The 72,089-nt window shown below is 48.9% G+C and overlaps 3 protein-coding genes and 1 pseudogene across 6 annotated transcripts; 2 read left to right on the top strand and 2 right to left on the bottom strand.

Moving 5' to 3' along the window:
- Positions 1-394: 394 nt before the first annotated feature.
- Positions 395-4,453, top strand: LOC136512049 (protein ALP1-like; annotated as a pseudogene).
- A 21,788-nt stretch (positions 4,454-26,241) lies between these two features.
- LOC136513053 (protein EMBRYONIC FLOWER 1-like) lies at positions 26,242-34,182 on the top strand. Of its 4 annotated transcripts, none has more exons than XM_066507055.1 (7): positions 26,242-26,721; positions 27,514-27,759; positions 29,206-29,627; positions 29,704-30,803; positions 31,298-33,024; positions 33,120-33,184; positions 33,282-34,182. In XM_066507055.1, exons 2-5 carry the CDS (start codon positions 27,599-27,601, stop codon positions 32,921-32,923), a joined length of 3,309 nt encoding a protein of 1,102 aa, XP_066363152.1. In that variant the 5' UTR covers positions 26,242-26,721; positions 27,514-27,598; the 3' UTR covers positions 32,924-33,024; positions 33,120-33,184; positions 33,282-34,182. The 4 variants fall into 4 exon arrangements, with proteins under 4 accessions (XP_066363152.1, XP_066363153.1, XP_066363151.1 ...); XM_066507056.1 differs by having other exon boundaries at positions 31,298-31,783; positions 31,865-33,024; positions 33,120-34,182; XM_066507054.1 differs by having other exon boundaries at positions 33,103-34,182.
- Positions 34,183-36,575: 2,393 nt separating this feature from the next.
- LOC136510444 (uncharacterized) lies at positions 36,576-36,887 on the bottom strand. The gene has a single exon (XM_066504885.1). It carries the CDS (start codon positions 36,885-36,887, stop codon positions 36,576-36,578), a length of 312 nt encoding a protein of 103 aa, XP_066360982.1.
- Positions 36,888-37,390: 503 nt separating this feature from the next.
- On the bottom strand, positions 37,391-37,927 carry LOC136510445 (uncharacterized). Its single transcript, XM_066504886.1, has one exon. The coding sequence runs from the start codon at positions 37,925-37,927 to the stop codon at positions 37,391-37,393; it is 537 nt and encodes a 178-aa protein (XP_066360983.1).
- Positions 37,928-72,089: the final 34,162 nt, after the last annotated feature.

Here is a 72,089-nt window from a genome sequence, read left to right on the forward strand (position 1 = left end):
GGCAGTTCAAATGTCTTTACTTAACAGAACTAGTATATTACCCATGCTAACGCTACGGACCACATCAAGTCCAAAGTAGCATTTTATCTACAAAGATAAGCGTCATAGACTTCCAACTTTCCAAGAGATCACCTCAAGATCTATATGCAGCATAGCATTTGGGGGGCACTGCTGCTTCATCTCCAGAAGCTGGTTTTCCTTGTTCCCCGAAGCCATCTGATCATCACAATGGACGCATATACATCAACTACATCAACGAGGCCTGCTGCCGATTCCAAAATGAGACAAAAGAAAGGCCTAATTACAATTTCTTAAAGACTTACATTGTGGCCAATTCCAAAATGAATCATCAGGATTTTGGATTTGTCATCCTCGAATGAATCCTGAAATACAATAAAAGAAATATTTAGATCATTGTTAGAGCAACTCCAGCAGGGCTCCTACTTAAGCCCCCATAGCTAAATATGGGTGCCTAGACCAAAAACATCACTCCTACTACATACCCCATATTTGGCTGGGCACCCAAATCCACCCCAAGGACCGCATTCCTGTTGGGTCAAGGCAGAGCCCTGAAACGTCTGTTGCAGCTGTTTTCCTCGCACGGGCTTTCTTCCCGCTCGCGACGAAAGCCGCGCACCGCCGCCGCTTCCTCCCCGTCAACATGGCGCCCGCATCTTCCTCCACCTCACGCGCGGAGCTTCCCCTCCCCTGCATGTGGCTCCCGTCCTCCCGCGAGCAGGAAGGAAGACGGCTCCACCGGATCCGCTAGACTGACCGGCGCCGCCAGGTTCTTCCCTCTCCTCGGCTGCCTCCCCTCCCGGCCGGCTCCCTCCCCTCCCCTGCAGCTGTGCTCGCGGGCAGGCCCCTTCCCCGTCTGCCCACAAGAAGAACGCGACTGGCGCACTCTGGATCTAAGGGAAGGGACTGGCGCTACATCTCTGCAAGTTCACGACCGGCTCTGCATCTCACGAGCGGCCCTGCCATCCCCATCCGTGCGCTCAGCAGGAGCAACACCACTAGCGGACGTGACCCTGCTCCATCCTCTCCAAGGTAACAGGCATGCTCCATCTTTTCTTACTTTATTTTTTGGTAAATCTGCTGATAAGTACGAGTGCGTACTGTACAGCAATTTGTATTACTTTTCAATTGGTTGGATCATCCGCATAAATGCAATAGCATGTGTTAACTTCACCTATATTCAACGAGTTTAGTTTTTCAGTGTATTTCAGAGGTATTGCATAAATGGAATAGAATGTGTTAACTTCAGAATTGTCATTTCTTGGTCCCCAATTTTACACGGAATGGAGAAAATCACCTTTGCTTTTTTTTAGGGAATAAATGATTGCAATTTTCAAACAATATAACTGCTTTTAGTTTGAGATTTTGGACTGAATTCTCAGATTTGACTGAACTGTAATCAGTAGTGTACTTTAAATTGGAGATATGGCTATGGTTGTTTTTTAGTGTGGTTATCTTGGCCATTTGGTCTCTGCAGTACTGTTTTTATCTGCAGTACTGTTTTTATTTGCAGCAGTGTGGTTATCTTGGCCATTTGGTCTCTGCAGTACCTGTCCATGTTGTGTTGCTGAAATTATAAACTAATATGCGACAATGATATTGCAGATGGTGTTTACTGATGATGAAGATGATTTTTTTGAGCAATGGTGGGAGGAAGAGGAATCGGATGATGATGATTTGGTTGCGCTGCTGCTAATTCTTGCTGAAGATGAAGAAAGGAGTCATAAGAAGCGTCGCTGTGGTTCAATGCCCGGTTGTCAAGTGGTGCCAAGAGACATGCATGCTGGTAGCTTGCGCATTGTTGCAGATTATTTCGAGCTGTGGTTGATGTTTTTGGTGAGCAATACTAGAGGCCACCCACTGTCGAGGATACTGCAAGGTTACTAGAGATGAACAACAATAGGTGTTGGCCAGGTATGCTTGGATGCATTGACTGTATGCATTGGAGGTGGAAGAATTGCCCTTACTGCATGGACAGGTATGTACACAGGACATGTGGATGGTCCAACAATGATCCTTGAAGCGGTTGCATCGGAGGATTTGTGGATTTGGTATTCATTTTTTGGTTTACCAGGATCACTAAATGATATCAATGTACTTCGAAGGTCTCCCCCTTTTCAGCGACTAACTTCAGGAACTTCGCCTCCAATTGAGTATACTGTGAATGGCAATAAGTACACCATGGGTTATTATTTGGCAGATGGGATCTATCCTTCTTGGGCTACATTTGTGAAGAGCTACAGAAATCCACAAGGTAACAAGAAGTCTCACTTCACACAAGCTCAAGAAGCGGCTAGGAAGGATGTTGAGAGGGCATTTGGTGTTTTGCAGTCACGCTTTGCCATGATTAGGGGTCCTGCAAGATTTTGGGGCAAGGATATGCTATGGTACATATTGACAGCATGTGTAATCTTGCACAATATGATAATTGAGAATGAGAGAGATGACGGCGATGTTGGGGGATATGACTATGATCAAGATGGGGGTGAGGAGTTGAGGCAGGAGGAATACCAACGCCGCAATCCAAATGTGATGTCCGAGTTTCTCAGGATACACAAGGAGATTGAAGATGGGCGCGACATGGCGCAAGTTAATTGTTTTGTTCGACTTTATGTTGATGACTATGTTATTTGATTTGCAAAATTGGCATGGACTATGTTGTGATTGACTATCATTAAATTCGGACCAAATTTGTGCTTTAATTTAAATTTGAATATTTTTATTTTTCATTTATAAGTTTACATATGATGCTTTATTGTTATAGTTTAAATAAATTATTATATAATATGCTGTTTGCAAATACATATGCATATAGTGTGTGATAAAATAGAGGGAATTGAGAAGTAGGGGCCCTGTTTTGGGGGCTCCTGCTGGAGTTCAGTCAAAAAGACAAGCCCCCCAAAAGTGGGGGGAGCACCCAAATGAAAAGTAGAGGACTTGTTTTGGGGGCTCCTGCTGGAGTTGCTCTTAGAGAAGAGGAGAGGTTGTATCAATAAATGTAGATTTTTAGAGTAGTGTACCTGTAGTAGCATTGTGAGCTTGCTGTTCCTAAATGGAACATGGTAATCACCATTAGCAATAGATTCAATGACTCAATGTTATCAGATCGTCCGATTAATCACGATTAATCATCCTTATCGGTACCTAGCACTCGATTAGGCACTCCGATTCGATCAGAGCGATCAGAAACCTGATCGTCCAATTTATCTTCGATTAATCGTGATAAATCGTCCGATAAGGTGTCCTGACCAATCAGACACGACTGCTTCAGACTGGGCTAGCTCTGTTTGGGCCAGGCCCATTAGGGTTTCTCTTTTATACCTCTCCCCCACTCTTTCCCTCACCTCCTCAGACCTCACCCCCAGCCTCCAGCCGTCGGCTGCACTTGCTGTGTGTGCAGCTACATCTCTTCCCCTCCTCCCTTCCTTCCGGTTCCAAGCTTCCCTGCTGCTTCATCCTCCTTCCTGCAGTCCTGCTGCTTCCTCCTCTCTACTGCAGTCCCGCTGCTTCCTCCTCCCTCCTGCTGCAGGGTCAAGGGAAGGTTGCAGGTGTGCAAGCCACAAGGAAGCTCGCCAATTCTCTTCCCCACCTGTAGGCTGCAGGCTGCAGGTCCAAGGGAGCACAAAGAAACATAGTCTCGACGCTCAATTTCTACTATATAAGTATATTTATATGGTATATATACCATACATATATGACATATGTCCTGCTATATACAGGACAATTGTATGGACGATTAGACCAATAAGAGGTCGATTAATCGTCCTAATCGTCGACTAATCGTCCTTATCGGTGCCAGGGCGATTAGCGACGATTAGCCGATTTAATAACATTGCAACGACTCGCTTCAAAGCTGTGTTCCCTTGGTTAATTTTTGTTGTCTGGAAAAATTGGCAACATTATGATCACAAGGGCGTACCCAGTGCAGAGAGCTCTCACTCTGTGCGGGGTCTGGGGAAGGGTGTTAGTGGCAAGCCTTACCCTCGCCTGTGCAATGCGAGGAGACCGCGACTCAAACCCGGGACCTTCCGGTCACAGGCGGTAAGACTACCGCTTGCACCAGGCCCGCCCTTCCAAATATTATAGGTTTGCACCAGGTCGTGGGTTCGAAACAGCCTCTCCGCAGATTTTGCGAGGGAAAGGCTTATCTCGGTTTATCCCTTCCCCAGACCCCACTCATGTGGGAGCCTCCGGCACTGGGTTTGCCCTGCCCTTTAACAGTGGTACAATTCATGTGGCAAGATCAGTGCCAAACTGACTATCTATTAAATACACAGAGCAACTCATTGAAAGCCATTGTTCAGAGTGCAATTGGAAGTTTGGAACACATAGATGCTACAAACATATACACAGAGCAACTCATTGAAAACCATTGTTCAGAGTGCAACTGGAAGTTTGGAACACAGATGCTACAAACATACAAGAATCGGTTGCATAACACACCTGCATTTTGACTTCAAATCCTGTTTGTCCTGCTGCTTCTATGTTTTTAGATCCAGCCATTTCCACAAGCATAAACCTTTCCCACAGATGGGACATCCAGGATAATCTATAGATGCAAGCATAGCTCGTACAAAGCTTGGTTTAAAAAAAATGAATGCTCAAAATGCTGGTGGCTGAATGCAACAAACCATGCAATGGCTCCGCGAACTTCTCTCGTTACAAAGTGTGCTCTTCACAGTTCTTCACTTTTCCACTTTAGAAACTTCTCTTGATATCCTCCCAGCTTCATTTCCAGATATATAAGTTGTGTTTTTTGCTTTCTTCCCCATTACTTCCAGTCTCGCCTGTGCATAGATACAGAACTGTGAGGCTTCAATGATACAATGATTTACATCAATTCATAAATTTACCCTGACAGTGACCAAGAACAAATGAATGACAACATTGGTAATCATGAGCATGTATCCAGGATAAAGACTGATGTTCACCAAGCTGTTTATTCATGGACAAACTAAAGAATTTTAATATCTGAGGAACAGATCAGCAGTAAGGTAAAGTATAGCACAATAAATGACAGGAAGACAAAATTGAAGTTGCTTTTTCCATTCTTGGAGGCAAGGACTAAACGTAACTATTATTGTAAAAAAATACAGAAACTGGTTTCAGCTGAACAACACAATATCCCAATTTCAATCAGCAAGTTTTCACCCTATAAGGGCTAAGGTAGCACAAATGGTTCAGACCAATTCCATTAGCAAAGTAGGCATAGAGCATGCCCCACTCTATCAGAAAATGGATATTTCTATGAACAATGGGGGATCCAAAATATCAAGCAACAAACTGAAGCAGCAATTTCAATCAAATATTGTAAATCATACGCTGGACATGATAGAAGGTAATGGCAGCACACTACCAGGGCACCTTTTTGCCTAAGTTACACTGCTAACAGCTGGCCATCAGGGATGTCCGATAGGACCAACTCGAGAGGTGAAATCAACTTCTCCTGACGGTCAGTCTACAGGAAGCAATTCCTGTCGGTTCATGTTGACCAGTCAAAATCAGATCATGTCAGTACGCCATCAGGAATTCCACCCGGACAGGATACCTTGCGTTATTCCAGACATTTGACGCCAAACGAAAAGACAACCAGACTGTCAGGTCTTTATTTGTACCAGGACTGTCTCATAATACCACCAATATCATCCATATTTGTGTGCAATTTATACATCAACTCACAAGTCATATTAGTCATTAAATTTAATAACACAAATGAAATTCACATGCCAACCAAATCCAAATAGCCCTTACTGCTCAGTACAGATTTATTGTTCCCCACACTAGGAATAACAACATGACAGCTCCTATACTGAGTTAAGAATGCAAGTTCACAACACTGCATGTTCAGCTCCTAGCTATATTGGCAGCTTGACAAAAGGAGTTTCTCTACATCATACTCCTACTAACTACGCAAAAGAAGCTCCTAGGAATAACAATATACAGCTCCTATCCTGAGTTAAGAAATCAAGTTCACAACACTGCATGTTCAGCTCCTGACAAAAGGATTCTTTTTCACTATCTACATCATACTCCTACTAACTACGCAAAAGAAGCAGAAACATCATTTCCAGCATGGGATAATCAAGTTACCTACAAGGCTACAAGGAGTAGAGTTACAATATTCAACCTGAGTTGACTCAAAATTATCATGGGATACAAATGCATGTTGTAATATCTTATTTGCATTAGCTGTTGAGCTGCTATACAGGCTGTTGCTTGTATTAAATACTGAGCTGTAACCATGCCTGTCTAGTACCCTAGCAGTATATGTCAGTTCAAATGTCTTTACTAAACAGAAATAAGTGATGAAGCTATTCTTAACAAATATAGCACAGGCCTAATTTCTCATACCAATGTAACCTTTTGTTCAATATAAATTAGAGGCCCAAGCAGACTTGATGTTTACAACATCAATAATGCCCAGCATATGATACTTTGGGAATCAACGTAATAACATGATGATAAAACATAGGCAAAGAGGCCATCATCTAATAAAAACAATTAGCATAGGCCAGAACTAATCTCAACAATTGAGCGAACTATTCCATTGCTAAATTATTTTCTCACTAGCCCAGTGAATAATGGATAGGTTTTAAATAACTAGCCCAAAAGGAATATATACACTTACTGGTTTAAGAAGTCAACATGATCAACTTCAAGAAAGGCATATGCAGTTAAGAAGGCACTTACAGCTTGGTGAAAAATACTCTTTATTCTGGATAAATGAGGCAACCTTCGTGTATCCAGCATAATTACTAATGTTCAGCAAGCTGTTTATTCATGGACAAACTATCTATACCTCAATACTTAGTTAAGAAGGCACTTACAATGTTTGCGCATCATATGGCAGTTCATTCGCGGCCTCATGATTTCATATGCAACGCAAACTCTTACAATCTGCAACATATCAATTTAGACTGGTAAATCATTACAAGATGAATGCAAATGACATATATTTCAGGTGTCAGAATGAATGCCTCATTGAGTCATTGGCTTAGCAGGGAACAAGTTAAATGGCTAGCTCCACTGAATCATGGAAACATTGCGATTGATGACAGAGAAACATCAAGACTATGAAAGACCAATTGAATTATTAAATTAATTATAATACTTTTGCCGATCGCAATAGGCTGCAACTATGCGGCAAACATTTGTGCAGTTTATTTGCAAAGGTTCAGTACAGTGCCTATCTACATCTATTCTAAATTAGTGGTGAAATGCAGGCTATATTCTCTTGTTTGATTATCATAACATGACCAAAATAGAAAAAAGTATCAAAACATACTCATGTAGTGCAAAAATCACAAATGAGCAGGCTATGTTCAAACCTAGTACTTCTGCATTTCAGTACATGGCGATGTAGAAGCCGGTGGCAATTAATCTCTTGAGATGCAGCAGTACATCGGATAAAGTAGCATGCTAGGGGAGGAATGAATCACCTCAGACGCTGCCCACGGTGGCAGGCTTCAGCACGTCGTGCAGACGGCAGATGAAAACGACCTACTTCCTGCGCCTCTTTTGGATCTCCCCCTCTTGGGTCGCCTGTGGTTCACTCCGACTCCACAGCCCTCCAGAAGCGGGGCCAGGATGGGATGCCCGGCGCTCGGGGACGAGGCTTCTGAACAGCTCCTGACGAAGAAGACGGCCTCGGGGTCGCGGATCTGCCCGCTCTTGCCCACCATGAGGAGGAAGACGGCGTCGGGGTCAGTGAATCTGCCCGCTCTCACCCACCCACCATGGCGGTGTGGTCGTGGATCAGCCCGCTTCCGCCCACCCTGAGGAGGAGAAGACGGCGGCTGGGTCATGGATCCGACCGCCCTGGCCCGCGCCGACCGCGGAATGGGCATAGGCGGAGGAGAGGACGGGGAAAGCCGGAGGTGTGGGAGACGCCGGAGGCTCGTGGTGCTGGCGGCACCAGGCAAGGGATGCGACGGTGCGTAGGGGCGCTGCCGGCGGTGGACGCGATTGGTTCCGGCGGCGGAGGCGACAGGCGAGAACGGGCGCGCCGGGCGGGGATTCGGAGGAGGCATGGTTGTCAGCATGTGGGCCCAAAACGCTTGTGGAGCATGTGGGCCTAAGAACGCTTAGCGAGGCAAAGTGGACCTTCCCTCGGGCCTCGGCCCGTGAACTCCTGCCGGCCCAAGACCGACCGGGAACAGAATTCTGGGTTTCATCTTTGCCGTCACCGTCACCGTCAGCAACCGACAGGTATTCTGCGCTTACTAGTATTCGACTAGCCTGTGCGTTAACAGATTGTTTTTTCACTCGTTAACACCGTCGTCACATTCACAGTTCTATCATCTTTGAATCCGTCGACGACAATATGTATTGACTTCCTCGACAACGATATGTTTTGATACCTTTAAAACATCTTACAAACACAAGGGTTATGCCCTATTTTTCAGCACTACATCAGCGATACTTTTTAGTAAAGGAACAGTGTTTTCCTCTCACAAAAAATCAGCATCAGCAGTAACATTAGCCAAATTTCAGTAAAACAAACGGGACCTAGTCGTCCATCTTCACTAGAATAGTTGTGTACGGGCCACGAGTGGTTCTCCATTTCACGGGGCCTGTGCGGCCGGCGTGGCCCAGAGAGTCTAGGGCTCTCGGTGCATGCATAGTTGGCGGGGCTCGGAATCTGCGCGGGATTGCGCGGCGTGGTGAGGGCGCAGAGCCAACAAGGCGCGGGCATGGTGCAGTGCACAGGGCCGACATAACGGACTTTGAGAAACGGGTGCGAAGGCGGGTGGGACACACTGCTGGTGTAACGCGCGAGGCCAAAGAGCTAGGCTCGTGTTTAGGCTCGGGAAAAATTGAGATGAAGAAAAAATGAAAGGAACCGTGGACTGTCTAAAAAACTGGTAAAACACGATGGAGTCGGGTGATGTAGGGAACAAACGAGTTTGATAGAAGAGGCAGAAGAAAATTATTACGACATAATTTTGGCTCTCTTTAATATTAAGGTATGTGTATATATATTCATTATTATATTGTTAGTCATCTTTCTATTTCTATTTTCATAGTTATTACTTGAACATGGAGAAAGGAAATAATCGAGAAATCCAAACACGAGTTTGTAACAAAGAAATATAGGAACTGACCATAGGGGAAAGGGAGAACAAAACATATAAAAAAAAGAGAACGTGTGCTCCCTGCTCTATACAGGACCATCCAATAAATAAGAAAAAGAACATGCTCTCTTGAATATATTCATTATTATTATATTGTCATTTGTCTTTCCATTTCTATTTTCATATTTATTACTTGAACATGGAAAAAGGAAAAAGGTCATGAGAAATCTAAACATGAGTTTGTAACCGAGAAATAGAGGAACCGACCTGACAGAAAACGATAAGGGAAAGGGAGAAAAAAATATAAAAAAGAGAGAACGTGTGCTCTCTCCTTTATATGGGGCCAGCCAATATAAATAGGAAAAATAAGAACGTGCACTTGAAGGGTTCTATTTCTATTTTCATATTTTTATTACCTGAACATGGAAAAAGGAAAAAAAATCATGAGAAATCTAAACACAAGTTTGTAACAAAGAAATAGAGGAACCGACTTGACAGAAAACGATAAGCGAAAGGGAGAAAAATAAAAATAAAAAAGAGAGAACGTGTGCTCTCTCCTCTAATGGGGCCTGCCAAATAAATAGAAAAAATAAGAACGTGCACTTGAAGGAAAAAGAAATCGGAACGTACGGAAACAGGCATCCGGCCGATTGGACTCCGTTAGGTACATAGATAGGAGACGGAGCCGGGAAGTAAAATAAGAGTCTGTCTAATTTATTTTCTATTTGAATTAGGAATCCTATTCTTATTTTGTTTATTCAGGCTCAGAGAGATCGTTTGTCTTAACTATCTAGGATCATATAAGTCTAGACTTAAGAAACTCTCGACTACATATAGTTAGGGAGAGGTAGACGAAAAAAATGGATGGATGAAAAAAATAGTCAGAAATTTTATCTCTTTATTATTAGGTATAGATATAGATGTATCTGCAGACCAAACCTTGAACGTTTTGTTCCCCAAGAAAAAAAAAACTTGAACGTTTGATTTATGAGTTGCTTCAATTTCTCATCGATTGGACATAATATATTTCAGTTATCTCCCATCTCATCCCCAACCTGCTAAAGGCAACCATGATTATTAGGCAAATTTTTACAGCCTGAACAACTAACACTACTGAAAACTGGTACTTTGCTGAGTGCCTACGGCACACAGAAAAGCCCAAAATACACTCGGTAAAGCCTTTACCGAGTGTCGCACTCGGCAAAGGGCACTCGACAAAAAATTAATCGGCAAAAAAGCCTTTGCTGAGTGCTTTTTGTCAGGCACTCGGCAAAGCCGGCAAAGATTTACACTCAACAATATAAAAATACAAAAAAAAACCCCAAAAATAATAGCAAATTTCTTTTTCGGGGGAGGCCACCACCGGCCATCGAAGTCACTGCATTTTTTGCACAAAATTCACGGTTAATGCGGCCGGCGGGATTCGACTCACGACCTCTTCTTCGCATGTCTGTTGCTCTACCACTGCACTACACTGTCACTTGTGTCTAGATTCAGTTATTTATCCTAATATATTATACTAAATCGAGAGTAAATTGCTTGTTTGAGGCCCTAAACGAATTCAAATAAAAAAGTGGTCAACTACAAAGTTTCATAACTTTTCGAGATCTACAATTTTCATTTAGGAAGTTTTTTTTATCCGAGGTCATTTGAAAAATTCGAATTTCAAATTTGAGAGATTCAAACATAGTTTTGCATGATAAGATGATTTCAAATCAAAAAGTTGTCAACTACATAGTTTCATAATTTTTGGAGATCTACAATTTTCATTTAGGAAGTTTTTCCATCCAAAGTCTTTTGAAAAATTCAAATTTTAAAATTTTAAAATTCAAACGTCATTTTTGCATGACAAGATGATTTCAAATCAAAATGTTGCCAACTATAAAATTTCATAACTTCTCAAGATGTACAAAGTTTATTTTGGTCATTTGTTCATTCGATATAGTGGTAGTAACATTGTTCACAAATCTTATATATCTCTCTTCTACTTTCATGAAACTAGTATGAGAGATATGAGAGAGATGTAGATTTTATGAACAACGTTATTGTCGCTTTGTCAAATGAAGAAATGACCAAAATAAACTTTGTAGATCTTGAAAAATTATACAACTTTGTAGTTGAAAAGTTTTTCATTCGAATTCATTTAGGGCCTCAAAAATTGCTTTGAATAAATGATTTGCCGAGGGCCAAAAAAAAATACACACGACAAAATGGCAAAGACGCATTTTGCCGAGTGCCAAAAAATGGCACTCGGCAAAATACATCTTTGCCGAGTGCCGATAAAAAACACTCGGCAAAGCCATCTTTACCGAGTGCCGAAAAAAAAACACTCGACAAAGCCGTCTTTGCCGAGTGCCCGACACTCGGCAAAGCTTCCGGCACTCGGCAAAGTGCTGGTTTCCAATAGTGTAAGTATACTGAGGCCAGTTCTAGCCGGAGTTTCATTCTCATTTAAAGCAATGACACATCATTTACTTACTTACTTCGTCCCATAAAGAGCGTCATTCTCATTTAGTGAGAAGTCAAGCATTTTCAACTTTAACCAAATATATATAAGAAAATATTAATATTATGGTGCATAATATTAATATTTATGGTGCATAATCAGTACTCCCTCAATACCAAATTATGAAGTCATTTCAAATTTTTGGAGAGCCATTTCAAAACGGCTCCGGCTCTGTGCGAACATGAAGGAGTAGGAGGAACCATTATTTCGGGGCTCCGACGGCTCCACTACTGTACAGCTATAGTACCGTAGCTGGAGCCGTACGGTGCCTCTCCAAATTAACTGACTCACATATGCCATATTTGATCATAGCACCATATAACAATTAAATGACATGGATAGCCTATAAAACTATATATGCATTGAGACCGAGTATTTCATTTACTTGTAAAGCGCTGATGTGGCACTCTTGGTAAATGTACATTAAAACTTTGTATTGAGACTAACCTAAATATTGATTCTTAGTTGCTTAAAATGCTAGAACTATATATATAAATGAACAAAAAAAGTTTCAAAGTGAATTCGTATATATATATGAAGATAATTTCTTATCTTAGGATATAAATGAACAATATATTAAATGAGAAATGCAATATTTCATTCAATTTTTAGCTAACCAAATAGGAAAAGGGCAATTGAACAATATTCCTACAGTTAAAATGGTTATAGTTTGATAAGACATCCAGTAGTTTTTCGTGCATATGATTCTCTGTCAACGATGGATCCCAATTAAATAGCCGATTGATGTGTACGGCAATAGTTTGGCGATGAGCGCATGCCAGCATGGGAGGTATAAATGGTATGATGCTAATCCGTGAGATCTTGCACACATGGAGAAAACTAGTACTGATCAAACCAAACGTAGGAGTTAGAAGTAGTTGTACTGCAAGTACTGAGTGCATGCTGGCGTGGCGTGGTTCTGGTAAACAGATGATTTTCTTGTTTGACACTTTGACCATTCCGATCCCTACCATGTAAGAAATATGCAAAGACCATACATACTTTCCAATCCCTTGTGTCAGTGTTTCCGATCCCTTGTGTGTGTGTTTCAGGGGCATCTTGACACCCGAGTGTTGGATACCACCTAAACACCTAATTGAGAACAGAAACAAAATCGAGTGTTTATGATCCATGGAACACTCGATTATTGTCATGACCATTGTATCCAAATCAAATGAACCAAATAAAACTTATCACAATAATGCAAAAAATATTAAACAATGAAAACAAAAAAAAATAACCAGATTATTTATATGGAAGCCAAGTTGGAAGATTTCAAAGTGGAACCAAATAAAACATATAGAAAATAAAAAAAAAGTCAGAAAAGATCAAATATCTGTTCGAGTAATTCTAACCATCTCATTTATGAACAATCAATTTAAAATCAATTAAACACATAACTTACACCAAAAAAGGAATAGTAAAATATGGTCCTATGAGATATAACCTGCAACAACTAAGCACTTTTTCATAACTTTCTCGCCCAATACTTGACCCAACAATGGTGACCACCCCTTCCCATTCTTCTCTTTCCCTCCGGAGGATCTGGCGCCGTGCAGGCATGGGTCAATGGTGGGGCCTAGCGGCTGCTGTTTTTTCGAAACCCGCCGACGTAGGGGGCGAAGTGGGCGGCGTGTCGGCCTAGATGGTTTTCAAGGCATGGGAGCAGCGGTTTCCAACTCTACAGCCCCAGTGGGGCCCATCGTGCGGACGTGGTCTCCAACACTCGGAGAGAGATGCCATTGGATCCGGGGCGCAGTGCTAGACTCAGGGCTTGTTTGGTACAGATTCTGTACCGGCTCCCGGAGCCATGCATCCCGCGGCTCCCTCCGCCAAACGCCTGAAAACGAAAGCGCTCCCGGCCAGGAGCCCCTGAAAATCACGCTGAGACAAGGGAGGAGAGAGAGAAGAGGAGCAAAAAATACTAGCTCCCACCGGCTTCACCTCGCATTGGTGGCTCCCACGCGCGGGCACGGTCAGGGGAGGCGTGGGCCGGCGCCAGAAGGGGCGACGACGCGGACGCACGGCGAGGGGCGCAGGCAAAGAGGGACGCCGGCGCGGTGGCGACGAGCGCAGGCGGCGCGCATGTGCAAGGAGGAGCAGCTCCGTTGGGATGCTGGGTCGCCAGTTCGCCGGGCCGCGGAGGAGCTGAGACGCGGAGATGCGGATGGCTGGATGCTCTGGCACCGCGTCCGTCTGGATGCGGAGATGTGGATGGCTGCGGGTCTGGCACTGCGCCATGGCTGGATGCGGGAGATGCGGATGCTTGAGACGCATACAGTTCAACCAAGCAGATAAGCTTGGGAAAAGAAAAGAAAAAAAAGGTATTATGAACATTTTTTATTATTTTAGACTATCTGTAGAAGCTGTTTTGATAAACGGTCCAAAAACTGCTTTAGCTCCTCAAATAAATCTGCTTCACAAATGAAGTCACGACTGGAGCTGTACCAAGCGTCGGTGCTGATGCGCGGTGAGGAATAGACGCACAAGATCAGCACAACGAAAAGGATCTGACATAGCGTGCGCGGGGAGAAAAGATACCTTTTTCGTAACTAAATCGTTCGGTAATTTACTAGTAGTTAACTAACTTTGCGTCCTGCAAGTATTGTTTTATTTTCTGTCGTCCCTTGTTTAGGAGCTCCGTGTAGTATGTGGAGAACGGGAACACGAAGGAGAGTTATTTGAATCGTCAACCTATTTCTACTGCGTCGTCTTTTGTACAAAACGTGGAACAGCAAACAAGATCAATTCAGACTTCGCCAAAGAGGGCACACGCATCTCTTATTTTTGCTTCTCCGGTAGGTCGTGATTCGCGAGCATTTAGGGTTCTAGAACGACACCCTGCTCCACCGGAATTAATAATTAATTAACCGGCACGCACACATACATGAATCGCTTGCTATTGAAGTGCCCTGGGGTGCTGTTAGTTCCAAAAATTTTGTAAAATTTTTCAAGATTACTCGTCACATCGAATCTTTGACACATGCATGAAGCCATTAAATATAAAATAAAAAATAAAACTAATTACACAGTTTAGACGAAATTCACGAGACGAATCTTTTAAGACTAATTAGATTATGATTGGGACACTAATTATCAAATAACAATGAACGTGCTACAATACCATTTCCCAAAAAAATTCGCCAACTAAACAAGGCCTAGGGCCAGTTTGGTTGCCAAATTTTTTGACAAAATAACACGGTAACGTTTTTCGTTGTTATTTGGTAATTAGTGTCAATCATAGTCTAATTAGGCTTAAAAGATTCGTCTCGGGATTTCGTCTAAACTGTATAATTGTTTTATTTTTTATTTATATTTAATGCTTCATACATGTGTCAAAAAAAAATCTTTGAAAATTTGACATTCTAAGAGGGAACTAAAGAGGGGCCCTAGGCCGATCGAGGTGTTTCGAAACGAGGGTGCATAGGGACTCGGGGTATGGGGTCAGGGCCCTAGGCCGATCGAGGTGTTTTCGAAACGAGGGTGCATAGGGACTCGGGGTATGGGGTCAGCGTCCTTCTCGCCTGAACTGCCATAACCCGCCGTCTCGATACTCGCATCTCGTCGCGCGTGTTGGGGAGGTTGTTGATAGGCGGAGAGGTTGGGCTGATATATAGAAGCGATCGATCGGACGGAGAGACCGCAAGGCTGAGGCAGTTGCGGCAGCAGCGACGCCGGCGGCCGGCTAGCCGGTTATTCACCGCAGGCCAGCAGCGGAGGCCACAAGTTCTGTGGGGGATGGCGGCCGGGACTCTCTCTCTCTCTGAGCTGGCCTGGGAAAAAGACCGGGGATGGGGCGAGCCACGAGCACTCCTGGAAACCGAATATTTTGCCGAGTGCAAACTGCTTTCGAGTGTCAAAATCGGATACTCGACAAAGACGTTCTTTGCCGAGTGCCGTACTCGGCAAAGAATTGTACTCGGCAAAGAGTTTTTTTGTCGAGTGCCGGGCACTCGCAAAAAAAAGGCTCTCGGCAAAAGACTTCTTTGCCGAGTGCCAGGCTCTCGCAAAAACGCGGCACTCGGCATAGGCTGCCCCGCGTAACGGTTTCGGCCACGGCCTTCTTTGCCGAGTGCCTGCTGTTAGACACTCGGCAAAGAAGTTTTTTTTAATTTCTTTGTCGAGTGTCCCAGATCTGACACTCGTCAAAGAATTTTTTTTAAATACTTTGCCGAGTGTTCCAGATCTGGCACTCGCAACTTTTAAAAAAAAATACTTTGCCGAGTGCCCCTGACACGATGCTCAGCAAAATTTTTTTTCGAAATGTCTTTGTCGAGGATATTTAAAAAAAAATCCAAAACCTCTTTGCCGAGTACCTTATTCTTGGCACTCGGCAAGGGGTCTTTGCCGAGTGCCATGCCCCGGCACTCGACAAAGTTTTTTTTTGTTTTTTGTTTTTTGTTTTTTGTTTTTGGCCTCCAAATTTTTGTGCAGCCCTTTTAAAGTACCAAGGAATTCCTAGTTAGAATTTAGGGATTTTTGTGGCTTTTTGATATATTTGTTCTTTATTTTGTTTACTTGAATTTTTTCGAAAATATAAATTTGAACTGCGCGTGGTACGAATAATGGAATTTAATGATTCAAAAAATGATAGTCATGTTACTGAGTGTAGTGGAGGCCCTATCCAGGAACGGACCCGAAATTTCGGACATCTTATTCACGAAACATGATCGCGAACTTGCGTGCGAAGTGTTTTTAAATTCTATAAAAGCAAACGAAGTACTTGAGGGCACTCGGCAAAGAATTTTTAAAAAAATTAAAATTATGCCGAGTGCCGGCCAGAGGGCACTCGGCAAAGAATTTTAAAAAAAATCAAACTTTGCCGAGTGCCGGCCAGAGGGCACTCGGCAAAGAATTTTTTTTAAAAAAATTCAAACTTTGCCGAGTGCCGTCCAGAGGGCACTCGGCAAAGATTTTAAAAATAAAATAAATTTAAACTTTGTCGAGTGACGGCCAGAGGGCACTCGGCAAAGAATTTTTTTTAAAAAAAAAATTCAACACTTTGCCGAGCACCGGCTAGGGAGCACTCGGCAAAGAATTTTAAAAAAAAAATAAAAAATGTTGTCGAGTGCCTGCAGGGTTGGCACTCGGCAAAGCCACCGTGAACGGGGCCGCGCCGTAACGGTCGCTTTTCTTTGCCGAGTGCCTCCGGGGCACTCGGCAAAGCCTTTGCCGAGTGTCCGATAAAAGACACTCGGCAAAGAGATCTTTGCCGATCAATTTTTTACCGTTGTTCTTTGCCGAGTGCCCGCACTCGGCAAAGGCTTTGCCGAATGCAATTTAGCCTTTACCAAGTGCCTCAGGCACTCGGCAAAGAACCTGAATCTAGCAGTGGAGACATGGGTTCCTTAGCCGTGGGCCCAGCGCGCATCGGACGGTCCAGCTTCGATCGAACGGCGGGTGCACACTGTACTGTGCCAGCTGGCTGGCATACGCATCAAGCATGCATGCATGCTTCGTACTACACGGTACTAGGGTTTAATCCCTGCCTCGCTATGGGCCCGTTTGGTAGAGCTCCGGCTCTAGCCAAAACTGCTCTAAATGTGGTTTCACCTGTGGAGCAACTTCATTCATGGAGCTGAAACCGTTTTAAACCGTTTGGCAAAACAGCTTCTCTTTATTGTTAGAATGTGTGAAATACCCATAATACCCTTTCTCTTTTCTTTTTTTTCCTTTTCCTCTCTCTCTTTATTTCCATTCTCTCTCCACCTTATCTCTTCTCCCCACCGTGTCCTCATCTTCTCTCTCAGCTGCAGCCGCTCGTCCGTCTGCTCTGCATCCTCATCTTCCTCGAGCTCCCGGCCTCGCAGGCTCGCACATGGCGTGGAAGTGCGTCGTCTCAGCCATAGGCCGTTGCCTCACCTCTGCGCCGCCCTTGCCGTTGCCGCACCTCTGTGCCGCCCTTGCCGGCCATCACGTCTCCTCCAGCCACCACCGCCTCACCCCGCGCTCCGGCGAGCTTGCCTGGCCGCCTGCGCCTCGCCGGCACTCCGGCTTGGCTTCTCCGCTGCCTCTACCTCGCCCGGGCTCCAGCATGTCTGCTCAGTCTGCCTCCGCCCCGCCCACGCTCGGAGGAAGGGCAGTTTGGGGAGGGCCCACATGCCTGGACGGAGGAGCCGGAGGAAGCCAGTATTTTCAGCTCTGGCTCTACCTCGTGCCTCCTCTCGGCGTGTTTTTCGGGGCTTCTTCGAAGGAGCGGAGCGGTGAACACCCGTTTGGTTGCGCGACGAGGTGAAGCGGCTCCGGAGCGGTTCCGGGAGCGCTACCAAACGGCCCCTATATATAATATAATATTCTGTACTTCACACTTTACAGTGATAGCTAGCATCTATCCTAGCTGGCTGGCTAGTTTCAAACCTAACCATATTATAGACTACTACTAGTAGTTTGTATATGTCGAAAAAAAAGGCTTTAACTAGCTAGCTAGGTCACACACGTCACGTTAATTACCATCCGTTCATGAGGACAGCTACACAAAGATTATTAGTACTTACATGCATGCATGTGTCCAAATTAATTTCAAACATAATTAGCTTACTTGCTGTTGAAGGTTATATTTAGTATTTATCATCAGATTCACATGCGTCATGCAGCAACCTGCTGCGGGCTGCTTTCTCATGATGCAGTGGAAAGAAAAGAAACACTGTAGCACTACTGTGCACTACATCTGAACTGCGCGTCTGATGAACCTGCACCTAATAACAATAATAGGTTGTTTATGCCCACTTCGAATAGTATTATGCAGCATATATACGATTTCAACTTTGCGCAGCTTAAACAACATCGAAATAATTGGCTATGCAACAAAACTTTATATTTTACGGATTATACTTCATGCTGGGGTAAAAACTAAAAAGACCTCTTGTTTAGTAATTTAACAAGCAGACATAGGCCCTGTTTGTTTCCGTGTCTCGCTTATAAGCTGAGTATGATTATTTGATAGCCACAATCTGGAGAATCTGCTATCTGCTGAGTGTTTGACTGTCCTGATTATTTCTGGTGGAGGACGGCTGGATTATGGAGGGAGGCAGCATGCTCGAGGCGGCTGGCGGGATATCAGAGGAGGCTGGAGCCTGATGGAGCGTGCTGGCGTCCTAGAGCCCGGTGGAAGCTGTTGGTTGACGGGAGGGAGGCAGTGTCCTTCTAGAGGCCAGATCTGGTGGAGGCTGGCGCCCTGGAGGGGGCCGCTGGTTGCCGGGAGGGAGGAGGATGCCGACTACAGGGAGGGAGGCGGCGTCCTTCGAGAGGCTAGATCCGGTGGAGGCTGGTGCCCTGGAGGAGACCATCAGCGTCGTGGAATTGGAGGCGGCGTCATAGAATTGGCCGCGCGGCGGTGGATCTGTGCCAGGGGAGGCCGTAGCCGGGACGGAGGGAGGCGGCGGTGGGGACTTGAGGATGGCGTGGCGCCCGCAAGGGAGGAAGGGGCGAGCGCACCGGCGGAGGGAAGGGCAGTCGTGGGAACGTGGTCGCATTTTCCAAATCGAGGGCCTGATGTCGCGTTTCCAACAACGTTGAGGGCGACACTCAAACACGGACACGCGTGCGCGTTGTGCGGGTGGTTGCCAGGCGTTGGGTGGGCTTTTCTGGCTTATTTGGCTCAAAGGCACCGCTGCCGCGGAAACAATCATGCCATAGCTAGAGAATATTAGAGAGAGCAAAAAGCCAACTTTGTCTGTATACCTTGATTCCCAAAAAATCGATATTTCACACTACTACTAGCTAGATTTCTGTTACTATATATACTCAGCTACTGTACATATTTATATGCGGACAATATTAGTGATTGCTCGTATCGTATAGACGTATGGACACTTTTCTCCACTGACATCCTGGTAGCTAGGCTATCTAGGTTTCCCATCATGTCAGGAACGAACACTGTACACACCCACACACACTGAGGTGCTGTTTAGGTGCACTTCATTTTGTAAAAATTTTCAAGATTCTTTGTCATATCGAATTTTTGACGCATGCATGAAGCATTAAATATAAATAAAAAATAAAACTAATTACACAGTTTAGACGAAATTCACGAGACGAATCTTTTAAGCCTAATTAAATTATGATTGGACACTAATTGTCAAATAACAACGAAAGTGCTGCAATACTATTTTCTAAAATTTTTCGCGAACTAAACAAGGCCTGAAAAGTGAACACACACTACTCTCTCTGCATATATGCCTCCCCATGCCCATGGACCAAATTACAAAAGCCATACCACCTTCCATGCTGCCTGAGTGCCTGTTGTGTCTAGGGCCTAGTTTAGATCTGAAAAATTTGATAAAATGGGCACGGTAGTGTTTTCGTTGTTATTTGGCAATTAGTGTTCAATCATAGTCTAATTAGGCTTAAAAGATTCGTCTCGTGGATTTTGTCTAAACTGTGTAATTAGTTTTATTTTTTATTTATATTTAATACTTCATGCATGCGTCCAAAGATTCGATGTGACGGAGAATCTAGAAAAATTTGGCATTTTGGGAGGTAACTAAACATGCCCTAGCTCCATCAGATCACACGTCATCCGAACCGGCTACACAAACAGCTAGTGCATTATTTGTTGCTTAGCTTAATCGCATGGCCTGCATCTGAATATATATAACTAAGCGTGTACGTGTGCATCATACATGTCGTCCTAGCAGCTTGCTTTGCTTGACCATATTAGCTCATATGATGACGTCAAATCAGAGCTAGTGCTTCCTAAAGCTTGTCCCACGGACCCTAAATTATTAGTAGTCCAACTTGCATGGCTGCTCGTACGTTGGATGGAGATCCAACGACCCACGTTAACTATGTATACGTCTGGTATTAATTAATTTAATTTTGACATGCATCCATCCTTTTTTTTGAAACACCATCCTTTATTATTTGCTGCCAACCAGCTGCTCCTAATAACTCCATGAGACATCGCGCAATATTATACAATAAAAAAATAGAAAGAGTTCAATATTATAAAATTACTTCGTCATAATGAGTCTAATAATGGCAATATTCATCTTATGTGATTAATGTACATAAAATTTAGATATTGACAAAGAGAAAACTAGAAAACTAAATTAGAACAAATTTAGATGCATGCACTTGTATCTCGTGTAGCGTAAAATATACAGTATAATCTTATGATGCTATGCATTGTTTTCAAAGGAAAAAAAAGGTCGTAGTTCTATAGCTAGATGCATGTTTCTTGGCCCGACAATCTTTCGAATAATTTCCCCAGCTAAGAGGGTGTTTGGTTCCTCCTCTTAAATTTTAGTCGCTGTTCCATCGGATGTTTGGACACAGGTATAAAGTATTAAATATAGACTAATTATGAAACTAATTGTATATAGTTTGCAACTAATTTGCGAGATGAATCTTTTAAGCCTAACTAGGCCATGATTTGATAATGATTTGCTACAGTAAACATGTGCTAATGACGGATAATTATGCTTAAAAAATTTGTCTCGTGAAATACTGACGAATTATGTAATTTATTTTTTTATTAGTATCCCAACATCCCATACAATATTCTCCCGACATAGCTGCATCAAACACCCCTTAAGATCCGAGAACCCTGTTCTATTTTCCCCGGTCTTGTCGATGGGACGTTGCAGTTAATTGATTCCTAGGTTTTTCCACCCAAGGAGTAATGCTTTAGGTAGCAGACATTGTACACCTATATATTTATGGCCTGTTTAGTTCTCAAAAATTTTTGCGCAGTATTCATCACATTAAATCTTACGACACATGCATAGAGTACTAAATATAGACGAAAAAAAACTAATTGCACAGTTGGGTGAGAAATCACGAGACGAAACTTTCAAACCTAATTAGTCCATAATTAAACACTAATTGCTAAATACAAACAAAATTGCTACAGTAGCCAAAGCCCAAAAAATTTTTTTCATCTAAACGCGCCCTTACCCGACGCGAAGCACCAAACTTCTCCGGCGGCATATTCGCTTGTTGCAAGCATGAATTGATGTTCTAATGTTCGATGGACCTATATGAGTACATAGGAAGTATATAACCAATGTACGGTGCGTATATAGGACGCATCAGTGAACAATTTTTCACCGCATGCTTTATAGAGCTGATACGATCGAGCTAGTACTGCCCTGGTTTCGAGAAGCAAATATTGCACTACACTACTACAGAACTGACATCTAGTCCCGGTTGGGAACTGATTTTAGTCCCAGTTTCTCAACCGGAAACCGAGACTAGCGTTCCGGGACTAAAGGTGGTGTTCTTTAGTCCCGGTTTGCCACAACCGGGACTAAAGATCCTTCCAGCTTTAAAAAAATAATGCCTCCCACTGCTGCGCCCTGTGAGATTCGAACCCAAGACCTCATGCACTGCCTCGCGCGGAGCTTACCACCCCACCTACACAACACATCTAACAATAGATGTGATGCTTTCCTTTTGAACTAACCCATCGGAGGACCTTTAGTCCCGGTTGGTATTACCAACCGGAACTAAAGGTAGACCCTTTAGTCCCTACCAACTGGTGGCTCCAACCGGAAGTAAAGAAACCTTTAGTCCCGGGGGCAAAAAATGCCAAGGCTAATGCCAAATTGGGTTATCGTTCTAAAGTCTGTTCTCCAGTGGTGCTAGAAAGATTGAATAAAGAAAGAGTAACTAAAATAAACTTTTGGAACCCACGCTGAATGCATCAACACCAGTAGCTAGTCCAAAAACAAAATACATATTTAGTAGATGTGTCAAACTCAGCATGTCGCGCTATGTAAAAAAAATCCATAATATATATTTAGTACACATGCATACCGATCATCTCCCAGAACGTGTATGGAAAAACAGCTATTAAGGAAGCCAGTTTTGAATCCCTAATCGCTATTATGTTCAGCAGAGAGTATGACTACATACTGTATCAACTATGTTCTACTGACACAAAGAGAGTAAAAGATGGAAAGTAGAAAGGCAACAAAACGACCTTGCTACTCGTTCAGAATATACCTTGCTTGGAGTAGCTGTGTTCTATCAATGGATCCACACAACACGCTTCAGTGGGGAAAATTAACATGGTGTGCGCAAGCTAGCATAAGATAAGAAAAAAATGTGAAGTTATGCACTCGCCTAGGAATATATAGCATATATACGAGAAAGTGAAAACCAATTTGTCTATCTACAATAGGATTGTATATTTTGCTAGTTAAACGAACATATGGTTTTAAAAACAAAGGAAAACATGGACCATATCTATGGTCAAATAGTTTAAATATATTTTTCTTTATAGCACAACGCTTTGTTAAGCATTTCCACACACGTACATGATATATATGGCCATGCTCGCTTGTCTTATAATCGTCGTACTTTTCAGCTTGTTTTTTTTTTCCACCCAGGACAATATTTTTCTCTCGTAACAAATCATCTGGAACAGTGTTTCGACTTGTTTTTTCAGCGAAGCGAACGGGGCCTATATTAGTTAAGGAAAAGAAAACCTAACTACCTTTCTTTTACTTTAAATGCATTGTTGATTGTTAGTTTTAGTTACTGCCAAAAGCCAAGTCATTCATGTAAATATAAGTCTTTTTGTCCTTCATATAAACATGTTAACTTTTGGTGTCCGTCTATTTATAAGGTAATTTTGGTTTCCTTTTTGTCTAATCCATTTTTGAGCTTTGCATAATATATACATTCATGCATGTTTAGTATATAGTTGGATTTTATCCTATCATCTAGAGCAATTTATTCCATTTAGCCATGGCCCTCCCCTTCTCTCTCCCCTACCTTCCTTACCAATACAGTTTATTCTCCTCTCGTCAGCATCATACCTCCATCATCAAGCTTCTAGCTTCTATACACTCTCTTATTCGTAATTAACTTCATTTAGTCTCACCGCTCCACTGCTCTTCCATCTCCACTATCAGTATGCTGCCACTAGTCATCTCTAGCTAATCCCATTCTAATGGGAAATTGACTAAGCACTAGCCTCTACTATCTAGCCTGCTTCCTTGTTGATACTCAAAATCCACTAGATATAGCTTATATACACACCCTTAATAATTTTAATAAGACCCCCTGCCCCACTCGCCTCCTCTACTAATACCCTCTGTCAGTATACCGCACCAACGGTCATTGCCAGCTAACCTGACGTTGGCATGACACTGAGTAGGCACCCCAACTCGATCTTTTCTAGTGGAAGTTCAACTAGCATGCCTCCATATTGATATCATAAAGCTAGAAGATCTAGATAAGTCTGCACCATAAAGCCAGCTTCTATACACCCTTGTTACTTTCAGAAAGATTTCCTGCCCCACTCGGCTCCTCTATTAATCCCAGCTGTCAGATACATCACCGACGGTCGTTGCTAGCTAACTTTAGGATGCTAGCTAGCGGACATTCGTTAGGCACCCAAGTTTTGTCTAGTGCAAGTCCAGCAAGCATGCCTCCCTATTGATACCGTAAAGCTAGCAAATCCAGGTAAATTCACACCATAAGCCAACTTTTAATACAACCTTGTTAATTTCTGTAAGACTCCCTATCCCACTTTCCAATCTTCTCTAATAACCCCAACAGTCAGATACGCCGTGAATGATCATTGCCAGCTAACTTGGACGTTGGCGGTCCCAACCCGATCTTTCTTAGTGGCAGTCAAGCTAACATGTCTTTCTTATGATATCCTAAAGCTAGCAGATCCAGGTAAATCAACACCATAAGGCAGCTTCTATACACTCTTGTTAAGTTCAGCAAATACTCCATGCCCCATCGCCCCTTCTTTCCCAACTAGCGCTCAGATACATCACCAACGGTCATTGCCAGCTAACTTGATATTGGTGAGACATTGATTATTAAGCGCCTCAACCCGATCTTTCATAGTGGCAGTCCAGCTAACACATGCTTCCCTGTTGATATCCTAAAGCTAGCAGATCTAGGTAAATCCACACCATAAGCTAGCTAATATACAATCTTGTTAATTCCAGTAAGACTCCCTGCCCCACTTGCTCTTCTATTAATCCCAAACTAGCTGGCAGATACGTCGCCAATAGTCCTTGCCAGCTAACCCGACGCAGGCAGGGCATTGATTAAGCACCCCTAGCCCGATCTTTCCATTTGGCAGTCCAGCTAACATGCCTCACTGTTGATATCCTAAAGCTAGCACATCCAGATAAATCCACGCCAAGACTTAAATTCTACGATTATATTTAATTCTTAAATCGAATTTTGATTCTCTCGTGAAAGCTTTGCAAGAATTAATTAAGTTAGATCTCACTGCCCATCGCCTACGGAACCTTGATCAAGGGTCACGTGAAGTCACCCCACCTACATCTTTATCTAACCGTTAGAGCCATTGGAATGAGGTGTAATTCAATCATCACAACAATTCCATATCCTCCAATATATTATTATTCTACTTGGACGATATCTCCAAATCAATACGGAAACCGCTTTATACACTCTTGTTAATTTCAGTAAGGCTTTCTACCCCATTCTATCTTCTATTAATCCCAACTAGCTGTTAGATACATCGCCAACGGCCACTGCCAGCTAACCTGACGCTGGCGAGACATTGATTATCAAGCGCCCCAACCCGATTTTTCCTGGTGGCAGTCCAGCTAACATGCGTCACTCTTGATATCCTAAAGCTAGCAGATCCAGGTAAATCCACGCCATAAGCCTTAAATTCTGCGACTACATTTAATTCCCAAATCAAATTTTGATTCTTTCGTGAAAACTTTGCAAGAATTAATTAAGTTGGATCTAGCTACCCATCGCCTATGGAACGTTGATCAAGGGTCCTCACGCGAAGCCGCACAGCCTACATCTCAATCTATCCGTTAGACCGCGCAGCCTATATCTCCATCTATCTGTTAAAGCCATTGGATAGAGACGTCGTCACCACAAAACCGTATCCTTTCATATATTATTATTCTACTTGGACGATATCTCCAAATCAATACGAAAACCGCCGCGCAAGATTCTTCGTGAGATTTTCCGCTTAATTAACATATATGGTGATGCATGTTGCTAGTGCATCTCCTTGGTACACTGTTTGTGTGCAGGTAGCAAGATCAAATCAAAAAGAAAAAAAACGTAAAAGTCGCTTGACAACAACCTCCATCTCCTTGAATGCTCCAAAGCCCCCCACAGGGCACGGCACGTCACTTTCAATCGCTGGCCCTGGACCGGGCCCACCACCACCCCACCCCTCCTCCTCCGGTTAGCTAGGGTTACTCGCGGTTAACCAACCTCTGGTTAGCGTCTAGGGGGGTTAGGGTTAGGGTTTGCTTTTCATCCTCCGTGGTAACGTGGCGTAGTAGTAGGATCGATCATGTGTGGCCTGTGGGCGTGCCGCTGCTCGGTGGGTGGACGGAGCAGTAGTAATAATAAAATAATAATTTAATATTAAATTAAATTTAATAAAGAAAAAAAAGAGAGTGGGATGGGTGTGTCATGTGTGGGCATGGATGGATGGAAAGATACAGGGGGCGGATCGGGTGTGGCGCATCGGCTTCCGCGCCGTCGCTGTGCTTGCTGTCGCTCGCTTTGCTTCGTGTGGGCGACCTCCCTCTTTTGCCAGGCAGCTGTGTCTGCGTGTGGGGCCCGAGACGTAGCTTAGGGCATCCAGAGCGCGCTATGTTAAGGCCAGCCACAGCCAGCGTCGTTTTCAGGGCTGGGCCCCGCACCGAGATTATAATAAAAAAGAAAAACCCTCGCCTCTCGCCAGTTCGCCTCTCTCGGCTCTCGCGTGAAATTTCCCTTTCCCCATTCGCGTCCCCGCAGACCGCAGCCCTCGGCCCTCCGCTCCGCTCCCAGCGCCGCCGCCCGCCCTATTCCCCACAGCTGCCGGCGCGTGCTCGCCCGATTCCGCGCCCACCCGCGGCGGATTTCACCTCCCAGTCGCGGATCTGGTCCGTGGCGGCGGGGAGGAAAGGCGAAGAACCCGAGCGCGCGCGGTTGCGACGGCGCCGTAGACGGCAACACCAGGCGACGCCGCGGCGGCCATCGACGACGACCGTGTCGACAAGGAGCTCCGTCCAGCCGCCAGCTTCACCGCTAGCTTCCGATCCACCTTCCCGCGCGCATCCTTCCGGCACCAAGCCGTCCGTCCGCCGCAGCGGGGGACGTCCGTCGGCGCAGCTCCACCACACCCGACCCCCCTTCAGCGCGACGACAACAGCTAAGGCACAGGTAAAAATCAATATTTTAACTCTTGATTGATGATGAGGTCGGGTCGGGTCGGGTCGGGTCTTCGGTTTCAGAAGCTTTTTCTGCTTAAGGACTTCTTAGATCGTTCTTGCTACGTCCGCGGTCGACTTTAGCTCTACTTTCGCTGTCTGCAACCTGCTTATTTCCCACCCTCCTTATTTTGCACACGCGAGATGCCTTACTGTGCCTGCACGGAAGCCGTGACCACCTATATTTCATGTCGCGAAAAATGCGGGCTTTACTTGGATTCTTGCAGAAACGAGTGGCCAGCCCTGTAGAGTTAACACAGCAGCCTTGCTGGCATGGACATGCATGGAAGTTAATCATGTTTTATCTATCTCTGCCTTATTTGGTAATTGACGTTCCAGTTTTATTTTTATTTATAGTCCGGGAATGAATTAATTAGAGGTCGGTTGTATTCATTTTTTCCCTTTGTTGCGATGTGCATATGGCTCGTTATGCTGTGTTCTATTCCATGAACGAACTAACGTGCTGTTAACGCAAACGTAAACAACATCGGTCGCCAGCTAGTTCAAATCTATCCCCTCCGGTAACGTCCACAGCTCAATTTCATTTACGTTTGTGTTTTCATTGGTACAACCAAACAGCATGTAAGATGTATAGTCTCGTTATGTTGGGATTTACACAATCAAGCTTGCTAGTTCCTCATTCCTGTTGTACGTTCTTTGTTTCAGCGTACTAGCTATCTCTTTCTGCAGTCTCGATGAAACAAGATGTGTAGGATAAGTCATGCAATGCTTTCTGTTTTTTCAGGGCTGTACTGTGAGGTGTTTGGTTCGGTTCCAAGCTCATCACGACTTAAGTGACAAAGTTGTGCTGCACACTGTGCTTCTAGCAAATGGAAGCAGCTGCTCTTGCTCGTAGAGCTAGAGCAGTGGAGGAACTACGGCGTCTAACTGCAGTTGCTGAATCTGATGATACACCAGCAGAGCGTCTATCTACAGTTGCTGAATCTGATGGCACACCAGCAGAGCAGGAGTGCGACCACTTCTCCCTGAGGTATTCATTTTCCATACCCAGTGCAGATGTCTGCGTTTCTTCTTTGACTTCCATTCAATGATGCATCTCTATCTAGCAGTGTAACACTGTTTAGTTGGTACTGTGTGAGCACGGTTAATTAAGCATACTTATTAAACAGTCATTTGTTGTATGCAAGCACAATGAATTGGCATTATTGTGACACAATTGATCAACGTCCAGGTGGGCATGGTTTATCAACTTTTTGCCTTATACAGTCATTTGTTGTCTGCAAGCACAATGCATGGACATTATTGTGATACAATGCTCAATGTCCATGGGTGCTATGCATTTGGTTCGATTATGTTTAATGGGTGATCATGGTTTGTCATACTTCTGCCTATATACAGTCATTTGTTTTCTTCAAGCACAATACCTGTGCCTTATTGTGACACATTGCTCAACGTCCATGGGTGTACGTTTGGTTTGATCTGAAGGGTCAGTTGGTCCATTGGCTCCAATACGTGTCATGCACACTATTTATGTTGCTTGTTTTTTATTTTTCTTTTGTCTTGTGTAATCTTAATTTGCTATGTATGTATTATGTCGACCCTCCTCTCACTAGATCCGGCGCCTCCCTCTCCCGGCCCTCCTCCCTCTCCCGGATCCGGCGGCGCCGCCCCCCTCCCGGCCCTCCCTCTCCCGGATCCGGTGGCGCCGCCCCCCTTCCGGCCCTCCCTCTCCTGGATCCGGCGGCTCCGCCGCCCTCCCAGCCCTCCCTCTCCAGATCCGGCGGCGACGGGCGTGGTGGTGGCGGCGGGCGTGGCTGTTGCGGCGGCCTAGGCGTGGTGGTGGCGTGGCGAGAGGGAGGAGAAGACGGCGGCTTGTTTTTTTTTTTCTGAAAAATTGTTTGCCGAGTGCTCGACAAAAAACACTCGGCAAAGTTAGTTTGCCAGTAGAATTTTTGCCGTGTGCCCCAAAGGGTTTGCCGAGTGTTTTAGTGGCTTTGCCGTGTGCCCTAGGCACACGGCAAAGCTCCCGTTCCCCGTAGTGGTCTTTACCATCTGATTGGTTTTGTTACACATGCATGTCTATCTTTATTTATCAGTTGTCCATTCATGTATTTTTCTATGTGTGTGCATGGATTGTCCTTCCGATAACTATCTTTCTATGCTTTTGTGATCTCAATTTGAAAATGTTGACGTTATACTTGATGATTTTAGCCATATGTTTCTTCCTTTCTGTTTAATACCAGCTAAGTAGAAATGAATGAATGATGTAAATGTTTCTTTTTCTTTCTTTCTTTCTTTATTACACATTCACAAAGTGAGGACAAAATGAGATTCATAAGTAAAACTGCCTATGCACAACTTCTGATTGAGAATTGCTTTTCGGTACTGATCCTTTCTTTTTATCTAGAGCAAACATTTGATGATTTGTCTATACATATATATCATAACTCTCATTGTTGATTGATGCTTTTGTCAGGGGTTATGTTGCTATGATGCAGAAGGAGGATCCGAAGCTTTGCTCTCCTCATATTTTCCATAACCAGCCACAATGTGATGAGCACCATTCGTCCCCAGTTTTGGTGTCAAAGTATCATCAATGGGATTGCTCAAAATGTCTTGATAGAATGAAAGTTTTAGGCCATAGACCTACACCTGAAAATGTTTCTATGGAGCAGGATGGAATGGATGATGGCTGCTCTATTTCAATTGTTCGGATTAGAAGACTGTTTCCTTGCACACAGCAATCATCTGATAGATTGACCCTTTCAAAGGCCGCCCAAGAATGCAATTCAAAATGCAGTTCTCCTGGCAACAAAGCAATTACTGCGATGAATGTTCCAGTAGCTGAAGAAAATGTCCCAGAGGCACTCGTTGAAAGAAGTGTTCCAGCGACACAAGGTATGGCTGAGCATGTTGGATTCTTAATTAATACATTTTGTTGTATACAATAAGCTAATAGACAATATTTCTTCAGATTTACAGGCCTCTCCCAACAATATGGATGTGTCAGTAAATATCTTGAATGCTGTCTCCAAGGATGTGAGCCATGTACCTGATGATGTTCAAAAGATATCAATCATTGAAGAAAATGGCACACAGGATCCACCTAGTCCAAAATCTTGTGTGGCTCCAAATGAAGATGAGAGCAACATAGCTCAAGATGTTCCCAATGATGACCCCAACGAGCCTAATGTTTGTAAACCAGTATCTGGGCACGAAGGCAAACAAATATCTGGGGACATTAGCAACCAAGTCTGCAACAAGGGTCCACGCCGAGCATCGTTAAAAAGAAATGTTGGATCTGATCATAAGAAGAAAATGAACAAATCCACTGAACTGCCAGATATTTCAGATCTCAAATTTTCTCAGAGAAAGCCAAAAAAGACGAGGCTGTTATCAGAGCTCATAGGCACTAACCAGCAGGTAGGGGCTTCTGCAGATGCCGTTCAAGTGGACCATGCAAACAGTGTTGATCCCTGTGAGGGTGGTAAAAGAAAAATGCACCTTGAGGTTGGAAAAGATAACGACACTCCTAATGAGAAAGTGGACGAAATCCAGTCAAGAGCTGTCAAGAACAAGGCAAAACACACAGTAGACAAGGTAGACGATGGATCCTCTCTAATGAACTGGCTGAAAAGCACTCATAAAAAAGTTAGAACAGAGAAAAAAGACTCAGAACACAAGAATCTTGATTCCTCTGCCGTTCAAAACTCTTGCCCAGATATAGTTGCTTCTAATGATATGCATCATGATTTCCTATCCTCAGTTGGGGATGTGGGCCAGGAAAAGGTGCCATCTACTACCAGTGCCAATTATGGCAATGGAAAGGCAAAGAATGACAACCTGGAGCAAAATATGCAGAAGGTGGATGATCTGTGCCAAAATGAATCCAGGAACTTGAAACAGAGGTTCTTCTCAAATGAAAAATCAACAATTTTGCTAAAGAGAAAGGTGCTGTCCACTCATGACGAGAACATTGACATTGAGAACAGTACTATAAAGAGAGATATGCTCAGGTCAGGTGATTTACCTCAAATGGAACGTGAAGGCTCTGTACAGAGATGTTTGGCAAAGGTATGATTAAAGAAAAAATCCTACTGAATATATAAATAAATTATTACATTCATTTACCTGTTTACCTACTTTTGCTGACCTGAATTGGGGACCTTTGTCCAGTATAGGATTTTTAATCCCTGTAATGTTTGTGCATTTCTGTCTATGCCACTTTGCTCCCATGCCATCCGAGCTTGCTGTTGTGTACACCACTAGAATTTTTTGGCACTTTTTCTGAGTTCTGACATTTGAGTTCACAAGTCTGCACGCATGCCAACTGAACTAGCTATTTGTGTGTGTAACTAGTTTGGGATGGCAAGTGAGCAAATTAACAAATCCCAAATTACATACACTTTCGTTATAAACTATTACGATATATTAGTTTTACAATGGTGCAAGCAATAGGAAATCCAAACTGAAAATTTACTCTGCTTCTCTACAAATATTGTACCCTCTTCTACCCTGATCCGAATTTGCGGATATTATGAAATATTGACTTTTCTTCGTTACCACAGGTTTCTCTTGATAAACAGAAGATCCAGAAGGTGCCTGGCCTCCGCAAGAAGAATATACCAAAGAATAAGAGGAAAGGAAAGCAGGAGGTGCATGAGAAACAGAATGTGATAGATGAATTCCCCATGGACATTGTTGAACTCCTCGCCAGAAATCAGCATGAGAGACAGTTGATGACTGACACCATTTCTTTGGAAAACTGTCATACTCAACCCAAGGTAGCTCAAGTTGACTGTGCTGAATTTGCAGCCAAGGATTGTCGAATCAATGCATCAAATGAGTTCAACACTAATTTCCAGAAATCTTTGGCATCGGAAAGTCAGCAGAAGTCCTTACAGGATCATGCATCATCCATTACAAAGGCTGCCAACATGACTCCGCAGGATTTACATACTCAGAAGTCATCACAGTGTCATGCAACATCCAGCACCAGCACCGAGGTTCCAAATGGTCATCCTCCAGAATCACAAATGCAGAATTCGCTTGAGGTTCATTCATTACCCATCACACGGTCTTTCAATGTGTACCCTTCAAAATTACCTGTCCTTGACATTTTGGAGTGTACACAGGAACAACAGACACAATTCCACAGGGACGAAGAAGTCACCATTGCATGTACCTCACCTATATTTCAAAATCATCAACATATTGCTGAAGTGCCTGCTCGGAGCTGGAGGGATAACGGGGAAAAGAAGTTGATGTGGGATTCTTTCAAGACAGCTTCAAGGAATTCACCAACATCATCATATGGTTTTCAATTTGGAAACAGACTTCAAGAAGCTGATTCAGCTCCCATTCATGCATATGGAGCTTCTAGTAACTATGTAGCTCACCAGCCAGTAATTGTGGCCGTAGATCCCTACACAAAGGAAGCAGTTAGCCTGGTTCAGCCAAGAAGTATTCCAAGCACAGCACTGACTATGGGGTCTGGTAGGCTGTATGATCAAAGGATTCCTGGACAGTCCGGCCTTTATCCAAAAGAGCCTATGCCCGCTACACATCTTCTGAGGCTGATGGACTCATCAACAGCTTCAGGCTTCACAAACTATCAAAGACCTGACAGGCGCCAGATGGAACTTCATCAAACACAAACTCTCGGTACACAATTTACGCAGCATGATCAGTATAATGCATCACCGAGCACATCATATGGAAGCCACATAATTGAAGAGGTTCCACTGACACTGCAAGACTTATCTCGGCGCCAGGTCCAGCCAAACTTGCACAGGCCTGTACGCCCTCATCCTCGAGTTGGCGTGCTTGGTTCATTGCTGCAGCAGGATATTGCAAACTGGTCTGAAAACTGTGGGCCACACTCTGGATACAGACTAGGTGATTCTAAAGGGACAACATCGCTTGATATGAACAGAAAAGGAAACTACGAGGCCTCGAACTCAGAAATGTTCTCAGCAAGCTGGAATGCTCTGCAGTTGGGTTCTGTTACCTCTGTTGCCAATGCAGAGTACCAATTGCCAAGGTATGGTACAGGTCAACCTTCTACCAGTGGCAATGGGAAAACAGTTCATCCGCTGGATAAGCTTGTGAGGAAGGATATCTGTGTGACTAACAGAAATCCAGCTGATTTCACTGTAATTAGTGACAAGAATGAGTATATGAGAAGCATTTGAGTCTGAGGCAGGGAGGAGTGTTGTAGTTGGAATACATTTCACGTTATCAGTGCCAAGCAATCATCATTGGTAGAGGAAGGCTTTGTTGAATCTTCTGCAAGGTAAAATATCCTGTCTCCTCTTATTTCTTTTTATTAACAGAATCACTTTGATGAAACTTGAATAATTTCTTACTCTAGATGGATGGTGCATGCAGGCTCTTTGTAAGACATTGATGGATGTGCTGCTTCCTGGACGCAGAGCAGCAGCTACCATAGCCAGGTGCAGTCTCCAGCTTATTGTTGCAAATGTTTTATACATAGGCGAAGAACTGATGTCGGGTTGCCATGGAAAACCCCAATAAACTTATATCTTGTAGATAGGCAAATGTACAAGAGAAGCATGTGAGGCTGTGGCCATAGTAATGTTTTTTTTTTGTACTCCTGTCCCAGAATACTCTGCAATTCTACAATTCAAAATTTATCCCAAAAGAATGGCCCATATAGGTGTGAGATCTAATGTACTCTAGGCTAGCAGGTGTATCAGCTTACTGTACTCTATGTCATGTGGTTGAGCAATGTGTAAGGTGGTGAACTGGTTCTGGCTCCGAGTGTTGTATAGCATCAGACCGCCCTGATGAAGGCTTGCTAAAAGAACGGCTGATTCTTAGATGAATTATGCTAAACTGTTGAAATCTTTTATTGGGTTTTTGTCCCAGAGGCAAATGTTGGTGCTAGTTGTTGTTGGACAGTGGGGCCTGCATTTCTTCCGTTGTTCGGTGTCTGAGTGGATAAATCGGACTGAATGAAGCTTGTGATGGCTGCACTGGTGAATGGTGAGTGGCAGAGGATCTTTGGGGGAAAGTTTCCGCAGGCGTTGCCGATGTGGTGACCGAGTGGCAGAGGTGTTGCAGGTTGATGTGCAGTTGCTGGTAAAGCAGAGTATGGTTCCTCTGATTCTGAAGCTAGCCTACCTTTTGCGTTATCTGAATCTGAAAACGCAGCTGGAATTCAGAAGTCATTCGAGAGTTCAGAGTCCGAACTGTCAGAAGCCGGTCACGCGGTGGCTATCCCAAGTCTCCGTGGAGGGAATCATCAAGGTCTCCTCCGTCCACTAGGACTTCTACTTCGCACCGGCCAAGCTCCGTATGGTAGCGACATAAATAGAGTACATGCCAGTCCGGCCTATGGTGTAATGTGACTCCGCAAGCTCCGGGCCCAGGGTCAGTCAGTCCCATTTCGTAGTGGTTTATGTGACAAATTTTTTTTTGGCAATATATTGATTTTGTTTTCACAAACTCAAACGGGTGATGGGTCATTTGTACACACGCACGAGCACGACCCTTCCTGGCGGTTTAGTGAGGTCATCGTCGAAGCCACAGGCGGTAGGAGGACGGGGCTTGTTGCAGGGAGGGTGGGGTCAAGACGATGGTAGGAGGGTGGTGGAGGCGTGAGAACAGGAGTGGCAGAGGATGGGCGCGATGAGGAAGAAGGGGTGCGTGTTAACGTGCCCCTTTTGTTTTCTACTAAAGACTAAAGAATCTAAGTTATATAAAAAGAATTAGTAATTTGCCGCCAAACGCTCTTAAAACCAGAGCAAATTATTGAGGATCAATGCAGAATTCTTAATCAACCCTCCCCACCACACAAATTACTTGTCCAAAATTTTAGAGGGGCGACATGATTGTCGTTCATTTTCATGTCGTACCTTTCACATAAGTTCGGTGTCCGTGTACTACGAGTACATTACACATATTAGATTGCCCAATTTGGTGAACCTACTCTTTTAAGAAAAATTGCTTTCTTTGGCACCTAGCATTTGGTTAGTAATATCACAACTTATTTTTTTTCCAGCTGATGTGCTTTGGAGGGATGATTTGTTTTTTCTTTTTAATACATTTTTAATGAAACTACAAAAATATACCTTGAATTCAAAATATAATATATTGTCATCTCCTTAAAACAATTTAACGATTTTGAGCAGAGTCCTACTATCGTAAAATGAAATTATCGAATTTCGTTTTATGGGAAAACAGTTTTATTTTTTGTAAACAAAAAACATGATTTCTTCTTAAAGTCCTTTTATGGTAAACTATCTACCAAAGTCGTTCATCCAAGGAACAAAATTCAAAGCTACGTGCTTTTCTTAAAATATTTTTTTTTGTCAAGTGAAACAAAGGATCCGGGGACATCTAGAAATCTTGTAATTCTATAAATATTTGGTAAAATTGAAGCATAACCCATCTTTCTAGTACCTGGAATCATAGATTTTGCACTTTAGAAACTAATTATTTCCTAGAATGCTATACTTGAGTTTTTGATTAAGTTGTTTAGCTTCAAAATGTTTTTTTTTTTTGAAAATACAGAAAAAACATCTAAATTCAAAGTTGGGAATTAATTTTTTTTCATGTAATTTCTCAGCATACGTACTCAAGTGAAATTCAAAGTTCCTTAACAGAGCACATGCTCAAAGTTAGGTTTTATATTGAAAATTAAATATTAAAGAATTCAAAACAAAACTCAAAAGCTCATGGCATGTGTCCATTATCTTTAGCATTCATAAAAAAATCGAGCATATTTTAAGTCCTTTTAAATTTAATTTTAAAATACAACCTAATTTTGAGCATGCATTTTGTTAAGGAACTTTTGGCTTTACTTCACCTATGCTAAGAGATTACATGAAAAATTGCCAACTTTGTCGGTGTTTCGAAACACCGGCTAGTAAATTTATATCTGCGTGTCTGGTCCGGATGGTGTGCTCGGAGGACACAAGGATTTATACTGGTTCGGGCAGAATGTCCCTACGTCCAGTGTGTTGTTGCTCGTGTTACCGGCACTAGTTTGCAGTAGGGGTTACAAACGGGCGAGAGAGGAAGAAGGTCCCAAGTCTTTGGTGAAAAGATCGAATGAAATTGAACCTTGTTGAGCTCGTTTAGCCGTGTGCTCGTCCCCCTTTTGGTGCGTCCTGCTTCCCCTTTTATAGGTGAAGGGGAATGCGCAGGTTATAGTTCGTCACTGGCGCCATGCCTCAACATCATTAGCTGGTCGTGGCGTTCCATCCCGTCCTGGCGGACGGCATGGTGAACCGACGTGCCTGCTAGCGACCGCACGGGGATTAGGCAGCACAGGGCCCGCGCACCCGTCACTGTTGGCGACGCAAACCCCCGGGCATGGCCTATCGTGGCCATGGGTCAACGTCTCCCTTTTTTATGTAAAAAGGTTAATGCGTTCCGACCCTTTCCATTGTTAAGGTTGTAAAGCTTGAGGTACGAGCGAAAAAACTCTGATCACACTGGTGAGCAAAAACGCCGTAGCCGCTGGAGCATAGGTTTCTTGCAGTCTGACTAGTTTCACTCAGCATTTGTTTCCGCAACCCTTGCTTCTAGATCTTAACGTGAGAAGGGGTCGGGCACAACGATTGTTTCTGAATAGGTATGCTCTTATCAGCCCCCAAGTGAGGCCTAGCCCCGTGCCGTTGCCGGGGTCGGGTGTCACTAAAGATCGAGAAGACGATAGCAAAATCGATAAGAGAAAGTGTTTTTCATTTCAAAAACGTTATTCTTAATTTTCATAAGTATACGCATAGATTAGGGGTAAAAGCGACGTAGCTGCTCGATGTTCCAGGCGTTGACAAAGACTTTGTCGTCGATGGTCTTGAGCTTGTAGGTGCCCGGTCAGAGCACCTCCACGACGATGTACGCTCCCTCCCACGACAGAGAGAGCTTGTGGCGGTTCTTGTTGCTCTGGATGAGGCGTTGCACCAGGTCCCCAACATTGAAGGCCCAACCCCACACCCGACGGCTATCGTGCTGGCGCAATGCTTGCTGGTACTTGGCTAAGCGAAGGAGGGCAACGTCGCGCACTTCATTGAGTTGATCCATGGTGTCCTCAAGGGAGGCCTCGTCTCCCTGCTTGTTGTACGCCTTAACCCTCGGTGCTCCATAGTTGAGGTCGGTTGGGAGGAACGCCTCAGAACCGTAGACCATGAAGAAAGGTGTGTAGCTGGTCACCCGACTGGGGGTTGTCCTCAGGCTCCAAAACACCGCGGGAAGCTTCACAACCCATCGTCCGCCGAATTTGTTCAGCCGGTTGAAGATCCTAGGCTTGAGGCCTTGTAGGATCAGGCCGTTCGCGTGCTTGACCTACCCGTTCAGGTAGGGGTGTGCCACGGTGGCCCAATCGACACGAATGTGGTATTCATCTCAGAATCGAAGGAACTTTTCCCAGTGAGCTGCGTGCCGTTGTCCATGATAATGCAGTTTGGGACTCTAAAACGATGGACGATGTCAAGGAAGAACAACATGGCTTGCTCAGACTTGATCACGGAGATCGGCTAAGCCTCTATCCACTTTGTAAACTTGTCTACGGCGACAAGCAAGTGCATATAGCCCCTAGGCGCTCTCTTGAGAGGTCTAACCATATCGAGCCCCCAGACCACGAACAACCACGTGATGGGGATCATTTAGAGCGCTTGGGCTGGCAGGTGGGTCTACCGAGTGTAGTATTGACACCCTTCGTAGGCGCACACAATCTGTTTAGCGCTGGCTACTATGATCAGCCAGTAGAAGCCCTGTCGGAACGCATTTGTGACCAGGGTCCTAGGTGCGGCATGGTGTCCGCAGACCCCATAGTGGATATCTTTCAGCAACTGCTTCCCTTTTTCGATGGGGATGCAACACTGTATGATCTCGATGTGGCTTCGCTTGTAGAGCTCCCCCTCAATAATGACGAAGGACTTGGCGTGACACGTGAGCTGCTGAGCCTCTGTTTTGTCCATCGGTAGCACCTCACAGAGGACGTAATCGAGGTAAGGCGTCCTCCAGTCAGCAAGAGGGTCGAGCTCTGCCACTGGGTTTGCATCAAGCTCCATGACCTTGAGGTCAGGGGGAGCTGAGGGTTGGTTAGCCCCCAAGCCCGGGCTCAGCGACCTATCACCATTTCGTTTTGGCTCCTCGTAGTGGACCGAGAGCTTGTACTGGTCGCTAGTGAAAATGCTCGTCGGCACCGGCTCTCGGCCAGACACCATCTTTGCCAGCGCGTTAGCTGCTTCGTTGAGTCACCTCGGGATGTGATTGAGATTGAGACCATTGAACTTGCCCTCCAGCTGGTGGACCTCTCGGCAATACACAACCATCTTGGCATTGTGGCAGCTTGACTTCTTCATGACTTGGTCGATGACCAGCTAGGAGTCGCCTCGAACGTCGAGCCATCGGATGCCCAACTCAACAGCGATGCGTAGGCCGTTAATGAGTGCCTCATATTTGGCCACATTGTTGGAGGCAGGGAAGTGGATGTGGACCATGTACTTCACGTGCACTCCGAGGTGTGAAACGAAGACCAGCCCCACGCTGGCCCCCTTCTTCATCAGCTACCCATCGAAGTACATCGTCCAGTACTCCTGGTCGATGGCCTCTAGCGACATTTGAATCTTGGTCCATTCTACCACAAAGTCAGCCAGGACTTGGGACTTGATGGCCGTTTGAGGGGCGTACGAAATACCCTGACCCATCAACTCGAGTGCGCACTTTGCAATCCTTCCTATGGCATCTTGGTTTTGGACAACCTCGCCGAGGTGGAAGGACGTCATGACCATCACCGGATGTGACTCGAAGTAATGACATAACTTCCTCTTAGCGATAAGGACGGCGTATAGGAGTTTCTGAATTTGGGGGTAGCGAGTCTTGGAATCATACAAGACCTCGCTAACGAAGTACACATGACGTTGTACTTTGAGGGCGTGTCCCTCCTCTTCTCGCTCTACCACCAGGGCGGCGTTGACTACTTATGTGGTGGCCGTAATGTAGAACAGGAGTGGTTCCCCATCGGTTGGGGGGACCAGGATTGGGGCCTTCGTCAGGAGCTGCTTGACCTTGTCAAGTGCCTCCTAGGCCTCGGGCGTCCATTCAAAATGGTCGGCTTTCTTCAGAAGCCCAGAGAGGGGGAGACCTCGTTTGCCAAGGTGTGAGATAAAACGGCTGAGCGTGGCGAGGCACCCTATAACTCGCTGTACCCCCTTTATGTTCTGAATCGGGCCCATCCTCGTGATGGGCAAGATCTTCTCTGGGTTGGCTTCGATGCCACGCTCGGAGACGATAAAACCCAGCATCATACCCCTCGGGACCCTAAAAACACATTTCTTGGGGTTGAGTTTGATGTCGTTTGCTCGGAGTTTCGTGAAGGTCTGCTCTAGGTCGGCTATGAGCTGGTCAGCCCATTTGGACTTGACCACGATGTCGTCTACGTAGGCCTCAACGGTTCACTCGATGAGGTCCCCGAAACACTTGAGCATACAACGCTGATACGTAGCCCCCGCATTTTTTAGACCGAACGGCATTGTGACGTAGCAGAACAATCCAAATAGGGTGATGAAAGACATCGCGAGCTGGTCGGACTCTTTCATCATGATTTGATGGTATCCGGAGTACGCATCAAGGAAGCAAAGGGTTTCACACCCTGAGGTCAAGTCGACTACTTGGTCTATGCGCTGCAAAGAAAACAGATCCTTTGGACACGCTTTGTTGAGACCCGTGTAATCAACACACATTCTCCATTTTCCACTCCTTTTCCTTACATGAACGGGATTGGCTAACCACTCAGGGTGATACACTTTCTTGATGAATCCGGTCGCCAAAAGCTTCACAATCTCCTCACCAATGGCCCTGCGCTTCTCCTCATTGAAGCGACGCAGGTGCTGCTTCACTAGCTTGGAGCCTGGCCTGATCTTCAAGGTGTGCTCGGTGACTTCTCTCGAAATGCCTGGCATGTCCGACGGCCTCCACGCAAAGATGTCTCTATTGGCGTAGAGGAAGTCGACGAGCACGCTTTCCTATTTGGAGGAAAGCATGGTGCCGATGCGCACCACTTTGCCCTCAGAGCTACTAGGGTCTATGAGGACCTCCTTGGTGCCCTTCACGGGCTCGAAAGACCCAACCGACCGCTTGGGGTCGGGTGCTTCTTCGATGATCTCCTCCCTGATGGTCGCGAGCTCTTTGGAGGCGACAATCGCCACGGCGTGTTTGCAACACTTGACCTCGGACTCGTATGCGTGCTAGAAGGAGGTGCCGACGGTGATGACCCCATGTGGACCTAACATCTTCAACTTCAGATAGGTGTAGTTGGGGACGACCATGAACTTCGCGTAGCATGGACATCCCAGGATGGCGTGGTAGGTCCGGTGGAACCCGACCACCTTGAAGGTAAGGGTCTCCATCCTGTAATTGGTTGGATTCCCAAAGGTGATGGGCAGATCAATCTGCCCAAGCAGCACTGCATGCTTTCCAGGCATGATGCTGTGGAAAGGTGCCCCGATCGGTCGGATGAGCGATCAGTCGATGCCCATGGCGTCGAGCGTCTCAGCGTACATGATGTTGAGGCCGCTGCGTGCCGATGATCGGGTTGACCACGAGCGAGTATCTTCCTAGCTGTGGGACGCTTTACAGGTGGTCGGTCCGATCAAAGGTGATGGCAGACTTCGACCATCAGAGGAAGGAAGGCATGGTCAGCTCAGCCACATAGACCTTGAGGCACGCAAGCTTCTAGCGGCGCTTAGAGTCATAGGCCACTGACCCCCCGAAGATCATGAGGCAACCATCTAGTGTCGAAAAGCTGCCGTCCTTCCCCTCGGCGTCGTCTACCGCTGGCATGGGCTCCTTTCTATGACCCCCTTATTGGAGCCACCGGATAGGAACCACTTCATGAGGGCGTAGTCTTTGTATAGGTGCTTGACGGGGAAGGCATGGTTCGGGCATGGCCCTTCAAGCAGCTTCTCGAAGTGGTCTAGGGTACCCTCGGCGGGCTTCCGACCCCCTTACGGTCGGCAGTGGTTGGGGGTGGTACGGACCCCTTCGGGCAAGACGAAGCCCGCGCCCGAGGGTTCGGACGAGACATAGCCCGTGCCCTCAGTGTCGGGCGAGACGGCTCCTGTACCCTCAGGGTCGGGCGACATGGGGCCCGTGCCCGAGGGTTTTGGTGAGACGGAAACCGTCCCTTCGGGGTCGGTCGAGACTAAAATACGTCCTTAATTATCTAGACGAGTTGTCGTCCGTGGTCCTCAGATCCCTTCTTCGGGTATCCCTAATACTGATATCCCCGACAACCTTCTAAACCATGACTTTAGATTATTTTTTCTCATATTTTTGGAAAACAATTTTTGGAATTTTAATTTCAAAACTGCAAAAGCTATGGTCAGATATAAGCAAAATGAACTTTGTTTGAATTTTAGCATCAAAATTTCATTCCGTGGATGAACGACTATGATAAATAATTTACCATACACAATTTTAAGAAGTGATGTTTTGTGTTTCCAAAAATAAAATTATTTTTCCTAGTACGAGTGCACCCAAAATCGTTTTACGACGGATGAGTTTTTTTTTTGAGTAAAATGCACTAAAGGTCCATTAACTTTTGAAGATGTGTCATTTAGGTCCATCAACTTTCAAAGTGTATTTTCAGGTCCTTAAACTTTCTATGTTGTGCATTGCAGGTCCATAACCATTCAGTTGCTTGGTAATTTTTCATTGAACCCGTTCACTTGAATAACTCTATCTCAAAATAGCCCTCACGAAGAACCTCCACCGGCTGCTGCTGCCACTGCCACTCTTCCTCCCTTGCACCCACCTCTTCCGCCGCGGCACGCCGCCGCCGCCGCCTTCCAGCGGCATTCCCATCGGCGTCGAACTAGAACTGCACGCGGCCCATGACGCTGGTGAAGTTGGCGAGCATGACCTTCTGGAGCAGCTGCTCGCCTGGTCAAACACGCGCTGAGTCCCAGCGCCCTGCCGTTGGCATCGCGGATGTTGGGGTCGGTGGAGAAGGTGACGTTGCCGCCGGCTTCGTCGAGGAACTGGTCGAAGGTCGCGCCCCACGCGTGCCCAACGGCTACATGGTAAACCTGATGGCTCGCGTCGGAAGGCTAGACGGACGCGGGACGCGCGTGCTAATCGAGGGCATGTTGACTGTTGAGGCAGTCGTGCTGCGGCGAGGCCGTGCTCGACCTCGACGGCTGGAGGGTGAGCGCGCACTGGAGCCCCAGCTCTTCTTGCTCGGATAGGTCCCGCGGCGTGGGCGTGTGGAAGACGATGACCATTGACGCCGCACGTACACACGCTTCACGCTTGGCTTGTCACCGAGCTCGATCAGTTCCATCGTGGCCGCTGTTCATGCAGCTAGCAAAGCCATCAAGATGTATGTACAGTGCCGCTATTCACTAACCATTCTGCCTAGCCCAAGTGACATAGGAGCCGAGGTGCACCGAGCGACTCCGACGTACTCGCACCCGCTGCTGGTCGTGGACGTCGGTCCAACCTGGGGCCCAAGTACCCGCTGTCATTGGCGCACATGCGCGCGCGCTCCTCTGCGTGCTGGACAAGCTGCTGCGCCTCCCGCTGGCTCAGGCCACGCTGGCCCGCGCCGCCGTCGACGCTGAAGGTCTGCTGGACGGCTTCCTCGTCCTGGCTGACGCCTTCGGCACGTTGCTCGCGGCATTGGTCGCACTCCGGCAGCACATGCGGAGCTCGTAGGCGAAGAGGCTGTACGCGTTGATGTGGACGAGTCCGGGCTGGCGTGGACGACGAAAACGCGCGACTCCATCGAGTTGGCGCGCTCCAGGAGGTCCGCGAGCATGGCGCGGTCGGCGCTCGGCGGGAACGCGGCCTTCTACGACACCCTAGCGCACGTGGCCTGCAACGCGTCGGCGTGAGCGATGCCGCCACGGCGGCCGTAGTCGACGTCGACGTAGACAGCGGTGACCTCCCTCCATCCATAGAGCGACACGACGTCGGCGATGGCGGCCATCTGGAAGCGGTCATTGTGCATGCTGCGGACGAAGTAGGGGTACTGCAAGGAGGTGAGCGCCGGGTCTGTGGCGGCGAAGGACACGTGTGCGATGACTGAGCAGCCTGACCACCCGGGCTCCCACTCGCCTAGCTGTGGTGTAGCAGGCCCGGCCTAGTAGCGCGCGTGGCTGCCCGGTGCTAACGACTGCCTGGCCGCTAGCACGGCAGTGCCATGGCTAGCCCACACGGCCGGCTGCCCAATTGCCTGGCGGTAGCATGGCACAGGCGCCTGCCCGATCCCATGGCGTTGTTGGCCTGGCGCAGCGGTGTGGCTGGCTTGTGCGACCGCCTGCACGCTCGCTGAGCAGCGGCGTGGCTCCCAGCGCCGATGCCTGCTCATGTTCTCCGTGAGGCTATTTTGGGATAGAGTTATTGAAGTGAAGGGGTTCAATGAAAAATTACCAAGCAGCTAAACGGTTATGAACCTACAATGCACAACATAGAAAGTTTAGGGACCCAAAAATGCACTTTGAAAGTTGATGTACCCAGATGACACCCCTCCAAAAGTTAATGGACTTGTGGTGCATTTTACTCTCTTTTTTAATCGCTCTACTAGGATATTCAAGATATATTTTTGCCATTTCTATATCAAAATGTACTAAAAAGGATAAAAAGTTTGGGATAGAAAACCCGAACCGAATATGCTTTTTTGTTGGGCACCTTTTCTTTTGTAAGAGCATTTGTTCTCGGTCGGAGCAGTTGGGCAAGAGATATGTCGTGACAGTTCTTCACCAATATTACGTATTTTTTGTTTATATATAATCATTCCGCTTATGCAACTTTTTTTTTGGATATTTTTTAGCACAGGAAAGCAAACGCGTAAGACAGCAGGAATAGGACTGGCCATTGTATGACCCATATATGCATAGACATGCTTCTTGTGAAGTTTGTTTCCCAGAAGCAACCATAACTACTTGGTTATGTTTCCCTGCAAGGATTTTGCAAACAACCTAAGTTAAGGCCAGAATATTTGTAGCTCGAGAACATGGTCCTTTCAGAACAGATTCCCAACCCAAGCATTTCAGGAATCCAGTGACTCAGCAAGCAGTTGCCTTTACCTTTCCAAATAATTATGCTCGGCTCTCTCTCATCCTTTTCAGATTTAGACAGGCCGAGTGCTACTTTTTTTCTGAACCGAGGTACGGATTGGACTGTCTGTACGTTCAGAAAACAGCTCTGCGCATATAGATGTGTTTCAAAGGAAGAAACCAGAAAGGGCGGATGACGTTGGAGATTCGGAAGGAGTCCAGGCTCTCCGATCCAGCGAGGTTGTGGACATCGGGAAGCAATGGATGACAGCCTCCAGGCCCAAAGGGCAAAGGCTCTCTCACACAGCATCCATTGATTGCCATGAAAATGGGTAACAGGAGCTGTGGATCCGGTTCCTGCAGCCCATGCATACAGACCCATGCATACTAGCAGGGCCGTACCTATGATTTGGAGGACCCTGAACAAAACGTGCGATGTGGCCCTAAAGTTCAAGAAGTAAACTAAGATTCTTTCACAACATATAAGAGCACCCCTTTGAGTTTGAGCCACAACTTCTAATCTTTACTTCTTCTTATGCTTTTCATGGCCAGAATCATACCTCCTATTTCTAGAAGACATGATGAAGATCAATGAAATAAACAAATTTCCTCTCCAACCCCTTGACTATAATGTGAATTTTTAGATTATCTAATTGGTTAATCTCCTATCCAAGATACAACAATAGACAATTGGAATGAAAGTGGTATGGCGGTGGCACGGCGGATGACCATAGGCCTTACTTTGGGCCAATACTAAACTAGTGATTGCAGGCCTAGTGGCATCTTTTTTTTTCTATTCAAGGATTAATTATTGCTAATTACTACTTAGTGTAAATATGAAGGCCCTGCAATTTTGGAGGCCCTGAACAGTGCCCCACTTGTTCCTGTTAATGTACGGGGCTGATACTAGCCGCCCATATATAGTATGTTGACAATGGACAAGTTGGCACATGCAGTGGAGGAGGACCTAGCCCTGAGAGAGGCAGATGCCAGTGCCGGATTGGCAGGGCTGGCAGGACTCCGATCCATGCTTTGACAGATTTAGATGACAGTGATAAGGATGAAGATTACACCCTGCTACCTTCACCACAGCCATTTCCGAGAGCAGCTCGTGATGATGATGAGGCAATGCAAGTGGATCGGGTATTGGCGTATTGCATTTCCAGAGAGGACACCCCACTTTCCTATATACTTCGGGCGAGACAGCCACATCCACTCCAGGGATCTTAGAGTCCTTTGAGCTTCAGCACCAGATGGTTGGTATGCAATTTCAACTCATCCAGATGCGGAGAGAGCAGAAAGAGAGGTTTGAGACCCAGCAGCACTGTGCAGAGAGGCGCGAGGATGCCCTAGCTAGAAGCGTTGATCGGAGGGCACATCGATCACAACACATCTTGAGCATATTAGAGAAGACAGAGCACAAATGCATATTAGTTTGTATACCGTACCTCTACCACTAGATAGGCTTGCTATACCTCCTCAGCTCAGGTCCCTAAGCTTCTCGCCCACCGACAGCTTAGCCATCTCTTATGTCTCAGACATCTTTTCTTCAGAAGCAGGTCTAACTAGCCTAAGCACTTCAAAAAGCACTACACTAATCATCTAATATATTTTAAGCACTTTTGGTGTCTAGAAATCTTCCTCAGCTGCAACAACAATCAAATGTCTAGTTGTGTGCGTGTGCGTGTGTGTGTGTTGGGAGGGAGGGGGTATATACAACCCCCACCCCGAGATCTAGCCGTTGGCCTTGGACTGTCCGCAGAAGGTCAGGTGAGGTCATACGAGAAATACTCTAGCTGTTGCTAACCACTGGGGCCTTTCCTCCTATGGCATTTCTCCGGTGACCATCGGAGGGTTCTGGTGCCCCTTCTGTCTTCTCTGTATAGCTTTTGCAGGAGTCCCAATGTTCTGGTGACCTAGCACTGAATTTTTCTGGTGCCTCTACAAAGGCTCCGTTCTTCTGCCCTGTTGACTATACACCGAGCCTAAGCTCTGGTGCTTGGCAACACAACACCACCAGAGTTTTACAGTGAGTGTTAAGACGACTGACCTTCAGGTTCCTTAGCTCCGGTGCTCTAGCAGGGGCATCACTGGAGTATTCCGGTGCTCCTGTTCAGAGCCCGTTTGATTTCGTTCCTTCGCGTCTTCTCATGTTGGCTTCTTCTATTTCGTGGCTTGGACTTCTTGCATGTCTTCTAGGGTCTTCAACACTGCTCCATGGCTTTGCTTAAGGTGTTGATCACTTATCTTCATGTTACTTTTTTGTTCATGTCCATCCTTGCATCCATTGAACTACATACCTTATAAGCTAGCAAACATCATTATTCCAAATGGGACATATGTTGTTATACATTCACCAAAATCATATACGGTCCTAGTTAGGTGCCATTTTTCTTACACGTTGCTCTTGGAAAGTCACCTCATGCTCACCTTCTAAACGTTCGCAACATTGATCACACATTAGCACATACAAGCAAACCAAAAGGAAAAAAATGTAAAGCAGTACAAAAACATTCAACAATATAAACGTTATACTAAACTATAGTGCTCTTCACAATGATTACGTGGGCGCAAGTTTCATCAAATTAAAACGGATTTTTAGAACAAAAAAGTTAGGATTAAAGTAGGCCTTCAGGGGCTAAATCTTGGAAATTCAAGGTTGTATGAAATTTTCTTGAAAACAACTGAGACTCATATACTTTCTTTACAAAAATAAAAATTATTGGGGCTTCTTTTGTAAAATAGGGATGGCTGACGGAATATCCTCCACTTTTGACCGGGTGGTTGATTTCGGTCAAGGTTTGATCTAGGCTGTTGATCCTCAATTGGACGGTCGGGACGACCTCTTCTTAGCAGGGGCATCAGCTCGTTCCTTAGCGCGGGGTGGCTTCAAAAGCACCGGGTGATGACGATGACTTTGTCGGGCTGTTCCTAGCGGTGAAAAATGGTCGTGCGGTGCAGGGGAAGGCCCACTTGTATTCAATGTTATTCAGTTGAATAACCAATTTTTTTGTCAAAAAATTGTATATATAGTGTATATGTATATGTGTATTAAAAAAATAAAACCAAAATAAATACAATGTCAACTATTCAGCCCAAAACGTGTATTCTTCTACTGTTTTCCCTTTCCACTCAACGGCCAACAAGCCCAGCGGCCCCACTCACCCACCTGGCAGCGTATAGGCACATCGCGAACCGATGCTTATACAAGTCATGATCGTATGATCTGATGCTTATACGAGTCATTGCATATATATGAACTTTTCATACACTCCCTCCATCCCAAATTGTAAGTCATTCCAAGAATTTTGGAGAGTCAAAGCTTCTCAAGTTTGACTAAAATTATAAAAAAAATTACAAAGATTTATGACATCAAATAGGTATACTATAAAAATATAATTAACAAAGAATCTATTGATACTTAGTTGGCATCATAAATGTTATTATCTTATTATATAAACTTGGTCAAACTTGAGGTGCTTTGATTCTCCAAGATTCTTGGAATGACTTACAATTTGGGATGGAGGGAGTACTATTTTGTATGTGTCCCGTTTAGTCTGTGACACATAGAAATCGACCGTGCTAGCGCCTCGACGTCTAGACGAACACTCGCCTGCTTCACTCCGTTTTGCGCGCTCCACGCGGGGCCCATGCAGCCCGAGCGACAAGAGGAGAAGGGGGCGGCATCTTGATTTCGAAAGGACCGGCTGCAGTGTCGTATGGATTTCCTGTCGGCACCGGGAGGAGGACACACCGAGACGATGCAGCAGAAGGCGAGGAGAAGAGATACAACACCCGATCTGCTTTTAAAACATCTAACATACTCCCTCCATCTTGTAATATAGTGCATTCTAGCATTCAAAATTTGTCCTAAAATATAATGCATTCTAGATGACAAAAATTAATTTTACATTAAATACTTTTCATTTATCAACCAATCATCATTAATCATGTTGATGATAGCGTCTGATTAGGAAATAAAATGAGGGTATATGCGCCTTTTATGTTCTCTTTTAATTTATTTTAAAATTCATAGAATGCACTATATTACAGGACAGAGGTAGTACGACCCCTGATGGTTTGAGTGTCCAGAGCAGGCCTTAGGTTAGAGACCTAGGTCGCAGGGTGGAGTTGGTCGGGGCTTGGCCCTGACCTTTTTCGGGGATCACAGGGACCCGACTCCATTTTCCCCTAGGGCCCTTGTCGACCCGGGAGGTCTTGTTGCCTTGTTACAGGTGGGCTCGGTTTCGCCCCACGCGGGGAGAGGCATGTCCACCGTAACCACATTGTCGGGTTCATAAACCCGGGGTCCCTCATGGACCTGCTTCCCAGCAAAAAGCTTGGCCCAGCAGATGATGTTTCAAACGACGCGCAACTCCTGGGCCAGCCCAAATACCTAACGACAGGCCAGAAGGGAAGACCCAGTCTCCGACCGGAAATCCTGGCCAAGGAGGAACGGTGCTCGCTTCTGACCCCGGCCCGCCTCTCCGACTGGAAGGCCTGGACGAGGAGGAACGACGCTCACTTCTCCGACTTCGGCCCGCCTCTCTGACCAGAAGGCCTGGCTAAGGAGGAACGACGCTCGCGTCCGACCCCGGCCTGCCTCTCCGACCGGAAGGCCTGGCCAAGGAGAGGACGACGCTCGCTTCTCCGACTCTGGCCCGCCTCTCCGACCGGAAGACCTAGCTAAGGAGGAACGGTGCTCGCGTCCGACCCTAGCCCGCCTCTCCGACCGGAAGGCCTGGCCGAGGAGGAACAACGCTCGCTTCCGACTCCGGCCTGTCTCTCCGACCGAAAGGCCTGGTCAAGAAGAGGACGACGCTCGCTTCCAACTCCGGCCCACCTCTCCGACTAGAAGGCCTGGCCAAGGAGGAACGGCACTCACCTCCGACTCCAACCCGCCTCTCCGACCGGAAGGCCACCGAACCTCTGCTAATAGCTCTTCTCCAACTAGCGCGGTAGGAGCTGACTGGGAAACAACCGAACGGGGACGCCCACTCGGTAAGGACCTAGAGAATCAGGCGGAGCAAGTAAGGGAGGGTGCTCAAGTCAAACCGTGATACCGACGACTGTACCCTGCACACCTGCGGGACAGTATTGTCAGGCCGTGTCAGAAGGATGCACCGCAACCTTCTAGACATGTCAGGACACGAACAGTGTTGTGGGCGTCGACATTTGTTCTATAGTATGGTAGGTGCCGACATTGGCCATTCCAGAAGAATACGATGGAGCCTACCACATGCGTCTAGGCGTCAACAGTATTGTAGGCGCCGACAAACCACCTTGTACTCGACGGCATGGGCAATAAGACTAGGACACACACACACACACACACACACTCTTTCTCTCACACTCTCTCTTGTAAGGCCATCCCCTTCATCTATAAAAGGGCATGCGCTCTCTCCAAAAGGATGATCGATTCAGACGATCCAGACAACTGACTTCGATTCTCTCTGCTTGGCTCTAGAACTCTAAGCCGGATAGAGCATACGTTCAAACACTTAGCGCACGTCGGAGCTCCCGTCACTCTTGGCCCTTTGGTCCAGAGTCTGACCAGACCTCTGATACCCCCCATCTCACTCCCTCTCGTTTATAACCCCACATCAAACTTTGAGCATCTGGGCTCAGGAATAAAGTCATCGACCGACTCAAACTGGACATAGGGCACATTGCCTGAACCAGTATAAACCCTGTGTCATTGAGTGCTAGGCCACATCCAATCACAACATACGGCAAAACGACAAATATTTACTAGCTGGTCACTTTTCGCACCAACAGTTGGCGCCATCCATGGGGAGGACACCGTACGTTCATGCCTTTGGTCATCGGATGGCCCACCTTTCCACCATCTTTGGCATTTAGGGCTCAAGCGATACGACTCACATTGGGTCGTTGGAGTTTCCCGCACTCCCACCTATTGGGATGTGGGTTCCTCCCATCTTCAAGCCATCTCAGGCCTTCCTCTTTGGAAGCCTGGACTTCATCGCCGACCGGCTCGGCGTGCTGCACCTCCGGGAGGAGGCACTTGTTCTGGCACCCGTCGGAGGAGGAGCGTCCTCCGTCGGCTTTGGGACTCCCAGCAACTTCAATGATGAGGCACCTGCACTTCGCCCCGAGCCTACGCTAGGCTCAAACCCTACTGTGAGTAACATACATACTGTTCTTTACTCGCTTTTTTATATTTTCCGCCGACTCTCCGGAGGGACCCCGTTGTCCCTACCGTGACCGCCATGCGACTGGTTCCCCTACGGCCTTGCATCCCCCGCGGACGCGTATGCATGGGGGCTCCGAAAGATGCTGGCGCCGCCCCCTCTCACATCCGAATTCGTGGGGATGGCGGGCTACGCTCCTACCTCTTTTCACGACCTCATGGATGACGATGTTGAGAGCGACGCTCCAGTATCGATGATGTCGTGGCACCTAGCCACCCTCTGTCCTAGGAGTACGCTATGGTGGACGCTCTAGGACAGCCGTCAGTGGTGGCGGAGTCTCTACAGACCCACACCCCTCCGGATGCTTGCACGGAGGCCCTCGCATGTGCGCAAGAGCACGGTGAGGAGCTACGACAAAGGCGGCAGAACCAGCCGCCACCTGCGCCAGCATGCTTGGCGCAGCACGTTGCGCCCCGTGCGCGTAACCCGCCAAGCAACGCCTGGGGTCGCGCCCACCAGGATCAGCGCAACATCATCGATGGGGGGAACGATCCCCCATAGTTCGCTTGGGCTGGCCAGAACATCACCGTGGCAGCGATGCTTCTACGCAGCCTTCCCGAGCCTGTCGACCCGCAGGAGCAGGCGGTCCACCGAAACCTCCGAGCACAGGTGGAGACCATCGCCGTTCAACAGGCGGAAAGCTCCACGTCGCACCACCGACTCGCGGCCTCTTTTCCTACCGAGGGAATGGGGGGCGCCAGTCCAACCGCTCCATCCGCTCACCACTACGGTCGCCGGGTGTGGAACAGGAGGGCGCAGCTACGCCATGGCCTGTCCCAGCACCCGCTCCACACCGGCCACCTGTGCGCAAACGCCTCGGGCCGAACCAAGACACTCGCAGCATCATCAGCAACCGGTGTCGGGCCTGGCATGATGATGACGTCCATCGGGCGGTGGTGAGAGCAGGCGACACGGGCTCCGACCGAACAATCAAGGGGAGCGGTGAAACACACCCCAAGCGCGGTCACCGACCCAACGACCGGAGTCCCAGCCCAGATGGCCTAGGATCATAGGCCTTTGGCCCATGCATTCAGAGAGCACCGTTCCCACAGTGCTTCCGACCGCCTACCAACATCGCCAAATATACCAAGGAGACGAATCTCGGTATATGGCTCGAAGACTTTCGGCTTGCCTGCCGAGCTGGAGGAGTGGATGATGACCACTTCATCATTCAATACCTCCCCATCTGCATGGGGGAAGATGTTTGAGCATGGCTCGAATTCCTCCCACATGACAGCATCCACGACTAGGCGGACCTCAAGAGGATCTTCGTAGGGAATTTCCAGGGGGCGTATGTCCGTCCTGGGAACTCCTAGGACCTCAAGAGCTGCCAGCAGGAGCCTAACGAGTCCCTACGGGATTACATCCATAGGTTCTCAAAGCGATGCAACTCCCTTCTAGATATCGTCGACGTGGACGTCATCAGCGCATTCCTCTTTAGGACAACCTGTGAGTCCCTAATCCACAAGCTTGGCTGCCTAAAGCCCCATACCACCCACAACCTGCTCGACATCACCACGAACCATGCCTCTAGCGAGGAGGCGGTCAGAATGGTCTTTAGTGGAGGTCGAGACAATGGCAAGGCCAAGCGTGAGGACCAAGATGAGGGCCCATCCACATAGAGGGTGAAAGGTCCTTGTTTGGTTTTGGTAATTGAGTGACAACTTAGGTGGACTAATTGTGTTTATGTGAGATACATAGGTGATTAGTCCACAGGTACATGTGTGTGAGCAACATATGCCATGGAGGTGAAAATGGCTTGGAGATGTTGCAAAGTTCACACATGTGATGATGAAGGAGCTTATTGCACATGAGACATGACATTGAGTCATGTGATCAAGGTGGAGAAGATCAAGACAAGACTTGGCTTGATGGACCGGTTGCAAGCGTGAAGGGCAAGTCGAAGGCTTTGGAGTGATGGACCGTGTGGCGGTGAAGCTTGAGCAAGACTTGGCGCCGATGGATGATGGCAATGGTGAAGAGCAAGTAAAGTCAAGATCGATGAACCAATATGATCACGTGATGATATGAAGTGGATCATATCATTGTTGATCGTGTTGGTGCATGTGTTGCATCGACGTTGGAGGAGATGGAATGGAATGCGCAAGGCAAAGGTATAACCTAGGGCATTTCATTTCACCCGTCATAGGTGTGTAGAGAAGTTTATGACCGGGTTTAGGATAGATGGCCGTACTATCAAGAGGGGCAAACTTGTTTGCATATCAGTCATCTAGTGCCACTCGAGTGATCTAACTTTGCATCGTCGCTAGGATCGAGTGGCGTGGCAAGTTGAGTGGCTAACACCCTTTGGGAAATGATTGTGAAAATGCTAACACACATACACATGGTGGTGTACACTTGGTGATGTTGGCACATCTACAAAGGGGGTGGTGTTTGCAGGGTTGAGATGGGTTTGGCGCTTTCGGGAAAATGGAATGCCTATTTTCTATTGCGCCGGATGCAAATTCTTGTGGTTGGCACATTGGAGCAAGGGTGAAGAAGTTAGAAGTGAAAACGAGTTGATCGCGAAGACGCTGGCGTCGGTCAACTGACCGGACGCTGGGTCTGAAAGCACCTGATGCTGGCAGGGTGCGTCCGGTCAGGCTGACATACGGTGACGTAGAAGCTAGAGTGTGACCGGACGCTGGGCTGCGTCCGATCACGTGTGACCGGACGCGTCCGGTCGAAGAAATACGCCTCGGGTACCTTACTGGAAACGACCGGACGCTGGGGTCCAGCGTCCGGTCAGTTGAAGCTGCTGCGTCCGGTCAGGACAAGTGACCATTGGAATCGAGACACGTGGCCGTCTGCGGGCGACCAGACGCTGAGGTCCATCGTTCGGTCAACACGACCGGAGCGTCCGGTTGGCCCGATTTTTGCCCAGTGAAGGGGTAACGGCTAGTTTAGCCCTTGGGGCTATAAATAGAAGTGGCCTTCGGCCATGGCTGGTGCTGAGCACCTTGGGGGACTTTGTGTCCATGCTTGAGAGTGCTTAGGAGCCCTCCATCTCACACATACTTGATAGCGATCATCCGATTGTGTGAGTGAGCGATTCTAGTGTGATTGCATCATGAGGTTGCATCGAGTGGCACTAGGTGATCGAGTTACAAGCTGGTGGTGCTTGTTACTCTTAGAGGTTGCCACCTCCTAGATGGCTTGGTGGTGGTCTCCGTCGAAGCCTGCAAGAAGCTTGTGCGGCGCTCTGGAGAAGTGCTTGTGAGGGGCATTGTGCTCGCCCCGCGGGAGCCACGAAGAGCAACTCTAGTAAAGCGTGTCATTGAGCTACCCTCACTCAAGGGGTAGGTTCTTGCAGCGCCCAATGTGCGGGCTTAGCGGGTGATGCTAATTAGCCACCGAACCACCAAGTGAGCGGTCGACACAACGGGGACTAGCGTGTTGGCAAACACGTGAACCTTAGGAGAAAAATCATCGTGTCAACCTTGTTCTTCCCGTTGGTTTGCATCCCCATTACACAAGCTTGCAATTACTTTTATACATATTAAGCTTGTGTAGTTGCTCTTGTAATTAGATAGCTTGTGTAGCTTGCTAATTACCTTCTTGCTTGTGTAGCATAGAAGTAGCTCCCTTGCGTGGCTCATTTGGTTTGTGTAACCTTGTTAGTCACATTGCTTAGTTTGTGTAGCTAAGTATTTGCGCTCTCTAATTAGGCATTGGTTGCCTTATTATTGAGTATTTCTAGTGAGCTTAGTTAGCTTTGTGCTTTTGCTTACTAGCATGTGTAGGAGCTCCCTTGTTGCTTAAAGCACTAGTGGCATAGGTTTGTGTAACCTTGCTCCTAGATTTGTTTAGGAGAGCTCTAGCTAGCCCGGCACCTTAGTTGCATAATTAGTATCTTTGCAAGGTGTTAGTGAACATATATAGAGGGGTGTAGTCTTGGCTAGACCGATAGTTTTAATTCCGCACTTGTTTCGGTTAGCCAACGTGATTAAGTTTCAAAAAGGACTATTCACCCCCCCTCTAGTCACCATCTCGACCCTTTCAGAGGGGCAAAAAGAACAAGAAGGATCGGTGCCGACTGGCCAACTCCACGTTGGTCACCGCGGCTGATCACACGGGCAAGCAGCCCCTGCAGGGCCAACCTGATTGCTTCGACAAGCTCATGGATAGCCCATACACCAACAATGCCTACCCTATCAAACACCTCTACAAGGACTGTGAGCTCCTCAAACGCTTCCTACGACAGGCCGGTGGGCCGAAAGAAGGAAAGGGCAAGGAGGCAGCAGCCATGAAAGGAGGCACAACGGGCAAGGATGGTGTCGGGAACCTAATACCGGGGTACCCAAGGAGGTGGAACTAATAACCATCGAATGTTAAAAACTCCCGAATGGACAAGAGCACCGCTGCGCTTCTTGCCTGAACGACAGGAGTTTGGTTCTGCCTCGCCCGATGCCTGTTGGCCAGCTCTGCCTCCCCCAATGGCTGGGGGATGGCTCTGCCTCGCCCAAGGGCTGACGGCTAGACTCCGCCTCGCCTGACCCCCGAGGGCTAGGCTCCGCCTCGCCCGATCCCTGAGGGCTAGGCTCCTCCTCGCCCGACCCCCGAGGGCTAGGCTCCGCCTCGCTCGACGGACCTCGCCTCGCCCGATGTCCAAGGACTGGCTCCGCCTCGCCTGACAACCGTACCCCGCTCCCTCATGATGATAGGCACAGGGTAAGACAAGACATTCGGGTCAACCATGGCATCGAAGGACCATGTCCTGTGCCCCTGCAGGAAAGTACCATCAGGACATGACAGGATGGGCGCTTAGACCCTTCCAGGCGTGACAGAGCCTGAATAGTGTTGTAGGCACGTGCTCTTCGCCCTACAGTGTTGTAGGCGCTGCCTTCAAACCACCAGGCGAAGAACCCGACATGGACATACGACAACCACTATGTTCCAAGGAGAGACTCCTGTCCTCTATAGTGGCAAAACGAGCAGTCACCACGCCATCCGCTCCCCACGGGGTCAGAGTTCAACAACCCTGTCCGACACGCTACCTGTGGGGGCGGGATGGGACGCACCCACTTGCTAAAAGAGGCCAGGGCATGGCCTACGAAGATCAACGAACATGCCACTTCTGACACTGTCTACCATGTTATACAGGGCAGGCTTAGGGAAAAAGGAAGACCCAAATCCTTCGAAGGACCTTCTATACCCTTGGTATTTTCCTCTTTCTCCCTTCTGTAACCCCTGCTCCCCCCTTAGTCTATAAAAGGGAGGGCGGGGCTCCCCACTAGAGGGATGGACTTGGAACGGACTTCTGACATCAAACTCACATATAAACGAACTCATAGAGAGTTTAGTTCGACATCACATACACAACCAAGCCGCCACCGGGCTCTTGGCCTCCTTTTGACCCCTCCATCAGAGATCGGGGACCAATCCCTCTCTCGACCATTTGTACCCCCTACTACGAACCACTTTCGGTGCTAATAACACGAGCAGCAATGACTGGACGTAGGGATATTTAGCCCGAACCAGTATAAACCTTGTGTCCTTTAGTGCACCATCCTGGCCTAATGCACATAATTATAAATTTACTAGGCGGTGCTTGTTCAAAACACCGACATTTGGCGCGCCAGGTAGGGGCCTTTGCGTGTTCCAAACCAGGCCTCGGATGGCTAACCACAACATCAGCTGGGTCATAGGCGCACACGTGCGCTTCAGGAGCCTAGATTTCATCATCACGATGGGAGGAGAGTTGGTACGGGCGCAGACCGCCATCCAATCTCTCCCCTCCACCGTCCTGGTCCACAAGAGGTTTGGGCGCCAGCTCGGCATCTCCCTTGGACCCCAACAGTCCAGGGAGAACCAGCGTCGCCTCGCCCTTTCCAACAACGACGACGTGGCATGACCTTCCAGAGAGGGGCACCTCTCTCCGGAGCCCCACGTGTGGAGCGCCCCAACGGCGTTTCCATTCGGTCTCCGCTACGCCGCGGTGACCGCTTGCCACCTCGTGGCACTACACATGGTTCAACCGCCCGCGGACAGCGAGTTCATGGGGGTAATTGAACATGACACGGAGTCCATCCACAAACTCCTCACCGAGGAGCCAGAATCATCCTCTAGCTCTGACTCCAGTAGGGGGAGCCATCACCCTTCCCGAGAATGCTTCATGGTGGAAACCTCCGAGGGGCACGTTGAAAGCGTCTCCGAGGGGGAGGCTACCCCGACATGCAACCCTGATGCCAGGACCGAAGGGGAGGCAGTGGCCCCACCTCACGTAAGGATGGAGCAGCTGAGAGCACGGAAGCTGGAGATCGATGACGCCGGACAACAGCTAGTTCGGGAGTACCGCAAGATCGACGGTGGGCACGCATGCGCCATGGCCCATGATGTACACCAGAGGATCCTCACCAACAATGGGACCCTTCCTCACTTCGCTCGGGCAAGCTAGAACATCGCCGCTGCGATGGCCTTGCTTCACGGCCTTCCAGAGGCCACGACGTCCGAGGATCGCCGGGCCCGTCGAGAAATTCGTACGTTGCTCAAGCGTGCGGCGGCGCAGCAGGCAGAAAGCTCGTTGTCTTGGCGATGCGAGCTCGACACCAGCCAACGCACGCCCTCGGTGCATCCTGCCAAGGACGCGTCGGTTCACCAGACACCGCCAGGCGGCAGGCAGCACACCCCTGTTCTGGTGCATCAACGTCTCGGCCACAACTGCGATGCACGTAGCACCATCGACGCCCGTAGACGCGCCTATAACGACTCAAGAGAAGGAGCCAAACATGGCTACCACCCTCGGTGCGGTGGACGCTACGACAGTAGCGAGGACTGAAGCCCGAGCCCCGGGCTACCAGGCCCTCAGGCCTTCGATCGGCACATCCTCAACGCTGCTTTCCCGCCAAGGTACCGACCGCCTACCAACATCCTTAAATATTTTGGAGAAACAAACCCCGGGCTTTGGCTTGAAGACTATTGGCTTGCCTGTCAAGCCGGTGGCGTGAATGATGATGATTTCAGTATTTGCAATCTCCCACTATTCTTGGCCGATTCGGCGCGAGCATGGTTGGAGCACCTACCGTCCAACGCCATTCAGAGTTGGGCGAACTTGAGGGAGATCTTTGTGGGAAACTTCCAGGGCACGTACAAGCGCCCTGGCAACCCATGGGACCTCAAGAACTGCTGCCAGAAGGCCGATGAAACCCTCCATGGGTACATCTGGCGCTTCTCTCGGCAGTGCAACGAGCTCCCTAACGTCGCCGATGCCGACGTGATAGGAGCCTTCCTATCCGGGACCACCTGCGAGTCTTTGGTCCATAAACTAGGACGCAGGGGCCCATGAACCACCAAGGAACTCCTAGACATCGCCATTAGCCACGCCTCAGGAGAGGAGGCGGTCGGAGCAATCTTCGACCGTTCCGACGGCAAGGCAAGGCGGGATGAGGGCGCCGGTGAAGGCGCCTCCAACCGTTCCGCCAAAAGAAAGAATAAGAAGCAACGGCGTGACGACTCGCTCGTGGCCGCTACCGATCGCAAGGGTGGCTGAAAGCCCATGGAGGGCACTCCGAACCACTTCGAAAAAATGCTCGAGGGGCCGTGCCCAAACCATGCTTTCCCGGCCAAGCATCTTTACAAGGATTGTGGCCTCATGCGCAAATACTTGTCCGGAGGCTTCAACAAAGGGGAGCAGGGGAATGAACCTGCCCCCACCACAGACAACACCGAGGAGAAGGACAATGCCTTTCTAACACCGAACAGTGCCCTCATGATCTTCGGAGGATCAACAGCCAATGACTCCAAACGCCGCCAGAAGGTCGCACGCCACGAGGTCTATATGGCCGGACCGGCCATGCCTGCCTTCCTCCGGTGGTCTGAATCCGCCATAACCTTCAACCGGGCCAACCATCCGGATGCCGTCCCACACCCGGGAAGGTACCCGCTTATGGTCGACTCGATCGTCGGCCCAAAGCGGCACACGAAAGTACTGATGGACGGAGGCAGCGGCCTCAACATCATGTACGCCAAAATGCTCGACGAGATGGACATCGGCCGGACAAACCTCCGCCCAATCTGAGTGCCTTTCCATGGCGTTGTGCCTGGCAAATAGGCCGTGCTGCTGGGGCAGATTGATCTACCCATCACTTTCGAGGATCAGTCCAATTATAGGACTGAGACCCTCACCTTCGACGTGGTGGGATTCCCGGGAACCTTCCACGCCATCCTGGGATGACCATGTTATGCGAAGTTCATGGCCGTCCCCAACTATACATACCTCAAGCTAAAGATGTCGGGTCCCCGTGGGATCATCACCATCGGCACCTCCTTCCAGCGCGCTTACGAGTGCGAAGTCGAATGCTACAGCCACGCTACCGCGGTCGTCACCTCTAGGGAACTCACTGCCCTTAGGGAGGAGGTTGCCGAAAAAATGCCCGATGCGAAGAAATCAACCGGGTCGTTCGAATTGGTAGAGGGCTCCAAGGAGGTCCTCGTAGACCCCAGCAGCTCCGAGGGTAAAACGGTACGCATTGGTACCGCGCTCTCCTCCGAATAGAAAAGCGCGCTCGTCAACTTCCTCCGCGGCAACAAAGACATCTTTGCGTGGAAACCCTCGGATATGCCGGGCATCCCAAGGGAGGTCACCGAGCATACTTTAAAAATCCACCTAGGCTCCAAGTCGGTGAAACAACGTCTGCGCCGCTTCGACAAGGAAAAGCGCATGGCCATCGGTGAAGAAATAGCAAAACGATTGGCCGTCGGATTCATCAAGGAAGTACACCACCCAGAGTGGTTGGCAAATCCTGTTCTTATATGAAAGAAGAGCGGGAACTGGAGGATGTGTGTCGACTACACAGGTCTCAACAAGGCATGCCCAAAGGACCCATTTCCTTTGCCATGCATAGACCAAATAGTCGATTCTACCTCAGGGTGCGAATCCCTCTGCTTCCTTGACGTGTATTCCGGCTACCACCAGATCGTGATGAGAGAGTCCGACCAGCTCGCGACGTCTTTTATCACCCCCTTCGGATCGTTCTACTACATCTCAATGCCATTTGGTCTAAAGAACGCTGGGGCAACTTACCAGTGCTATATGCTAATCTGCTTCGGGGACCTCATCGGGCGGACCATTGAGGCCTACGTCGATGACATCGTAGTTAAGTCCAAATGGGCTGACCACCTTGTCGCCGATCTTGAAAGAACCTTTGCTAAACTCTGGGCAAATGGCATCAAACTCAATCCCGAGAAATGTGTGTTTAGGGTCTCGAGGGGCATGCTGCTCGGCTTCATCATCTCCGAGCGCGGCATCGAGGCCAACCCAGAAAAAATCTTAGCCATGACGAAGATGGGCCCGATCCAGAACATAAAGGGGGTTCAGCAGATCACAGGGTGCCTCACCGCCCTCAGCCGATTCATCTTGCACCTTGGCGAACAAGGACCCCCCTTTATTAACTCCTAAAAAAAGCCGACCGCTTCGAGTGGACAGTTGAGGCCCAGGAGGCGCTCGACATGGTCAAGCTGCTTCTAACAAAGCCCCCGGTCCTGGTTCCTCCAAGCGACAGAGAATCCCTCCTACTATACATAGCGGCCACCACGCAAGTGATCAGTGCCACCCTGGTTGTAGAGCGGGAAGAGGAAGGGCATGCCTTCAAAGTACAGCGCCCAGTGTACTTCATTAGCGAGGTACTATCTGACTCCAAAGCCCGCTACTCCCAAATCCAAAAACTCCTATACGCCGTACTCATCACCAAGGGGAAGTTGCGCCACTACTTCGAGTCACACACTGTGATGGTTGTAACATCGTACCCCCTTGGCGAGGTCATCCATAGCCAGGACACCATGGGGAGAACCGTGAAATGGGCACTCGAACTGATGGATCAAGGCATCGCATATACGCCCCGAACGGCAATCAAATCCCAGGTGTTGGCCGATTTCATCGCAAAATTCACCGAGGTCCAGATGCCACCAGCGGTCGTCGATCAAGAGTAATGGACGATGTACTTCAATGGGTCACTGATGAAAGGGGGGGGGGGCAGCGTGGGGCTGGTCTTCATATCACCCCTCGGGGTCCGCATGAGGTACATGGTTTGGCTCCATTTCCCCTCATCAAATAATGTCGCCGAATACGAAGCACTCATTGACGGCCTACGAATCGCCATCGAGTTGGGCATTCGACGCCTCGACATCAGGGGCGACTCCCAGCTGGTCATCAACCAAGTCATGAAGGAGTCGAGCTGCCACGACACCAACATGGCAGCGTACTGCCAAGAAGTCCGATGGCTGGAGGACAGATTCGACGGCCTCAAACTCAATCACATCCCGAGGCGCCTCAACGAGGCGACCGACGCTCTCACGAAAGCAGCGTCCGGCCGAGAGCCAGTGCTGACTAGAGATTCGCCAGTGATCAACACAAGCCCTCGGTGCACTACGAGGGGTCAGAGCAGGCCGACGATGGCCCATCTGATCCGCCCCTGAGGGCGGACCCACCGACTGCTCTATCCATCCCTGAGGTCATGGAGCTTGAAGAGGATCCAGCAGCAGAGCCCAACCTTCCGAATGACTGGAGAATGCTTTACCTTGACTACCTCCTCCACGACACACTACCAACGGACAAGACGGAAGCTCGACAGCTCGCACGTCGCGCCAAGTCCTTCGTTCTTGTAGAAGGCGAACTCTACAAATGAAGCCACACCGGGATCCTGCAGCTCTGTATCCCTAGCGAACAGGGGAAACTTTTGCTGAATGACATCCATAGTGGGGTCTATGGTCACCATGCCGTGCCGAGGACCTTGGTTGGAAATGCATTCCGACAGGGCTTCTACTAGCCCACTGCAGTAGCCGACGCCGAGCAAATCATACGCACCTGTGAAGGGTGTCAGTACTACGCTCGGCAAACTCACCTCCTGGCCTAGGCACTCCAGATGATTCCCATCACATGGCCCTTCATGGTCTGGGGGCTCGACCTGGTTGGGCCATTCAAAAAGGTGCCCGGGGGCTTCACCCACCTACTTGTCACCGTAGACAAGTTTACGAAATGGATCGAAGCTCGGCCGATCTCCACGACCAAATCCGAGCAGGCCGTGCTATTCTTCCTCGACATCATCCATCATTTTGGAGTACCAAACTCCATCATCATAGACAATGGCACGTAGTTCACCGGCAGGAAATTGATTCGATTCTACGATGAACAACACATCCGGATCGGCTGGGCGGCCATCGCACACCCCTGAACGAATGGGCAGGTCGAGCACGCAAATGGCATGCTCCTACAGGGCCTCAAGCCCAGGATCTTCAACCAGTTGAACAAACTCGGTGCACGCTGGGTCGCTGAGCTCCCCGTAGCACTCTGGAGCCTAAGAACAACTCCCGGCCAGGCCACCGGCTACACACCTTTCTTTATGGTCTACGGTGCCGAGGCCGTCCTCTCGACGGACCTCGACTACGGAGCACCAAGGATCAGGGCATACGATGAACAGGGAGCCGAAGCATCCCACCAAGACACCATGGACCAACTAGACGAAGCTCGCGACGTCGCCCTCCTCCATTTGGCCAAGTACCAGCAGGCGCTATGGCGGTACCACAGCCGACGGGTGCGGGACCGAGCCTTCAACGTCGGGGACCTTGTTCTCCACCTTGTACAGAGCAACAAGGACCGCCACAAGCTCTTCCCACCCTGGGAAGGGCCGTATGTCGTCGTGGAAGTACTCCGTCCATGTGCCTACAAGTTGAAAACCATCGACGGCAAGGTCTTCACCAACGCCTGGAACATCGAATAGCTATGTCATTTTTACCCTTAAATAAACACATACTCTTCCTTATCAGTTTTTGTCTTTACAAGACCCCGATCCTTAGTGACATCCGACCCCTACAAATTGCGAGGGGTCAAACCTCACTCGGGGGCTGATATGAATGATACAACTATGTTTATGCTTGCAAAAACTTCCTGTGTTATATTTGCAAACATTCTCTAAGTTTTTCGTTCTTCTCGTAAACAAGTCCTACGGACTAAGATCTCGGGAACAAATTCTGAGTACAACTGGTAGGACTGCAGGAGACCCACGCCCCAGCGGCTATGACCTCTTTGCTCACCAGTGTGATCAGAATTAATTCACCTGCACTCCTAGTTTCTTACGACTTGAACCATGGGAAGGGTCGGAGGGCACCAAAACCTCTACAACAAAAAGAGGAAGCCAAAAAACTATTTGCCGTAACAAAAGATGAAAATTTGTTCATTCTTCGCACAAATTCACCACTCACAAAGTGATTTCATCACGAAAAGGACTAATGTACTCGTAAATTCAGAAGACTGTTTAATCTGGGGCCGCCCCACAAACTTATTCAATTACAGTCTCTGCCTAGCTTTACTACAAGTACTACCACGGTCGCCGCGCCAAGCTCTCCATCGGCAACGTCCTGGCATGTACATGGGCCAGTCCGTCTACTGCGGCCGCCGCACCAAGCTCTCCATCGGCGATGTCCCGCCGCTCTGTAGGATCCTCGAAGGCACCGTCATCTACAACGTCGAGCACCATGCCGGCGACTGTGGTGCCCCTCCACCGGGGCATCTGGGGACTATGCCATCGTCACCAACCACAACCCCGACAACGGCGTCTGAACGGGGGGTGCCTGCCACCGAAGGAAGGCTGCAACGGACGACGGTGAGGCCAACGACGCTCGGCACCTTCTAGTGCCCTTTCTCCTTCGACAGCAGCGACACTTCCACGGCAAAGGCGACCCACACCATCTCATCTACGTTGGATGACCTCTAGCTCGACATCACACTCCGGATTCACGAGCAGATCAGTGAGTTTCTCTCTCTCTGGCATTACCCTCCCTCACTTAGGAACCGTCGCGACGCACGGACGCATTCGGTGGAAGGAAGAAGTGGAGGTAGCGGCTCAGAGGCAGGCCAAGAAGTGGGACGAGAACTCCCCTCCCCCTCCCTATTTAAGGAAGAGGGGCTCAGCGGCTAAGGAAAGGCGGAAGGTTGGGATGAAAAACTCTCTGCCTTCCCCTATTCAATACAAATGCAGGTGGGAAATAAATGCCGACGGGAATCCGAGGGGACGCACCGGAACCGACGAGACACGCTCTGGACTAACAGAATGCGCTCCAGTCAAACAAGATGTTGCTAGGTCATGGCCCACCGCTACCACACATCGGGTGCGGGAATCAAAGCGCACACGCATGCTGGTGACCCTTCGCTTCCCCAGGCAAAACCACAGAACGATCCGATGACGGAACCCCTGCCCAGGGAGGCCCAACGGGCCACCCGGGCTGATCGGACGACCCGGGTGAAAACGACAAACCAACGACCGCTGAAAGATAAGCACCCCTGTTTTCTTACTTTACACGTCAATTTCATTACCAAGCTTCCGACCCCAGCAACGACAGGGGCATGGACGTCGCTCGAGGGCTGCCGAGGGTGTCTACCTATTTAGACACCCTCTTCGCCCGACCCCTCTGTACGTGTGAAACCAGAGGCGCGGCACGCGGGTGTAAAACTTTGAGTAAAACTGGATGAACCACCAGACCCTATGTCCCGAGGGCTACGGTGTTTTTTTGGTTCACCAGAATAAATCGAACTCACAGTCCCCCGCATCCCCAGCTTTGGCATCCACCTTATCAAGAAGGGCTCAGAGGGGTCTGCCTACAGAACCTCCCCCAAGGAGAAGCTGTCAGGTCACCCAAGTCAATCGAACAGCTTGGATCACCACCGAGATACAGAATCGAAAAATACTCATGCAGGTCGCACTGGCCCCATCACGGGACATCGGGCTCGAACCCCGCGCGAACACGTTTGGTAGGAGCTTTCCGTCGCTCGTACCACCAAGGTAACATTACTGACCCGCCTTCATTTTGATTAAAATTACACATTCAAACATTGCATATGCTAATCACTGGATCCCAATGGTTCGTGTCGCGTCAAGAAACGGCAGTCGCCTCATTCGATATGAGCCACAACAGGCCAAGGTTCGAAGGCCGGCCTACAAAGGGCTCGAGGCCGCCTCATGTTAAACAGAGCCAGGGAGAAATAACTGAGATGAGCCCCACCGGCCCTGCCCAACCTCACTCAGAAGCAGACTGGGACATCTCAAACCTTTTCTCGTTCGATTCTAACCTCGAGCCAAACCCACAGAATCTCCACCGAGGAGAGGCCAGCGGGCCACCGGAGCCTATCGAACGGCTCGAGCATCTGCTGGGAGGTAGGTTAAGAAGTTGTGGAGTGCCACCTGAGGGCTCTGTCGATCCTGTTAGCAAATGATGGACCTGGATTTCACATGAACATACCCGTTAGTGAGCTCATTGAGTGCGATACTCGAGCCGTCGAGGCAAGTGTCATCTACTCAGCCCCTCCGATTGCAAAAATCGAGGACGGGGTAACGTGCAAAATACAGCCGACCCCTATCAGACCCTAACAGGGCTTGGGGGCTCAAGCCGCTCGATCCAAAGATAGAGATTCGAAGGCTGACCCGCCAAAGGTCCAGGGCCACCTTACGAACCAGGGGGAAAACGGAGATGAGCCTCAAAGGCCTTCGCCCAACCCACATTAAGGCGGGTAGGGTCATCTCAACCTTCTAAAGCTCAATCCACCCTCTTGCCGAGCCCATAGAGTCCCCATTAAGGGGAAATCTGTTGGAAGGCAGGACAAGGAGTGGCGAACTTATCAGGCATGTCATTCAAGCCACTGAGGTAGGTGACACCGCCCCAATCCCTACAAATTACGAAGAATTGCGGACGGGATGAAATGTCACAAAACAGGTTGGCCCTCGACCAAATCCTCACCATGCGCGGGGGATCGGGGAAGGCCAAGCCAGCGGTGAAGACCAAACGCACGGTCACGCAGCGATCGCCAAAAATCCTAAGTAAGGGGTACGAGCGAATACAAACGTAAGTTCGCTTCCCTCGCTCTGGTCTCCAGTAACATCCAACCCCAACAAACCACAAGGGGTCGGATCTCACTCGAGGGCTGATAAAGGTACGACTACCTCCTTTCTTTTTCAAAAGTCATTGCATTTGACCTCTTCCTCACATCAAGACTAGCGGCAAGGTTTGGGGGAACAGATTGGTAAGACCACAAAAAGCCCATGCCCAGACAGCTACGACATTTTTGCTCGCCAGCATGATCAAGGTTTTCCCTAAAAAACCTCAGGCCCTGCAGTCTTAACAAACAGAAGGGTTGATCGCATAAATCTCTTTTATCACTAAAAGGGAAGAAGGTAAAACAAACAAAATGAAATTACGAAACAAAATCACGAAGTTGTTCCAGAACACGAATAAGCCGACACTTATTCACCTATTAGAGATAAATGTTTATCAAACTAATTCAACTAACTACTTCTGCAAAGGGAGAACCTCTTCTTTCAGCCTGTCCGCCAGGTTCCGCGTAAGGGGAGTCACCGCCATCTCCATCTCATCCAACTCAGCGTCTTCATAGACAGGTGCAAAGCCTTGGCTCATCACCTTCAGGTTGATCTCCTGAGCATAATGGGAATGGGCGACAGCGAAGGCTTGGGTGATCCTGAGGCAAAAGGCGCTCTCCTCAAGCTGGCCCACCTGCGCCGTGATACCAGCAGCATGAGTCATGACAGAACCGGCCCCCTCCTCTTGCGCCACCTATAGGCCATCATAGACCGCCAGGACGGTGGAAGACAGGCAATCATACTCATCACTTTTGACCTGAAGAAGCCCCTGCGCATCGGCAAGATCGGTGCACAGACCGGCAGAAGCTTCCTCGGCATCTAGCCTTTGGGCCACCTCGACTCCAAGATCTGCCTAGCATGCCTCGGCCTCCCGACATGCTTTGTCGTGCTCTCGGATGGCCCGATCGCACTCCTCACGGGCCATGCTGCACTCCAAGTGAAGTCTATCTTCGGTCCGGCGTAGCTCATCCCGCTCCCTGCTCAGCTGGTTGATCACCTCGGCATCCTAGGCCGTCGTCTGCTATAGGGCTGTGGACTTATCCTCAGCCTTCTGCTAGAGATCCCGCTCCGCCTCCAGCTCATCCAGGACCTCGACGGCCCGCTTACGGGCCTCGACATCCTTCCAGAGCAGCTTGTCCTGCTCCTTTAGGATCCTGGCGGCCTCCTCCTCATCCAGCTTCACCCTCACTGACAAGTCCGCAAACATCGCATGGATCTCCTCCGTGTCCCGACGCGCCTTGGCCTCCCGCTGCTGGGCGACAGCAAGCTGCGCGCTCACATCTCCTTGTAGCTGGGCCTCCTCGGCAAGGCGGTCCCACTCTACCTTTCGCTCACGGAGAAACCGGGATTTGTTCCGGCTACGGGCAACAAGACTCTGGAAAGAAGACCGGTATCAAAAATACGAAAACACAAGGACACGAAAAGAAAGAGGAGAACAAGGCGGATACCCAGCTAGAAGGAACAATGATTTCACGTAGGGCTCCACTGGCCTGGTTCAAGGCATTCATCACAGCCGAGAACCCGATGTCAAGGTTTTCCCGCTCCATACTCTCGGCAACATCATCAAGCGAGAACAGAGCCGACGATGGATCCTGAGCATCCATCCACTGAAGCGGCGGCTCGCCCTGCGCGGGGGAACGGCTGCCCCCCAACAACAGGGCTGGGGGCAACCTTTTGTGGGTCCTCTCCACCACCGCCAAGATGCCCGGAGACCCACCGGCCGTATCCTCCCCCGTCCGGCCTGCCTCAGACGCCACCACGGCCGCATCCGACCCCACCGGGCTTGACGCGGTCGCGGCCTCCCCCATCTGAACCTCCGGTGGCATGGACTGTGCTGCTCCCTCAGATGCCACCGCGGCCACATCCAACTCCACCCAATCCGCGTCGGGTGCCGTCGCTAGGGCCACCGAAGGCGCAGACTGCGCTGTTCCCATGGACGCCACCGCGGCGGCATCCAACTCTGCCCAGTCCGCATCGGGCGCCTTCGCTGGGGCCACCAGAGGCGCAGATTGCGCCACCCCCTCGGACACGACCACGGCTGCGTCCAGCTGCTCCTAGCTTGATGCGGTCGCCTGTTCAGCAACCACCAAGGGCGCGGGCGCCACCACGGGCGCCGCCAGATCAACCAATGAGGCCACATTGATAGCGTCGCTCCTGCCCAAAACAGGGGCGACGTCGGGCAGCACCAGCCGTCCCGTCCGAAGGGCAAGGCTCTTCTTGGGCACCGACCCCAAAGAGCGGCCCGTCCGCAATAATCTACACAAAGGCAAAAGGCATAAAATCAAAATAGGGAGATAAAAAGAAAGAAAAACAGGGGAATCAGTGGCTTACTCTGACGCCTTCGGGCGGCAGGAACGTTTTGGGGATGAACCCCTAGACCCCTACCCCAACTCGTCTGGGCGGGAATGCTTCGAACCTACCCCTTGCTCCCAGGCAGGGGGGCTCGTCTCCCTTGTTTCCGAGGGCACGGTGACAGAGCCACCCCTCTCGGTCGATGTCTCGGGCAGGGCAGCAGATCCACCTGCCCCCATCGTCTCATGGGGCACGGCAACAAGGCCGCCCCCCTCCATCAGCACCCCAGGGGCGACGGCAGACCCATCTCCTCCCATCCACTGGTCCTCCGCTGGCACCCCGGGTGGAGTGGCAGATTCCCCGGCTCCCACCGGCCCCGAGGACGGGCCAGTGGGTCGGTCCACCTCCGTCGACCTCGCGGACTCACTTCCATGTAGGGACAGGTGGGCACTTGTCAGCGCGCCCTTGCCCTCCAGGACACCCCAATCCACGTCGCTAGCTACCTTGCCATCATCATCATCATCATCGTCGTCATCACTGCTTACATCCTCTCCTTGATCCCGTGCTTCCTGCTTTTGTCGCATCTCCTGCTTCTTGAGCTCCTTTGTCCTCTTGTCCCACTCGGCCATGATATGATTCAATGCCGCCAGCACCCGATCCTTCGGCATTGGAGCCGGACTATCCTTGAAGATTAGCCTCCTCAACTGATCCACAAACGCCCCAAAATTAGCATCAAAGGGTCGAAAAAATCAAGGGAAAAGAGGAGCGCGGGGAAAGAAAGCTCACAAAGTCAAAGAACCCCGGTTTCGGCCGCATTGGGGGATGCCCTGGCACCGGATACACATGGTCAAGGGTGGCGCTAGTGGTGTCCTTTGAAGGCTCCATCGCCTCCTTGATGCGCTGCGCCACCTCGGAGGGAGGAAGCGCTTCATCGACAAGCACTGTCCCCTCGAACGACACTCCGACACCATCCCATGCAGGGGAAGCGCGCACACCATCAGTGGCGCCACCCTCCTCACATGGTAGGAGCCAATAATCCCTGACCCCTTCACGCCCTGCTCCTTCAAAGCGTGGAGGGCGGCGAGAAGGTCGATGATGTGCTTCTTCTCTTTAGTCAGAACGCCCCACTGCCACGACTGCGGAGCCTCTTTGATGAGGCGCCCGATGTACTTTGGCAGGGGCCACTCACATCATCCCTGATGTAAAACCACTGTGAATGCCACCCCTTGTTGGAGGTTGACAAACGCATCAATGGGTAGTCCCTCGACTGGGTATGGCGCAAATGAATGCTGGCACATCCTATCGGCACATTCACCTCCTCCCCCCCAACCCGCCTCTTCGACAGACTGACGGTGAAAAAGTGCCGCCACAGATCAAAGTGGGGATCGATCCCCAGGAAACCCTCGCACAGGGCAACAAACACCACCATATGTTGAACCCCATTAGGAGTAAGAAGCTGCAACTCCACCTAGTAATAATCCAGCAGCCCCCGAAGGAATCTATGCATGGGTATGGCAAATCCCTACTCATGGAAGATAGCAAAGGACACGACATACCCTTCGGGTGGTGCCGGCTCATCCTCCTCACCGGGCAGCAGCCACTCCTCGATGGTGGACTACGGGCGGAGAAGGCTGCGACAGACAAGGCCCTCCAAATACCGAGAGGTAATACCAGATCTGCCCCACAGCTCCATTAAAGCCTCGGGAAGAAAGGTGGGCGCGAGCTCAACGACAACTATGATGTGGGCGCGAGCTTAGTGGCGGTTGCGACGCGGAGGCAAACCTAACGATGGCGGCGTTGCGGGCATAGGAGGCTAGGGTGATTAGTGGCGGAGGTTTCAGACGCGAAGGCAAGGGGGCGAAATACGGAACCCTTGGGGCGAACCCCGTGGTTTTATAGGGGCAACGGATGTGAGAAGGGCAACCGTCTGCCTCGATCTCTGGGCCTACCACGCACACCGTCGCGTCACGTCGCGGGACACGCACCCACAGTCCCTATCCTCTCCCACTGAAATCGCGCTGTATGGTTCGTCTTCCCAAAGCGACCGGGCTCTTTTCCCACAGAGGGGACGTGGGCCAGAAAAATCTCTTCTTTGATCCATCTGGGCCCATAACGACCGGGGGTCGGCCTGGACCGTCTCGATGGCCGCCCCAACGAGGGATGGGCCCACGAGAAACCAGGACTCCGGTGCACAAGCATCAGCAGGGCCTCAACTTGTAATCGAAACCCTGGCCAAGTTAACCCTAGACGTTTCCCCCGCGAATGGGATACCGGGGCTCCCTTCAAAATATCCAGTCAACGAAACACTGAATCTTATAGCCTTACCCACGGAGGGTCCGATACTACCCCCCGGGTGATTCTACCCGAATCACCCGGGGGCTCAGGGGCTCGGGGGCTATACCCACCGGGTGCGCTCGCGCGCACCCTCTGGCGAATTAACTCCGATACTACCCCCCGGGCGATTCTGCTAGAATCACCTGGGGGCTCGGGGGCTACACCCACCGGGTACGCTCGCGCGCACCCTCTAGCGAATTAACTTCAATACTACCCCCGGGCGATTCTACTCGAATCACCCGGGGGCTCGGGGGCTACACCCATCGGGTGCGCTCGCATGCACCCTCTGGCGAACTAACTCTGACGAAATCAAAACACCCCCCGAGTGATTCTGCCCGAACCACCTGGGGGCTCGGGGGCTACTGTCGGGAACCTAATACCAGGGTACCCAAGGAGGTGGAACTAATAACCATCGAACGCTAAAAACTCCCAAACGGACAAGAGCACCACTGTGCTTCTTGCCCGAACGATGGGAGTTTGGTTCCGCCTCGCCCGATGCCCGTCGGCCAACTCCGCCTCCCCCGACGGCTAGGGGATGGCTCTGCCTCACCCCGAGGGTGGAGGGCTAGACTCCACCTCGCCTGACCCCCAAGGGCTAGGCTCCGCCTCGCCCGATCCCCGAGGGCTAGGCTCCACCTCGCCTGACCCCCGAGGGCTAGGCTCTGCCTCACCCGACCTCTGAAGGCTAGGTTCCGCCTCGCTTGACGGACCTTGCCTTGCCCGATGTCCAAGGACTGGCTCCGCCTCGCCTGACAACCGCACCCCGCTCCCTCATGATGATAGGCATAGGGTAAGACAAGACGTTTGGGTCAACCATGGCATCGAAGGACCATGTCCTACGCCCCTATAGGAAAGTACCGTCAAGACATGATGAGATGGGCGCTTAGACCCTTCTAGGCGTGACAGAGCTTGAATAGTGTTGTAGGCACGTGCTCTTTGCCCTACAGTGTTGTAGGCGCTGCCTTCAAACCACTAGGCAAAGAACCCGACACGGACATACGACAACCACTACGTTCCAAGGAGAGACTCCCGTCCTCTACAGTGGCAAAACGAGCAGTCACCACGCCATCCGCTCCCCACGGGGTCGGAGTTCAACAACCATGTCCGACACGCCGCCCGTGGGGGTGGGATGGGACGCGCCCACTTGCTAAAAGAGGCTAGGGCATGGCCTATGAAGATCAACGAACATGCCACTTCTAACACTATCTGCCATGTTATACAGGATAGGCGCTGGGAAAAAGGAAGACCCAGATCCTTCGAAGGACCTTCTATACCCTTGGTATTTTCCTCTTTCTCCCATATGTAACCCCTGCTCCCCCCTTAGTCTATAAAAGGGAGGGTAGGGCTCCCCACTAGAGGGACAGACTTGGAACGAACTTTTGACATTAAACTCACATACAAACGAACTCATAGAGAGTTCAGTTCGACATCACATACACCGCCCAGCCGCCACCGGGCTCTTGGCCTCCTTTCGACCCCTCCATCAGAGACCTGGGACCAGTCCCTCTCTCAACCATTTGTACCCCCTACTACGAAACGCTTTTGGTGCTAATAACATGAGTAGCAACAGACTGTACGTAGGGACATTCAGCCCGAACCAGTATAAACCTTGTGTCCTTTAGTGCACCATCCGGGCCTAACGCGCATAATTATAAATTTACTAGCCGGTGCTTGTTCGAAACATCGACAGATGGGGATGGCTTTCTCGATCCTGAGGAATGCATCATGATCTTTGGGGGTTCTGATGCCATCTACTCCAAGTGCCAGCACAAAGTGCACTACAGAGAGGCATGCGTCGCCAAAATAGTCGTCCCTCCTTCCTTCGTTGGTCAGAATCTCTGATCACTTTTGATCAGAGGGACCATCCTTCCCACATCGCTAGACCAGGTCGCTACCCACTCATCGTCGACCCCATCGTCCACAAGAAGCACCTCACCAAGGTGCTAATGGATGGAGGCAGCGGCCTTAACATTCTATACGTCGACACCCTCGATGCCATGTGCATCCCCCGGTCGAACCTCCACCCAGCGAGCTCTCCCTTCCATGGCGTGATCTTGGAGCACATGCATACCCGCTCGGGCAGATCGACCTACCCGTCATGTTTGGCGACTGAGCCAACTTCCGCTCGGAGGTGCTTACCTTCGAGGTGGTGGACTTCCTGGGGTCTTACCATGCCATCTTGGGGCGGCCATGCTACGCCAAGTTCATGGTGGTCCCCAACTACACCTACCTAAAGTTGAAGATGCTAGGACCGAACGGTGTCATCACTATGGGTAGCACCTTTTCGCATGCCTACACGTGCGACCGCGAGCATTACGAGCTCGCCACTGCCATCATCAACTCTTTTGAGCTCCCTGGCTCAGGGAGTTGTTGACCCCAGCAGTCCTGGACTACAACAAGCCAACCTCCTCGACTGCCTTCCGCCCACTCGAATAAACTAAGGCAGTGGGGATCGACCCCACTGACCCTACCAAGATGGTGCGGATCGGGACCCAGCTCCTGGCCAAATTGGAATGCAAGCTCGCTGACTTTCTATGTGCCAATCGCGAAGTCTTCGCATGGAAACCTTCTGACATGCCAGGCATACCACCAGAGGTCACTGAGCATGCACTATGCCTCATCCCGGGC

This window comes from Miscanthus floridulus, chromosome 16 (genome assembly GCF_019320115.1).
Source record: "Miscanthus floridulus cultivar M001 chromosome 16, ASM1932011v1, whole genome shotgun sequence".
In the NCBI taxonomy this organism is placed as follows: domain Eukaryota; kingdom Viridiplantae; phylum Streptophyta; class Magnoliopsida; order Poales; family Poaceae; genus Miscanthus; species Miscanthus floridulus.

Bases quoted from the DNA above. Each gene is read 5' to 3' on its own strand.
- LOC136510445 (XM_066504886.1), bottom strand. From the start codon at position 37,927: ATGGTGTCTGGCCGAGAGCCGGTGCCGACGAGCATTTTCACTAGCGAC.
- LOC136510444 (XM_066504885.1), bottom strand. From the start codon at position 36,887: ATGGTCTACGGTTCTGAGGCGTTCCTCCCAACCGACCTCAACTATGGA.
- LOC136513053 (XM_066507054.1), top strand. From the start codon at position 27,599: ATGGAAGCAGCTGCTCTTGCTCGTAGAGCTAGAGCAGTGGAGGAACTA. The intron at 29,628-29,703 runs GTATGGCTGAGC...ATATTTCTTCAG, and splicing joins AAGTGTTCCAGCGACACAAG to ATTTACAGGCCTCTCCCAAC. The intron at 30,804-31,297 runs GTATGATTAAAG...TCGTTACCACAG, and splicing joins TACAGAGATGTTTGGCAAAG to GTTTCTCTTGATAAACAGAA.